Raw genomic sequence first — 72089 nt, forward strand, 5'->3', positions numbered from 1 at the left:
ATCATGTCTCTAAGCTTGTTTCTTTTATTCTTGTAACTTTAGCCATGCTCCTTGGTTACTTTTTGGATACAAGTTAATTTTTTTTTTTTTTTAGAGTTAGCTAATTTGTATTCTCACTTGTTATATTCAAATAGAGGTTGGTTCTTAATAAAGATGTTATTAGTATATATAATCATAAACTAAATAACCAGTAAACATTAAAATAACAATAAATATTAAAACACAATATACACAATATACAGATAAATTTTCTTATATTATGATAAACCAATATTATATTATTATACTATAACTTTTAAATAATATAATAATATATGCAAAATAAAACTATAAATCATTTTATAATTAAAATATTTAAAATATTTTTATTTTAGTTAATTTTAAATAAAAATAAAAATAGCATAACTATTTTTTTTCATAAATATCGTTAATACTAATAAAATATTTGTGAAACCTTCTTAAAATACTAATACAAAAATGTGTTGTTACTCAATTTTTTTGTTTTAAAGTTGAACTTTGTTTTTACTCTCACTCTTAATAAAATATCACACTGGAATTTGTAACTTGTGAAAATAGATTACCTAGTAAATATTTATGCGGGGTGCTAGAAATAAATCATCTATTAATATGTGAATTTGTTGCCTATAAAGAAAGGACCGAAAACAAGAAAAATTATGTTGTGGTTTTGATACATAACTCTGCAAATAATAGAATGGCACTGAACTACAGGCTCCAGACATTATAGTTTCATAACCTTATAATATTCACCATACAATGCTTATTGAACAAATTATCTCACTGACATCATTTGAATAATTATTTTAAATGAATATATGATGTGCATGTGGTTAGCTAAAATATATGGTGATCACGTTTTTCTCCATGAGATTCTTTTTCTTTCTTCTTGGACTCCTCCCTCTTATGATGTTCATGGATGGCATACCCCCTTGCTCCAACTGTAACTGTGGCTGCAATATTCTCCTACATCTTATGCCTCTGTGCGTGTTCTGGGTCCTTCTTTAGTTGGTGCTTCTCATGCTGCACACATGTAAAATTACATCAATATACAGGTTCACTTCCTTCATTCTGGTTTTGTTTGTATCGTAGTTTATGAGGACTATACAAAATACAATAATATATTCCATGAGTTGATTTAATTAGATACGATTACCATCGTGGAGGATGAAAGATATGGTTTACTGGACATATGGATATATGCATCTGAAATTTTATAATTAATCAATAAAGGATATATTCAGTACCATTACAAATGCTTTGACATCAGAATAACAAGATTGTTATCCCTAGTGGAGTTTCCAATTCTGTTATGGGAATAAGTACCCTAGGGCTTTGGGTTAGAACCCCAACAGAGCAGGAGAAAACTACAACAAGAAACACTCATTCAACTCAGGCAAAATGCTTATATAAACAAACGACGTAAGAGCGACCGTACCCAGATTTCCTTTGTTCGAGTAGGTCTCGCAAGGCTCAGACCCTTTGCAACTCCTGATGTTCTTCAAACCTGAAAATCATGCAATTCGAACATACATAGCAGTATATAAGTAAAGCATATTCACGAAATTTTACTTTATATCATATAAGCAAATGATTGATCATACATCAAAACAACGTTCATATATGAATTACAGCATAATGTGATGCATAAAAAAAGTTAATTTCGGAAACAAGACATCATTTCTTTTATTGTAGTAAGCTATAAATAACATGGAGAGAATTCACCTGAGTCTTCTTCTTTCAGCTCCAAGAGGAACCGTCCTCCGGATTCATCCTATCCCAGCCTTCAACAATCTTCTTCCATAACCAACACCATGATATCTCAAGCAAGAGGGAGAATATCTATAATCAAGGAAACAATGGTTCCGTGAAGCTTGGGGAAGTGAATGAGGCACAGGGATTCATCAGACCCAGTCAAAGATAATCTCAGTATAATAACTCTATCTCTCCTCCCCTTTAAGGCTTTCCCATAGAAGTCTATTTATACTTCTCCCAATTAATTTTTTAGTTGGGAAACAGTTGGGCCACGGGAAATAGGAGGTAATCAATAGGTAAAACCCATGAACGCCACCCATAATTTAAGAAATTTAATTTTTTAAAGTTTTTTAACACATATACGCAGGTTGGGTATTGACTAACCCATGTGTACACACTTTTATCTCAAGGAAAAGTAGCGTACAGGTAATAAAACACTATTTTTAATATATTTGGACCAAGTCTAGAAGGAGGGGTCGCCCTAGGCCATAAACCAAGCATCACAAATACCAAGGGTGATAAATGGTGCTATAACAGATGCCTCCTAATATATGAAGTCAAAAGGGGTACATGATGGCTGAAATGCATTAAGTATATGGAAAGATTCTTGTCGAAACTAAGAAGGACTTCACCAGAATTCAGCCCACCAAGCCATCAAAAGAGATCAGAAAGAAAATGCTGTCTGAGGTGGGCATACCCATGCTCAGATAAAGTAAAGCATGTTTGCATATCAAGTACAAGCAGATCCAATATGTATACAAGTATAAAGAACTGAAAGTACATAACGTATCATCTGATTGTGATAAAAAAGGTACAAGTCTGTATATCACATATAAGAAGACGATCAATGATGTTGAAGGATGAAGCTGATCACTGATGTCAAAAACTGATCTCAATAGTACCAAATGAACATGATGGAATAAAATGATACTACACTGCAACTTGGATGCTAGCATATAAGATGTTGCTGTGAAGAACTGCAACATATACGGTGGATGGTGTCAACTAGCAGCAACAAGAGCAACTGACAAGTGAACAAAAACATGTTGATGTAGCTCGAGGTCTTCACCGACCGCCGTGGTACATTTCTACATAATGGGAATAAATGATCTGAGGTCAACCACATGAGAAATCATTTGATTACTGGTCATTGATGTATACCATTAAAAAATGTGATACTACTCACCGATAATGAAAATGAGAGTCAAGGTACCCAGTGCAATCTAACAAGTGCGAATAAATGAGTTGAAGTCGAATACTTGGAAGAATCTATCAATCAGGGGACAATGATGGTTTCACACTATCGATAACGAAGGAATCTGCCATTGATGACTACAAACCCCAAGGTACTGCCAAATGGACTCTAGATCTTTGTCCCATAGCAAATGAGCTGTAGTCGATAGGAAAAGATCCGCTAGAAGGAAGGCATTAAGGCATCCTACATCAATCTAGCGCGAGTGTAACTAGTAGGCCAATAATGTGGAAGGAATCAGACGAAAAAGATGTAGTAACCCAATTGAAGCACATTTTTGGCGTACACAAAATGTAGCTAGTGCATGACAGAAACCCTCTGAACCAACCAATAATGAAAGCTGACACAGAAGCGAAGAATCCATCAATAGGGTCAAATGGAAACCAAGGCACTGCACGAATCCTAATGTGTGATAATGAAAGATGATGTCGAACACAAGTGAAACCACTCAGTAAAAGACCCATGATACTGAGTGATGCTGAGCACAAAGTGACCTATCAATAATGAAAATAGGGCTAGGGTGCAGCTCTAGGCCTACCTTAAGAGTAATATGTCATCGTCGATAAGGACAAGACCTACCAGCAAGAAGTCAATGGAGACCTTCTCAAACCGGCACAGCAAAGGACCAATATAACTGATGTGATGACAAACATGACACTGACAACCAAGGATGGCTGACTGAAAAGTAGGTCAGGAGACACCACAAAGAGGTCGACTCAGGCTTACTTCCCTTGAACGAAAGGACGACTCAATGATGATTATATGGCAGCATATGATAATTCTGTATAAGTTCGTCATGCAGAAGGCATGAGCAAACTCTCCATATGATTGGAAGAGGTAACCAATCGGAGGAGTACTAACTCAGTAACAAGGTTAAGGCGTACCTAAGTCAAACTAAATCCCACCCACAATGGAGGAGAGACTCTCTTTTGAGTGCTTTTTTCAAGGGTGACATGACTGACTCTAGCTGCCAACAAAATATGGAAATGTTGTCTCTTCCCGCTCTTTTTGGAATATATAATTTTTTTATCTTTTTCTTTAAGATGGAAAAAGAATAAAAGAATGCTATAGTACAGTGGAAAGAACGAGTGTCAGAGAAACATATGATCTAGTCTTGAGAGGGAAACATTCCTATGCTTAATGCAAGGAGGTGAAACTGGTCAAGGACACTCAAAGGGATGTTCTTTCCACGGGTGAAAGGATGCGTCAAGTTGCAGAAGCTAAGTGATTGCATGGTTGATTTTGCAGAAGACATGGTCAAATAAGTGGCTTAAACACGAGTCCAAGTGAAGCTGGTTGAAGGCAAAAAGGTGAAAATAGTCAAAATGCAATGCATCAGTACAACTCAACACAAAGGAGCCTCTAGGGTATAAGGCCAAAAATCAGTAAAGAAGAAGGAGAATGTGTCTTCAACGCATAAGTCATGGCGGAACTAAAGAGGACTCCCGAACCTGCTTGGTATAGCAACATGGGCAATTAATGTCAGTGAGGTTCTAACTAAGATGCCCATGTAAAGGATGGTTCTAACATCGCATCATGATTTAAAAATCAGTGAGTGAAAATGGTTTGTTAACCAAGATATGATGGGGTCGACCCTATGGCTAATGTACTGCTGAACGGAGGCTAGTATGCAAGATGCAATGGAAAAATGGTTTTCCCTAACCTATATGCCAGTGAGTGAACGATACTAGCCATGACGGGTCAGCAGCCATGGGACTGAAATAACATCTCGAAGAAGTCTCCAAAACATCATGAAAAAAAACCCACTCTTGACACTCCAAGCCCACAGGTCAAAAAAATTCCATGAGACAAAAATCAATTTAGGAAAAAATATTTTTCAATTTCAAAGTTATATAACGACTTTTTGACTCACAGTTTTTTCATTTCTATTTGGAGCAAAGAGTTGTTGATAAAAAAAGGATGAAGCCTTCCTCTGAACAATTGGACCATTCAAATCGCACCAAAGTTATCAGGTAACCCTCAAATCATGCTTGTAATGTTTTGTGATAGCTTTTATAAGTTTTCTTAAAGTTTTGACCATGGGAATTTATGCCCAAAAATCCAACTCTGCATACATGTGGGTTGGGTGTGATCAACCCGCGTATACGATGGCCCTACACGCGACTGTGTGTAAAGGGAAGCTGCGTGTATGTGAGTTAAAGTTTAAACACAAAAACTAATGGTTGAAACTAAAATTTTTTGCAGGATGACCATCACATGGAGAGAAAGAGAGCATACCACAATTGACAATGAGGTAATGAATGACCAAAATAGACTAGATACATTGAGAGGCTGTGGCTTATTGAAATTCTTCAAAATGCCAAACATGAAAGCCAACACACACTTGCTCGAACTACTGATCCACTACTGGAGTGCAGAGGATGATGCCTTCATGATAGATCAGAAGTCTCTACAGATTGACGTCGAAGAAATCTATTTTATTACAGGTCTCTCCCAAATAGGGGAGGTCGTTCATTCGACTGGAAGGACCAAAAGTAGTCTTTCAGTAGAAGTCTATCTACATATATACTGTCTCGGACACCCAGAGAATATTGGAAGTCATATTCCAATCAAACATGTGGAAATCTTATCTCTGAGGATTCTTCTATTTACCATTGCAAGGGTAAATGGATCAGCTTCATTGCATCAGGCATCACGAGTGTCCATGAGCTTGGAAGTGGAATGCCTTACCACGGTTTTTTACTGGTGCACGCCTCTTCTAACCAACATGAAGAGACAATTGACCTCTATTCAGAAGGGTCAGACAAAGAACTTTGGATATGGGACTATCTTATGCTCATTCTTCTTCGAGAAGGTACCTAGGCTATGTCCCAAAGTATCTGTCTCCATCAGTAGCCCTAGAGATCCACGGATGGGTAGATGAGCGGACTTGATGAAACTCCTTGGAGGTTGGGACGTGCCTATGATGACTTTTGATAATGAGTTTTTTCTTGGTGGGACCAACAGATCATCGCAGTCAACGACTACCCGTATGCTGGTATGGATTTCCAAGGAGATCCAGACTTGGTGTTGCCAGCAAATGCAGCATGGGGAGACATAGGTAACAATTTTTTAAGTTTTTGTAAATTTTTAAGATATTTTGGATTTTTTATTATGAAATGAAGTTAGAAATATTTTTGATGAGACAAAATACTGACAAAATGACCATGTTCCAGATGTGGGTCCAGTGAGACTAGAAGGATTTCTGAGGCACAGGTGTTACAGAAGAGGTGCCAAAGAGGCAACAACTGAGATAGAGAGAGTCCTATATGTAGTTCAGAGAAACTTGATGACACTGAATCACTAAGTACCTATGATAGCCATAGAGGATCTACCTAAGGAGATGCGGCATCGCGTGGTAGGGGTACCATGGGACTAGGTCCGTATACTTCGGCGTGTAGCCAATGCAGTAGTTAACCTTTTAGCTGCTTATCCTGAGTCGGGTTGATAGACAGATCGATGTATGACTGGACATGATTATGGGTATGAACCCAAATTTTGAGGGCATTTCATCCTAATTTTGTATATTACTTTTTGAACACTTTATCTATATACAGGTGATTTTATGATATATATACAGATTCAAATTTTTTGATATTGTTTAACTTGATGAATGATTAAAGTGCCAATCTAATGCTTGATTAGAAGTAGAGTCTGCTAATGAATTCTCAGATCGTGGAATGTGAACATATGTAATATAAATAAATGATAATTGCAACATTCTCACTCTAAAACATTGGCAATATAAATGAGGATCACGAACCCGATAAATGTTATTTAACTGTGACACTAACAGCTGTGAGTCTAGATAAACTACCGACGAATCAATCCCATAAGAAATTGCTTCAGATAGTAAATTAATAACAGCAGTATGTTCGGCAATGTCATTCGAAGCAGGGCCAATACATACTCCTCTTGACACCATCAACTGGCTAGATGGATAATAAATCACCCAAGTTGCGGAAGCAAGATTCTGAGTGTGCTGATTAGCACCATCAGCAAATTCGAAATATATTGAATCATCCATCCACACTTGCCAAAGCAGATAAAAAAATGTTGATATCACAAAATGCCAGACAAATATGTACAAAACTTCAATATATACAAACAAGAAATTGCTTAGCTGAAACCTAAGCAACATACTTCTTAAGGTAGAGCCCATTTCAGGGCTCTGCCAGCTTATTCCCTTCAAAATCAATTAATTCATAGGCCCCTTTTCCCAAAACTCGCTTGACTACAAAGGGACCATACCCCATAGACTTGAATTTGCCTGTCCCTAAGGCGTCTTTGTTTTGTTCATAGACTAAGACAAGGTCACCTTCAGAAAAAACCTGAGGATCGATAGCTTTATCATACTAAGTTTTAACCCTCTTCTTATGGGCTTCATTTATTATGGTGGCATCTCGACGCTTCTCATCGAGACGTTCCAAATGAACGAGGCATTCTTTGAGACTAGATGTCTCTGGAAGAAGTTCTACAGCTAGCTCAAGGGCCAAAATTTCACATTCAATAGGAAAAATAGATTCCAGCCCATAAACTAATTGGAAAGGAGTAAAACTAGTGGTAGTCTTCACCAAGGATCGGTACGCCTAGAGTGCCAGGTACAACATGATGTGCCAATTGGATCGATTTGGTTAATTGTCCTTTGCAGGATACTCTTAAGGGGCTTATTCACAGCTTCGACTTGCCCATTGGCCTGAGGATAATATGGAGATGAATACTCCTACCGAAAGCCCAACTTGAGAGCCAATTCAGTCATTAGTTGATTATGGAAGTGACTACCATGGTCAGTGACAATCTCTCTTGGGATACCAAATCATGAAATAACCTGGTTGAAGAGAAACAAGGTTGTTGTTTCACTATTGTTTTTGTAAGTAGGCATGGCCTCAACCCACTTCGTAAAGTAGTCTACGACCATAATGATATACTTGTGTCTCACCACGAAAGGTGGATTACAAGTGGTAAAGTCAATGCCCCACTTCATAAATTGACCGACAGTGATAACAAGAAAAAGTGGATCTGGATGCACGCGCATTTTCTGAGTATAGATTTGACAAGGGTGGCAACGTTTGACCGCTTCAATACAATCTTTGAAAATTGAAGGCCAAAAGTAGCCTGCACGCAAAATTTTCTGGGTTGTTGCAAGCCCTAATAGATGACCGCCATAAGCTCCATTGTGGCAATCATTAAGTATAGACTCCGCTTCTTCCAAAGTTAAGCAACGCCTAAGGATTGATTCAATCCCTCTGCAATATAATGTATCACCAATGATAACATACTTTTGGCAAGGTGACGCAACTTTCAACGCTCATCTTTGGAGAAAGCAGGTGGGAACTTCAAACTCTTGAGATATATAATGATATCTCTGTACCAGGGATCTTGTGAAGAAATGAGAAATGAATGTTCGTCAGGGAAATTTTCCTCATAAACAATGGATTCCTCACAAGGCAACTCTGAAATTAATTCCGCAAAAACCAATGACTTCTTAGATTTGGCTGACAATGACTTGAGATCGAATTCTTGAACAATAACAATCCATCGATTATATTTGCCCCCAATCACTTGCCTCCTGAGGACAAACTGAAAACGATTGACAGCCACTAAGACGAATGTTTTGCGCAGCAGAATGTAATGACGAAGTGTTTTTTGGAAAAATAGTGTCCATTCAGAGCTGCTAGTCCCACTAAGACGGGTAGCTATCTTAGAAACAAACAAACCAAAGAAACTTGTGTTTTCCTTTATGAGAGATAGATGAGAGAGAAGCAGAGAGTACCAACCTCAGTCTTTCGCTTGGCTCCTTGCTTGTTTCCTCTCTCCCTTGATAGAGTTTTCGCCACTCCTTTCTCACTCGTCCCACTTCAAAGAACACCTGTAGAGTCAAAGCAACAAAATACCATCAAAGCATAGAGATCTATAACCATAAGCAATATAGGATCAGATGTACATTAACCATATAAATGCATACACAAACACAAGATTCAGAAATATACAAGTATATGGAGGAAAACTCAAATAGATTTATTGATAGAAGTAGTAGAAGAGAGCAATACAATCTAGCTGTCTGATCTAGCACCATCCCCCCAGCATGAAAGCCCTCTTCACCTCATGAAAATCTAGATCACCCAACAATACAATGCTTCACAGAGAAACCAACAGCACTTCCTTACAAAATACAAAATTCCAGCCTCTAGATCTCTAGGATGAGGGATCAATATATAGATATTATCAAGGGGGTGAGTCAGCTTCTGGGATTTTGATTAGTGTCATTTCACTGATAGTTCTTGGTTCCACTTGGAGATTTCAAGATCTATTACTCATCCCTGTGCGAATTCAGAGAGGCAAGTGTCATATGAGCAGTTTCTAGAAGATTCTTTGAGTTTCCACCTAGCAAACTGACTCTGCCATTTGTCTGCTCTCACTCATCACACCCTATAGAAGGGATTTTCAGTATGCATCACATCCTCTGTGTGGAGCAGGTGATATGCATCGCACCTTCAGCATGGAGCAGTTTATATGGTCCAGTTTTGACCAGTTCTGAGCAGTTTTTCAGGGAGAACTTTTGGGAAATGATGTAAGCAGTTGACCTTGATCCTTTAGGGTATGAAACAACACTTTTAGGGGTTTAGAAGCCCTTGGTTTATGGACATATGTGATTGGGGTTGGAGTGCCCAAATATGTCTGTAACAGTTGCCCCCTAAAGCATGAGGTCGTAAATCTTCTAATGTTGGGTGAAATGCTTTATCATGAGGATTCGAGGTTTTTCGAACTGGAAGGTGACTTGTAATAAGATACAATACAATAAATTATATTCATAATATTTTCATGATCTAGCTGAGGCGGGAATTCCCATGCTCAGTTTTATAAATTCATTTTCATGTACATAGGACAAACAACCATCTGTGTGGCAGACTGATGATTCTGGTAGAGCCATCATCCCTTAGCTTGGATGATTATCTGTGCAGCTATGATGTACATTTGATGTCTTTATTTTCCTAAATATATTTCAGCCCGAATGGATGAATCTAGATCCAGGGTCTTCAAACTCGTTCAATCTTCACTCGAGGAACAAGTCGATCCATGTGAAAACATGTTTTGATGTCGAACATAGAAAGACATTGTCTGATTACCAGCCAATGATGTAAGTTGTTAACAGGTGCGAGAAGAATCACCGATGATGATAATGACCCTCAAGGTACTGCAGTACAATTCATGTGGTGTGAATACATGAGTCAATTTCGAACACCATGTAAAATCTTTCGGTTGAAGGCCATTGATGTAAACCTATCACCAGAAGTGAGAAACTTGCCATTGAGGCATGCAAGCTTCAAAGTAATGAAAGGGTTGTTCCTAAGTCAACTTTTTGGATAATGAGTCGATGTCGACAAGAAGTGACCCGTCGTAGAGGGCCTTAATGAATCCCACATCTATGACATGGAATGGAGCAAATGATTTTGTGGAGGTGAAAACGATCTGATGATACAAGGTTCAGGGTGGTAGTCCTGAAAGAATGGAGCGTGAAGGTATTGTAGCGAATGAGGCGTTAGCTAGGTTGGTGAATTCTCTGAGCGACTTCTCTTGAAAATATCGATGACACTGAAATGGATTGGTAGCGTTAACCCCAAAAATGGATGGTACGAAGGACCAATGGTGATATGACTGGTGAACGGAATAACCCAACCCGACTCAATCATGGTGATGGAGTGGAAGTGCCATGTTCAAGAGCGACCTGCTACCAATGAAGTTCTTCAAGTTTTCTTCCCTTTTTCCCCTGTCATTGCTAACTAGTACCTCTTTATTTTTGTCAAGCTTGAGGAGGATAACATATGCTTATTCTACAATTTTCCCTTCAGGAAAACCTGTCACTATGTTTTAATGAGCCTAGCGATAGTGAAACTCACTCTTTTCTGTATTGGATAAGTTTGTCGCTATTGTTTTATTAAGTTTAACGACAAAGATAACTCGGTCCTTTTTAGTTTTAGAGAGTTTGAAAAGAGATGGAAAGGAAACTCCAATGGTCCTTTTTCATAGTATAATCCCTTAAGTCCGAAAAAGTATAAAATAATACGAAAGGGATGACTTTTCCGATCACTTTAATGAGCCGAAAAAGACAAGCACTCGATCTTTTTGTGTAATGATCCCTCAAGTCCAAAAAGATTAAAATATAGAGGAGGGAAGGAAATTCAATCACTTTAATGAGCTGGAGAGGCCAATTGCTCGACAATCTTTTTATATTTTACGAGTCTAAAAAGAGCTTAAAAGAGACTCGTTTTTGAGGAATGAGTGATGTTTTCGGGTAGCAGCTAGTTCTAGGTAAGCTTTGTAACTTTTCAATCATGACAATGTAGAGAAGGTGGCTAAGAGAATCACTCGTCGTAGTTGTTCCTCAAAAGGGTAAACAATCAAGTGGAGGTGTATGATTGGCTAAAAAGTGGAGGTGATGGTAAGAACACGACCAGGGCTTAAAAGCTGATAGCAATGCGATCACAAAGGTTATTTACCGAAGGTGGGTTCATTTTTTAATGAGCTTGAACTTTGGGGGAACATATGCTCATTGCTAGGTTTATTTTTTAATGAGCTTGAACTTCGCGTAAACCTACTCGTGATAATAGTCAGAGAAGTTGGATTCACCATTAACACTATGTTCTCTTGACAGTCGTATTAGCTGTTCAATTGCTCCATCAAATTGATTAGAAATGTAAATACATGCTTGAAAAATGAGTTAAAAAACCAATACCTTACTTGAATTACGTGAACGGTAATATAAAAGTAGTTTTTACCTCTCATTTTTACCATTTCATTCAAATTTGGGATTGTTGGAGCTTTGGAGGTGTTTTCCCCCTCAATTTGATCAGCTAATTCTGGGAGATTCTATGGACTATTTTGGGCACTTTCTAGACCAGGTAGGAGCTAACCCCGAGCTCTTCAATTGCATTCTTTCCTTTTCTGATTCTGAGCATGTTTTCTTGTTTTCTGGGCCTCTGGGGTTTGAACAATTCGTTCTTTCCCCATCGCACCTAGTACACATCGAAAGGTGCGATGCATACTGAGCTGACCATTATGCTAGTCAGTATGTATCCCACCCAGTACACAACTAGGGTGCGATGGGCGCAAGGAGGAAAGTTTATGCACTGATTTTTCATGGAAATTTTGCCTGTTTTTGCCCAAATCAGGATCCTAATTCTTCTCTTGTTTGTTTTTTAGAGATTCATTGGAGCAAGATGGTCATTACATGGCGTGAACATGAGCATGAAGAAGAGGATATGATTGCCTTACATGATCTGGGTATGGTGACTGCATTGCGGAACTGTGGCTTGCTCAAATTCTTCCGCATATCCAGCATGAGGCAACAAATCAATTTGTTGCAATATCTTCTCGATGCATGGGATCCTACCAACCAAGTGTTCCAGATTAGAGGTAAATCCATCCCTTTGACTATTGATGATATCTATTTCTTGACCAGTTTATCGAGGCGTGGTGCCCCTCTCTCACTATCAGGATCTGCCCATGGTGGTGAATCCGTGAGGGATTATATTTGTCGATTCTATAGAGATGGATCTCAGCCAAGCAAGGATGGCAAGATCAGTATTCGAGATGTCACTGATTGGTCCTTGAGGACTATCTTATTCACCTTTGTTAGATTGGCTGGTAGCGTGGCTCTTCACTTAGGCAACAGGTCCTATATGCAATATGCCTTGGAATGCCTTGAACCAAAGGTATTCAACTGGTGCGATGCAGTACTTCCAATGATAAAAGAATAGCTTACCAAGGTGAAGAATGGAAGATCCAAGAACTTTGCTTATGGTTCTATTCTGACCTCTTTCGCCTTGGAGAAGATCCCACTGATGCAGCCACATTACATTTCACTCGGAGTGCCACCACCGACAGAACCGCGGATGTAGAGATGGGTTGATCTTATGGCTAGACATGTTGGTTAGTTTGAGATTTCATTCTATGATGCCTTCTTTGAGTGGTTCAATCATCAGCAAATGGTCTTCGCCGAGTATTCGTATGCTGGGATGGATTTCTGGGGTGACCTAGATTTGGTCATGTCGGCTGGCGAGCAGTGGGGTGTTATAGGTAAAAATATCTGACCATATCTATGTTTATTTCTTTTATAATGTTCTTGTGTTTTTTAAATGTTATCAAGACTAATCAAACCCATATTTTTCTGCAGATATTGTACTGGTGCAACCAACAGTGCACCTGAGGGTAGCAGCTGCCGTTCCAGCAGGAGAGGCTGTAGGGAGGGCTGTCCTTCTCGATCTAGATGTAGCCGAGACCCTTGCAGTATTGCAGGATCAGATCAAGGGTCTCACCCTTGGTATTCAGGATGTGAGGACCAACGAGTTACCTCTGAGATTACATCGCCATACCGCTAGCGTGCTGAGTTGATGGAATAGGCTCTTACGTATGATTGCACAGGTGGTGACTTGTTATCACCAGCGCCATTAGTGTAGGGTGCTTTCCTGCATTTTTTAGTTTTTGGGTTGTATGACTGATTTTGTCCTAGACACAGAACATTTTGTAAAAACTATAAACAGTTATATATATTTTTGATTTTCGGAGCTTTATTTTGGTTAAGTTATATGATCTTGGTGCAAATGTTGATTGAAATGCTTTTTTTTTTATAAACGTTGCAAATGTCTATCTAACACATAATTTGCTAATGAATTAGTTAATGTGTTTAAGTTTCTGAAAACGTGTTGATATTGAATAGAATCAAACTGCCTTTCCAAAATCTTGACCCTTAGGAACACAAAATAGATAGCTGGATTCCAAATAGAATAGATGCCAGTAAGCTGTAGGATTACGAGTTGCGAGTCTGTTAGGCCCCTATACTGCTAGTGTAATCACTTATTCTTATTAGTACAACCCACTTATTATATTTATGTACCCATGTAGTGCCCATATTGTTAATATTGTGCAGCATAGAAGGACACTATTGTTATTATTGTGCCCTTACATTATTATTGTTATGTCGACTCTGATTATGTTATGACCCCTTAAACTCCTATATATAGAAAGGAGGTCTTTTCATTTGTATCATCCAAGAATTTCTCATTTGTGTAATGTAAAGGAGGTTTCCCCCTCGAAGAGGCTGAATTATAAGGCGTTGATTTCTCTTTTCTATCTTTTTCTGAGCTGGTTTCATAACATTTGGTATTAGAGCTTTGGATTCTAGGGTTTCGTTGCTACAAATAGGTCATTGTGGAATTTTCGCTATAACTTTTTTTATGCAATGTTTCAGAATCTAAAAAAAAAACCATTTGAGAAGAAATCACATTGAATCTTGAGTCTAAATTTCAGAGCTTTTCACACTATATTTGCGGAGATATGATCTGAGGAAGTTGGTCTTTTTGCATACTCCTGAATTACATTCCAAACAGGTCACCTGGGGAAAATCGTCATAACTTTCTCTCTGAGCATTAGATTGAAATTTAGTAAGATTTCGTAGAAAGAGGAAAGACTGTAGTTTCTTTTATATATTTTGCAGAGCCAATGGTTAGAACAGTGACTCGTGGCACGTCGTACAAGTTCGCTCTACTGAACTAGTCTATAATCAAGTCACTGTGGGAGATTTGGCATAAATCTTCCCTGGAGAATCCAATTTGGATCAGATGGGTGGCATTGGAAAGAGGATGCAGAGGGATACTACAGGTCACAATTTCAGAACTTGAAGATCTAAAAGTACAGAGTTACAGTCGTTTCAAGATCGAGCTCCTAAAATCAAGAAAAAACAAGATGAGGAAGTTTTATGGCAAGGATCTGGTAAATTGGATACTTCAGATGGAGCAATATTTTGATCTTCATGGTGTACCACTGTTACAAAAGATATGCATTGCATCTTCATATTTAGAACTGGATCAATTTTTATGGTATGAAGGGCTTTTTTCTCGTAAACAACTTGTTACGTGGTCAATTTTCACAAAGGAAATGATAGCACATTATGAGGATACAAAGAGAAACACCTTCTTTAGAGAAACACCACAACAATTGGAAAAAGTAAAAGGGCTTTGTGACATAGTGGAAAGAAAAATTATGGAAGCCAGGAAGCATACCCCTCAAAACTATAAAGATGGAAGTGTTGTTTCTCCCAGCTTTCCACAACCTACAAGGGTTACACCACAACAATTGGAAGAAAAAAGAGAAAAAGGGCTTTGTTACAATTGTGATACAAAATGCACTAAAGGTCATAAGTGTACTGAGAAGAAATTATTTTACATAGAATATGAAGAGGAGGAAAAAAAGGATCAAGAAATATCAAAAGAAGAGGATATACGCCAGGACCCCACCCCAGAGAAAGAAGAAATGAATCATACCATATCTTGTAAAGCATTGGCAAGAATTACCACTCCTCAAACTCTCAAGATAGAAGGACATATCAAGAAGAAAAAGGTGCAAGAAGTGAAAGATCACATCGAGAAAGAAGAAATGAATCCAACCATATCTTGTAATTCATTGGTCGAAATTATCACTCCTCAAACTATCAAGATAGAAGGACATATCAAGAAGAAAAATGTTCAAGAAGTGAAAGATCACATCGAGCATCAAGAAATGAATCCAACCATATCTTGTAAAGGATTGGAAGAAATTACCACTCCTCAAACTCTAGAGATAGAAGGACATATCAAGAATAAAAAGGTTCAAGCAGAGAAAGATCACATCGAGAATCAACAACAAGTTTTCCAACTTTTTAAGGATAACGCCACTTTGGTGAAAAATCAAATGAAACAACAGGTAGATCAACATCGTAGTGAAAAATGATTTGATGTAGGTGATTGGGTATTTTTACTGCTACATCTCAAGCAAGCTATTTATGAGAAGGAAATGTTGGCAATACTACATGCACTTAAAAAATGGCGACCTTACCGAATGAGAAGACTCTTCAAGGATGAGGATGTGGAAGCATTGTTTTGTGCTATTTCTATTATCCAACCAGATTGGATAAACGAAGCAAGGGATGAATGGAAGAAGGATGAAGAAGTATGCCCACTTATTCAAAAGTTGCAAAAGAACCCAATTCAAACAGTATTTCTAGAAATTGAAGAGGAAGGAAAAATCATATTGGAACCTGGAGCAGTCACAGAAACAAGAACCTGACATCTACAAAATTGATCAATTTCAGATTATCTCATCAAGTGGAAGAACTTACCTGCTGAAGATTCCACATGGGAGGACAAGAATTTTATACAGAAGCATCAAGAACTGCTCAAGCGTTGAGGACAATTCTTTGTGAAGGAGAGGGGCATGTTAGCCCCCTATACTAATAGTGTAACCCCTTATTGTTATTAGTACAACCCACTTATTACATTGATGTACCCATGCAGTGCCCATATTGTTACTATTATGCCACATAGAAGCCCACTATTGTTATTATTGTGTCCTTACATTATTATTGTTATGTCGGCTCTGATTATGTTATGACCCCTTAGACTCCTATATATAGAAAGGAGGTCTTTTCATTTGTATCATCCAAGAATTGCTCATTTGTGTAATGTAAAGGAGGTTGCCCCCTCGAAGAGGCTGAATTCTAAGGCGTTGATCTCTCTTTTCTATATTTTTGTGAGCTGGTTTCATAATAGAGTCTAGCCTGACAATAAGTCGGCATATGCTATATGCGATGGCATCAGAGAGAAGTTCTATCAACCCGCTATATTCAACAATGTTGTTCGTTGATCGACCATTTTACTTAGGGAAATTAAAATATTTTCACAAAAACCCTCATTATTCACTTAGCCTAAATTTCAAATACACACATGAAAATGTTTTAGACTTAGCGCTTTTCCGTTTAATTTACTATTAACTACTAATTTATGTTATTAAGTAATTCCTTTATAAAAATTCACCCGCTCCTATATTATTTTAATATGTAAAAACCCCAAAAATCTTATATACCCCACCCCTTGGTTAAATATAACTATAATACTCCATTAATAGGGATTGGTCAGTTAATTCGTAACTAATTAAGAACCCCAACCCCCGCCATAATAAAAAAAGGATTAATTAACCCCCACGGTTAATTAATAACTTTCCTGACCAATCCCATCGCTCCCGATATGATTAAAAAATCTTTAATTACATCAGGCCCGCCCTCATTAAACTCCCATCACCATCACCTCCCTGATAGCCATCCGATCAAGCCCTCCAAATCTGACAACTATCATGCATATTGCACGACCCTCTGCGACCGAACATTAGCGCGTGATTGCGAAGCGGTTTTGTGAACAGTGCCCCGCCACGCGTCGCTCATCGTATGGAATCATGCGGATGAGCCCGAATACCGCCCCCCTCCATGAGCGGTGTGATAAAAACCGCTTATCGCCTCCCACTAAACGACAAAACATCAAATCTTCCCGCTGACACCACCCGTCCAAAACCCGAAACTCGCCAAATCCTTGACTTTGTATATAAAACAAAACAAATCATTTTGTCATTCTATTCTGCGAACACATGCATGCAACAAACTGAACGATGAAGGTCAACCAACTTGTACTCCCAACCGCCAACCACCTTCAGAATTTGCAGTTGACATTGCTCAGAGTCCTCCATTCACACCAGTGTACCTACCTTCCGCTGCCCATCCCCAAAAGCAGGTATTTACCCAAATTCCCGTCAAGAAACCCTCTGAGTACTTGTTTTCGCTGCAAATTAATAGAAAAGAATCCCAATTCACCATAATTCAGTTACCACATTTAAAATTCAAGTTCCTAGACCTTCTGTTTCATCAATCTCACTTAAAAAACCCTGAGTTTCCTATCTGAATCCACAAGAACCAGAATGGAAACCTCGGTAGCCCTAAATATTGCACCCATTACCACCCCACACTGTGATTTAGACTATCTGCCTCTGGCCGATAAGGATTTCCAAATAAAAGACCTAACCACTGATAAAGACCATCTAAAAGTGTTTTTCCAGTGCCGAGATAATCATTTGAATGGCCATGATGCCATAGGACTATGGGAATCCAACCTCCCAATGTACTTTCTCCCTTTTGTGCACATTTTTCCTGATATAATCCATCAGTGCCATGAAAATTATGACCCCAACCTCAGAGCAGTGATGTCTCCCAATCAAACAGTCCTCTTCACAATAACTGTTGACTCAATCAATGAAATGCTACAATTTCATCCTAGTCAAGCCCTCACCCCCATTTCCCTTGGGGATTTGCTTGAGAAATCAACTAAGTTATCCCAATCTGAACTCAATCGCCTCTGCCAGAACTTCATAGTAAAATAACATCAACCTAAATATCCCCCTCCTTATATGTCAGCTTTCTTCATAGATATAGGCAGAATCATAGTTGATATGATAGTTGCAGTCATGAGATTCAACACTAGTGAGTATGTAGATGAGTTGGTCTTAGTTTTCCTGTCCATCTTTACCCCTGGTCAGCCCCCTGTTCTCAGGTATAATTATGCTTCATATATTGCTGAGAAAATCCATGACCAGTTCATGAGATTGGAAAATGAAAAGGTTTTCAAGTACTCCACCTTCATATATCACCTCATCCTCTACTATTAGTCTGACAAGTTCCCTTTTTCTGTCAAGAAACTTGATACAAAAAGTAATCCAAGGTCAGTCATTTTTTGGACTTCTATCTTCTGTGAATCTTTTGCTTATAATCTGTTCATTGACCAGTTTGTCCACCCAACAACTACCTTTCTAACAGGAAATCTTCCTCCAAGAATTAATGATGAAATCAAAAAGATCCTTCAGTTATCAAAACAGTACAGAGTAGGTGACTGGTATTTATAAAAAAATCACACAGAAATTAGGGTATATGGCTATGAGCTTCCCCCATTCAAGCTACAAAGATATGTTCCAATGATACTATTTTCTTTGGAATATTATAGACAGATGATCAACTCAGATCAAGTTCATTTTACCAAGGCCAAGAAGAAAGCACAAATGAGAATTAAAGATCACATAGGCCCATTCATCTGAAACAATAGGGAAGCAGGCAAAGCAGTAGAAAAAATATTATAAGACCACATGAGATTAAGAAAAAGCTTTAGTTGGACTCCATATGACCCTCACAGTTTCATCTGTGATAGAAGAATGAAAAATAGACTATCACCATATTTTCATCACAGAATCCCAGAAATTGAGCAATATGCCAACATGGATGAATGGAGGGAAGCGACTCTTGTAGAAATGGATAGTGATCAAGTCAATGTAGAAAATGTCATGAAAGATCTAGAAAAGACACTTGACCTAGATTGTTTTGAACAGGTGCTAGTTGATACTTTTCACAAGCCAACATTAGATACTAGTGCCTCAACAGTTCATACCTCTCAAAGGCATTCACAGGAGACTAGTGCACCACTTGCAGAACCATCACAAGGAAAAGATGAAGAATCCAACACTCCTGCATCAGGGAAGTCGAGCATGTCAAAGGAGCCTGAAACTTCTCAAGAGCAGGTTCCAACACAGACCCACCCAACTCAAACTAGCATGGGAGATCCACCAGTTTCATAGACTCCTCTGAATGAGGAAAAGATCTTAAACAGAGACAGGGAAGTAGCTACCCCTACCAGTGGCCCTTCAGATCAACCTGGTGCTAAAAGGCATAGGCTAAATCCCCATTCAGAAGACGAATTTCTTTAAGAAACTACAGAAAGTCAAAGAAAAGGAGCAGATAGTCAACATACTTTCCTAGTAGGCGAGACACCTTCTAGCTCACAAAGACAGGAGCTGGGAAGACAGTGAAGTGCTGAAGTATCATCCTTCAGGCCTTCAGTTCACAAGTCCCTAGACATCAAAGAGAAATTCAAAGAGATAAAGGCCAGAAATGAACCATTAAGGGCCCAAGTCTACAATCAGTATATGAAGATGGCTCCAACCAATCAGACTAGGTTGATGTCAGCCAATGACATCAAGGAATGTAAAATGCAGATGAGCTTTTTTAAGCCCAAAATAAAATAGCCTCGGACAATGGTAGACTACCTTAAAACTGATTTTGACGTCATGGCCAAGGACATTCAGCCCCTAGATTAGATTGAATTACATAAACAGATAGGGGAGATGGTGTATTCCACCTTGACAAGTAAAGCCATTATGGCCCAAAGATTAGAGAATTCTTTGAACAATACCACTGCTCAGCTACAGCTTGAAAGAGCCTCTTCATAAGTTAAGGATAATAGGATCAAATCATTGGAGGAGTTGGTTATTGGATTGGGTCACAACCCAAAAGATGTGAAGGCTATAGAGGCTTTAATAAAGAACAAAGACGAAGATATAGATGCCTTGAGAGAGCAGTTAAAGTTGCCTCCACTAAGACATCCACAAACTTCCGAAGTTATTCGAAAGAAGTCTAAAGAAGAGCTTATGGACTTAGTCCTTAAGCTAAATGAATAGTTGAAGGAGACTGAAGAATTAGAAAAATCATTAAAGAGCAGGCAAAGTGAGTCGACCTCTTAGCCTCAAAATGTGATACCAGTGGTCTCCACAATAGTCCAATCCAGACTTGCAACAACTCTTGCACCAAGTATCCCTCTGGCCACAGTAGAGACAATTACAGCACAGGCATGAACTTCAGGTCTAAGTACTGAGGAGTTAATCAAATCCATGGAGGAGATGAAACTCCAAATCACTGAACTACAAAAGGTAAAAGAAAAATTTGTCACTTTAGAGCAGAAATATGATGTTTCAAAGATTAATTTTTCTGAGGAAGTGAGGAAAAATAAAGGCTTGGCCCAGCAGGTCAAAACATTAGAAAAGGATTTCACGTTTGAAAATTCTTTAACAGACATTAGGAAAATTCTATGGACAAACATCACCCAGTTAATAAATAATGTCTGGTCATCCATACAAATTATTTTTGAACAAATTGACTTGGTGAAAGTGGCTCTTCAAGGAATTCAGAAGACTAAGGAAGAACTAGGAGTAAAGCCTGAGGAAGCTATCAGGCTAATAAACTTTTTGAACAACAAAAATAAGTACTAGCCAGAAGAGATGAATATTGAGGATAGAATTGTGACTCTCCTAGAAATCAAGAAGGTATTGAACAAAAGGTCTCTGCTGCAGAACTTAGAAAGAAGATGTCATAATATGCAGGAGGATATTGATGAATTTATGGAGAAGTTTGGCATCTTACAGAGCAAAGGACTTCCCAGTCCTCTAGTGATTAATGATAAATTGATGAGGCATGAGAATTATGTTGAAAAGTTGAGTCAATATGCAAATAACTAGGCCATAAAACAATAACACATAAGATATATAATACTTGTTTGTCCAACGTTTAACACATGAATCCTGTAAAAAGTAATTTGCTTTATTTCTTCATCCAGCCAGCCATACAAGAGTTTGTCTAACAACACTTTATTCCAAAATAACAAGTGTATAGAAATGTCAAAGAATCCACCATCAGTACTCCAAATGAGGAAGTAATTATACAAAAATTTACAATAAAATATCTCATAACTAAGAGAGATATAATCTAGGAAGACTAACTATATGTTACATAAAAGTAGAGACAGATGGTCTCGAAGATAGAACTAAAAGTGAACTGATGACTTGTTGTCCCTGTTTTTGTGAATGAGCTAGAGGCAGGCCCTATGATTGAGCAGCTTGCTGTCTTTCTCGTAATTCTGTGCTCGCTATTTGCTTTTTATCTTCTTACTGATACTCTTTGACCTGTTCTGATACTCTTTACATGCTTTATCTTTGTTCACCTCTTTTTACCAAAATTGACTATGGTAAATACTAAAAATTTACTTTTTTACCAAGGTAGATTATAAGATGTTTGTCATATCTATCCACCAATCATCCCTTGGTATTCTGGTGCATCTGCATTGGTGGACAGATATGACAAACATATTATAATTTACCTTGGTAAAAAAGTAAATTTTCAGCATTTACCATAGTCAATTTTGGTAAAAGGATGTGAACAAAAATAAAGCAGGTAAAGAGTATCAGAACAGGTCAAACAGTATCAGTAAGAAGATAAAAAGCAAATAGCCAGCACATAATTACGAGCAAGACAACAAGCTACTCAATCATAGGGCCTGCCTAAAGCTCATTCACAAAAATAGGGACAACAAGCCATTAGCTCACTTTTAGTTCTATCTTCGAGACCATCTATCTCTACTTTTATGTAACATATAGTTAGTCTTCCTAGATTATATCTCTCTTAGTTATGAGATATTTTATTGTAAATTTTTGTATAAGTACTTCCTCATTCGGAGTACTGAGTGTGGATTCTTTGACATTTCTATAGACTTATTATTTTGGAATAAAGTGTTGTTAGACAAACTCTTGTATGGCTAGCTGGATGAAGAAATAAAGCAAAGGACTTTTTACAGGATTCATGTGTCAAACGTTGGACAAATAAGTATTCTATATCTTATGTGTTATTGTTTTCTGGTTTAATATTTCATATGTGTTTCATTTCTGAATAACAAATGAAAAAGTATATTTCAGAAAGTGCTTCAGTGCAATCTGTCTTTAAAATCATTTTATTCTAAAAGTTTTTTTCTAAGCTATCATAGGTAGGGAATTCTTAACTGCTCCTTGCTTCTTAGTTTATCATTGTGGTCATTTAATAAGAAATTCTTAATTGCTTTTTTATTAGTGATCACCCATTTTCCCTCAAATTGAAATTTGTTGAAGGATTCTTAATTGCCCTTCTTCCTTTTCAAGACCATTTCACCCCTTTAAAGCTATCATTTGTGCCTCGTTTAGCTATCTTGCCCTGTAAAGCCCTCTTTTTTTGAAACAACCTAATCCAGTTTAGCCATCTGCAGTTGATTCCATAGCCCAATGGACTGAGATACTATGTTCTATCCATCTACTCCAGAATTCCTTCACCAAACACAATCAAAACCCTCAAGCTTTCATAACTAGCTTAATATACTATAAAACAAAGCTAAATCTTAAAGAGAGAACCCTCTCTGAGTATATATTGGCTAGATTCTGTACTTAAAAGTTGGTTTGTGGTTACCTCGGACCCCTTTCCTTCTTCTAACAACTTCAAGGAAAATCTGAGTGATAACAGAACCTGCCTTAAGCAGCTTTTCAACTTTAGCTTTAATAGCTGCCGCTTTTCGAAGATTGACCAGTCAAAGCTTTTGACTAATAGGTTTGGCATTTTCGTACATCTTGATCTCATGCTGGAATATAAATGGATCAATTCCAGGTATTTCCTCATAAGACCAAGAGAACACATCTTGAAACTCTTTAAAGAGGTTGGTATAAATTTGAATTTCTTCAGGGGAACAATCTGCTCCAATGAAGACATTTTCTATAATGATATGATTCCTAGAGATGTTTATAGGTACAGTTCGTGAGATAACTGATATATTACCTTCAGCAGATAATTGTGCTGGAGCCAAAGGGTTTGAAACTATACAAACATCACTAGTAAGTATATTGGAGAACCTAGATTCAACTTCATGCAATGGAGGAAGAAAATATGAACGATGATGTAAATCTTCCCATGGTCGATCCACACCCATCACTGCCTCCAAAATTGCTTCTTCAGATGGTAAAACTATAGCCAAGCAATCCAGAGTTGAAGTAGAGTTGAGGGTCCAAGCTGGAGCCACATCGCCATCTAACTTGTCTTGTGAAAAAGGAGTGGGATGGTTGTCTGTAGAGTTAAAGATAGATTGATAGCTAAGTTTTTCTCCAGACATGGGAAATGCCATTCCACCAACCTGCCCTCCATCTAATGTGGTGGTAGATGAAGGTAAGGTCTGAGGGTCCAAAAAATAATGAGTTCGAAAGAACTCTTTCCGTGAAGGTCCCCGGGAAGATGAAATTGCATTGATTCTAGTTGTAGGAGCAGGAAGGTAAAATACACCCATTAACGAAGAGTACATCCCAACTCCTAAATTCTCAATAAGTTTACGGCGATTATCCGCCAATGGAACAGTAGAATCTGAAGTTGCGTGGGAGTCACCTAGAGAATAATCTAACTAATCAATTTTAACAATCCTCCCCTCATGAGGAAAATAGGGGATGTGGAATAAAGATGAAACTATGGCATCCATATCGTAAATCCAATTCCTTCCTAAGAGGAGGTTATAATCCAACTTGGCATCAATGATTTCCACCTCAATGTTTACGACCTTTCCACCAACACATATAGGAAAGGTCAGGATAATCCTGTGTGGCCTATGAGAATGTCCATCAAATGCTGTCAAGAGAGTTGGTGAAGGAACAACTGAAGGTGATCCAATGGCCTTCCAACATGACATAGACATCACACATGTGGAAGCTCCCTTATCTATAACTGTCCGAAAAATATTGGTTTTTCAGTAAGTGGACTTTATCTGGAAATCCATATGGTGAGGAAGTCTCTTTTTGACATTCAACATATCAAAAGTGAGCACTAAAGAATTCTTTGGATCTACTGCACCAATTTCTGAAAGCAAATCACTTCTCTGAGTAGGACACGACTGGAGTACCTTAAAAGTAGGCATAGCACAAGGAATTTGAGCCAGATCTTCTACAATTGAGTAGTTCTAGGTTGCCCTAGCATTAGGGTTGATAGTCGAGCGCTTTGCGGAACCTTTCAGTATCCATGGTATAGACTCAGCAGAGGGTCGCTCAACATGAAGTGGGTCTGTGGTTTCGAGAATAGATTTAGAATTAGATGCTTCTATTTCACCATAATCGCGTGCTCCCGTAGCAACGTTGACATGAGAGTTCATCGTATAAAAATTTGAGGAATCTTCCCCTTCTTGGTTGCCCCCTGTGGAGGTACCAGCGTTCGAATTCACACCAGCAAATAATTATTGCCATTGGGGAAAAGGGTTAGTCAGAACAACATGGGAACTAGAGGACCCTTGCTATGCTAATAAGCACTGAGCATCTTGTATCTTAGGGCAGAGGTGAGTCAAATGATCTCCATTGCATAACTTGCATGGAAACTTAACCTTTTTCTTGGACTCTTTTCTACCCTCTCCGGCACCATTTTCAGCAGGGAAAATTTTAAGAAGCCCCCCTAAATTTACATGTATAATAAATGGGCGAATCTCCATGGTATATAGGAAAAATGAAAGGCGATTTTATCAATAATATGATATGTATATATAATTTTTTGGCGAATCTCTCACCAAGCATGGCGAATATTTTACTCAATTATAAAATCTTGTGTTTATTGAATACACAAATGAAATCATTGCATTTCTTTAAAATATCTTTTGAAATCAAAATTACCGATATTTGATACCTTTCGGGGGTTAGTAGATCTAGAGTAAAGATGGATCTATGTTGGTTTAATTCCCCCATTTAAATAGGCTACATTCCAGGTGAATACCATGGCTCAATACCATGTGCCATTTTGGTGAATACCATGGGTCAATACCATGTGCCATTTTTATTTTTATTAATACTAATATTAGGGTTAATAATGTTTTTTTGCATGGTATTAATAACAATCTAGTCCATGTATCTGTCCCATAGTATTTTGCCCATAGGTTTCACCTAAATATAATGCATTTTTTGAGTGTTCGTAAATATAAGGTGACTTATGGAGTAAATATAAAAAAAATGTTTTATTTGTTTACCATACCTCTCGTTTATTTATATTTTTATTAATTTACCATACCTCTTTTACAAATATGGTATTTGGCCCATAGGATTCACTTAAATAAAACCTCTTTCTTGAGCCTTCATAAATAGAACGAGGGTTATGGACTAAATATAAAAAGAGGTTTTATTTATTTACCATGTGTCTAGTTTATTTTTATTTTTATTTATTTACCATACCTTTTGAGTAAGTATAAAAATGTTAATAAATTTACTGCATAACACAAATAATTACTAAGAGGAATAAATATAAAAATAACCAGAAACAACCATAAACACATAAACACAAATGTTTATCCAGGAAAACCCCAAATCCGGTGAAAAACTCAATCTAATAAGATCTTATTAGCATTGGCCAAAACCTTGGCCAATCCGACCAAGTGAGCCTTCGCCGCTCACCGCCAGGTCTTGCATTATAATGAAGTCCTTCCAGTCTTTTATAAGCTCCATTACATATAATACCACGGGCATAATACTATGGGTGCACAATACCATGTGCCCCAAAACCATCACTGTTTAACCTCGTCAACTTTGACTCTATCCCGAGTCAAGTTTACCTAACAAAAAAAACGTTTTATTTATTTACCATACCTCCACTTTACTTATATATTTTTTTGTTTACACCCTTGCATGTATATAAGGTGATTTATGGAGTAAATATAATTTATTTATTTTTATTTACCATACTTCTCATTTATTTATATTTTTATTAATTTACCATACCTCTTTTATAAATATGGTATTTGGGTCTTTGGCCCATAGGATTCACTTAAATAAAACCTATTCTTGAAAATGGGCGAATGGATTCACTTAAATAAAACCTATTCTTGAAAATGGGCGAATCGAAGGTTGTAACTCCTAATTTCAAGGGCTAAATTTACCTTTTTTACCCTCTCCCTTAAAAGAATGTGGGCTATTTGAGGTGATTTGTAAAAGTGTACTATGATACAAAATAATCGCCCACTAAAAATTTAAAACCCATTAATTTCGCCAAAGGGCGAACATTCGCCCCTAAAATCACCCCTAATTTTCAGGCTTGTTTGCATTGTCTTTCCCTTCTTGGTTCTTCTTCTTACCTTGTCCCTTCCTCTTCCAATTAGATTATTTATTTCCTTTGGGGTTAGAGGCCTAGACGACATTTATAGAGGTAGGTTGGGAAGGTGTAGGTGTAGACAGTGCTGCCTGGTTAGAAGAAGCAGTTTGTAGAGACAACTATTGCAATTGATTCAAAAGGTTCACCGTATTCACGTCAATTGATCCAACTATACCATCGGCGTGAGGGCTTGGCTTTGGTTTGTCTAAATCAACCTTGGATCTAGGAGCATCAAGTAGGATTTTCTGAAGAGTCCTAGACTTAGAATATATCAGTTCTAATTGTCGGGCTCGAAAAATAGCCTGCTCTTCTGAATAAATGCCGGAAAGAGAAACATCCTTTGAGATCTCAGGTTGTAATGATTTGAGAAACCATTCGAGAAGGAACTCTGGTGGAATTTCAGCTTTGATAAGCCTTTTTCTCCTTCTCCATTCCTGGATGTGATCCAAAATGTGAGTTGCGGTGTCTTGCTGAAAGTTAGCCAAAAGTTCAATTCTAACTTCATAGCAGATAAGCGACTGAAAATGGTTCAAGAAGATATTAGCCGAATCAGCGAAAGAAGTATAGGTACCCCCTGACAACTCTATATACCATTTGGCTACATTTTCGGGTAGAGTGCATTGAAATAACCTCAACCTGGTCAAATCATCTATCAGGGAGTTGGATGAGCACCATAAGTGAAATGTCGTCACATGGTCTACTAGGTCTTCATCACTCTTCCCTTCGAACATTGGAATATTCGAGGGAAGTTTAGTTGGGACCTAAGGCCAAGCTGGATTGTACCTAATCAGAACATTCGTCAATTTAGTTAAGTCTAGCAAATTAAGCGTGGCCTGAAAAAGAAGTCGTGGGGGACCTTGGGAATTCCATCCAGAGTAGGCGAGGTTCCCAGAGGTCTGAAAAGAATGACCTGGATTTTGAAAGGCACCAGGTTTTCCGAAGTAACTCATAGAGCCTGCTGAACCAAAAGGTGGTCCTTGTGGTTTAGCAAAATTTTGAGTTTGACCAACTCCTGTCGAAATTCCTCCGTAACCAGTGAAGTTACCCCCTAACAGAGTATTGAAAGGAGATGACAACCCATGATAAGGGTTCCATGCGTTAGCAAAGGGTGGAAAACTTTGAAATGAATTAACCAATGAATACGACACATTGCCTTGTTCACCGAAAAAATTATTCCCAGCTCCTATTCCAGTAACCATAGGGATTTTCCAACTCTGGAAGGAGTTACTACCTTGACCCGTAAAAGGAAAATGCATTGGCCCTATTGTCAGATTGGAATGTGCTATATGACCACTTCCAAATGGGAAACCCTGAAAAGAAGCCGATCCACTCATCATGGATATAGAGGCGGTCGATGGTATGTTAAAAGGAACTGAAGGAATACCTTGAGACGACATTCCAAAAGGGAAAAATCCAAAATTGGATGCAGTAGCTTGAGAACTTTCACTCGTTGACGGAATGGAAGCAGACCCAAATATAGTCATGCTGGGAGTAATAGAACGGATGGAAATAGTTCCTCCCCCTTGTACAGATATGGGAGTCTGCATGCTCACAACACTCATAGTAGATGCCATGCTTCCAGCAGTGGTCATGAAAGGAATATATGTGTATAAACCTGGCGTCAAAGGCTTATGTGTCAGAGTTCCAACGTATAACAAAATGTTAAGATGGTGAGGAGGGAGAGGAGAATTCGAAGCCACAATTGACTCTGAAAGCTCTTCTACTTCAATACTATCTTTCGACTGGAAGAGTACTCGTGAAAGAACTGGCGTGTTCCTCTCTAATTCTGCACTGGTACTAGGTATATCTTGTGAACTAATGCCCCCAAATGGAGGATCAATCTATGATGCGCCTACTGTCACTGGTTGAAAACCACTGGCAGAATCACTCCTACACCCTCTAGGAGAAGGGTCCAGGCTCATAGGTGATAGCCCATGAAGTCTCCTAGATTGTCGAGATGGCCGGTCAACCACTTTGAATTTTTTAAAAGATATACTTAAAGACTCAAAAAATTATAAAGCTAGGCCGACTAGGAGTAAAGAATGCTCACTAAAATATCCCTAAAGATATCAGCAATCAAACAGCTCTCAAGCATTTTCACTCTTGGTGATTAGGATTGGACACCAAAATACAAGAAAGTTAATAATAAGGGCCTTTCGAAAATAGATTGGGGGAATTACACCCCAAGCCTACTAGCAAAGGTATCAAAGGTAGTTACACTGACCTCTAGACAACATCCTTTGTCAGTGAAAGCCCCCAAGCTTCACAAGGGTGCCCTCCAGAAGTACTATTGAATGTGATACAATGTCAACCTCAGGTGCCATGGAATTCCTCTTTGCAGCCACCTGTGTGGTTCCTAGGATAGGTAACTATGGTCACTAACTCGTATCAGAAGCGAGGTGAAATAGTCGTGAGGTAGGATCCGACAAGTAAGAGAGGGGGTATCTCTTGTCCTTATCTTTACTAACTCTCATGATTTACTCCTAGCCATGGAGCTTTCCCGGTCTCCCTAACACTATTGGATTTCATTCATTAATCAAACTTCTATGTTTTGTAATTTGGAGCGGCCTTGGAGAGTTAACTCTCCTCTTGCCTAATCCAAGGCCCTAATAAACCTAAACTTGTTCGTGTATTCCAATGACAATAAAAAAGTTCTAGTTTATTCTAATTAAGTGCTTGATTTTAATGGTTGTTCTTTTAAGTCAAGGGTATAGATGGAAGTGCAACCAATGGTGTTTGTATGGCTCAAAAGAAATCAATGAAAAACTAACTACATGAATGTAATCATTTTTTCTTCGATGAAAAGAGATCTCTACGTGGGTTCTATGAAACTTCTATAAAACAAATACTTTTTCTCTTCTTTTCTTGAAACACACTTCACACATGCAAAAACTAAAAAGACTACGAATTCTTTAACAATGCAAACTACCCTAATGCAAGGTATAATGAAGATGCAAGATTCTAAATCACTCTAAAAAAGCGAAAGTAATTGTTTATAACTATCAATGAGCCAACTTAAGTATTGAAGAGGATACAAATTTTGAATACAAAAGTCTCTCCAAACAAGAAGGACAAATCGTAAAAGATTGCAATTCACTTTCAAAAATCAAAAGAAACCAAAATCAAACTTGGCAAAAAAAACAAAAACAATGTTTTTTGAGATCTTTTCTTTTTCAAGAAACAACCAAAATAGCATTTTGAAATCACTCAAAATGCTACTAAAACTCAAAGATCAAAAAAAGAGCACAAGGAGTCTTTGCAAGTTACAAACTCGAAAATGAACGAAAACTTGAACAGAAAGGCTTCAACTTGTACTAAATGACCCAAACAACAACAAATAGCTTGGCAAATTGTCTAATAAGTGAGGAAAGAAATCCTTTCAAATTCATCAAAAAAGACTTTTAAGAAGCAAGAAAAGCTATAAGGCCACAAAACGACAGAAAGCAAAGCAAGTAGATCAAAAACCGAGCTTGACATTGAGACTGAAAACAATCACCTATTCTGGAGGACCAGAATAATCAAGAACTTCTAAATGAAGCCTTGTGTGCTAGAACACCAATTACAAACTCGCTCAAAAAGCAAACCTAGGCCAAATCTTTTCAATAAGGAAGAGACTTCGAAACAATAAGCTTGCAGAATAATGAAATTATTCAAACAAAAATTGACCACTCAAAGACTAAACAGACCAGGCAATAAATCTTTCTGGGCAGAGAGATTTGAGAAAACAATGCAAAAATTGGTATATGCAATTGTGTTCAAGCACAGAGGCATGTACACGTGCTTCTTATATAGGAAACTTGCATATATGCGAGTTCACTTCATAGAAACAAGAGTGTGTATGCTACTGTAAATAGAGTAAAAGGCGTATATAAAGCTTTGCAAGAAAAGTAAAAAACAAAGCCAAATCAAAAATATCAGACTTAAGGTCTGAGACACTAGTAGACCAAATAAGACTGTAACAGCAAGGAAACCAAAGACTGAGCCCTGATTGGCACTGAACAACCCAAACTAGGAATAACAAGATTGTTATCCCTAGTGGAGTCACCAATTCTGTTACGGGAATAAGTACCTTAGGGATTTGGGTTAGAACCCCAATAGAGCAGGAACAAAATACAACAAGAAACACTCATTCAACTCAGGGAAAATGCTTATAAACAAACTACATAAGAGCAACCATACTCGGATTTCCTTTGTTCGAGTAGGTCCTGTAGGGTTCAGACCCTCTACAACTCCTGATATTCTTCAAACTTGAAAATTTATTCAATTTGAACATACATAGTAGTATAGAAGTAAAGCATATTCACGAAATTTGACTTTATATCATATAAGCAAATGATTGATCATACATCAAAACAATGTTCATATATGAATTACAACATAATTTGATGCATAAACAAAGTTAATTTTGGAAACTAAGACAACATTTCTTTTATTATTGTAAGCTATAAATAACATGGAGAGAATTCACCTCAGTCTTCTTCTTCTAGCTCTAAGTAGAATCGTCCTCCGGATTCATCCTATCCCAGCCTTCAACATTCTTCTTCCATAACCAACACCATGATATCTCAAGAAAGAGCGAGAATATCTATAATCAAGGCAAGGGTTTCCTGAAGCTTGGGGAAGTGCATGAGGCACAGGGATTCATCAGACTCGGTCCAGTATAATCTCAGTATAATAACTCTATCTCTTCTCCCCCTTAAGGCCTTCCCATAGAAGTCTATTTATACTTCTCCCAATTAGTTTTTTAGTTGGGAAACAGTTGGGCCATGGGCAATAGGAGGTAATCAATAGGTAAAACCCGTGAACTCCACCCATAATTAAGGAAATTTATTTTTTTAATGTGTTTTAACACATATATGTGGGTTGGGTATTGACTAGCCCACGTGTGCACACTTTTATCTCAGGGCAAAGTAGCATAGAGGGAATAAAACACTGTTTTTAATATATTTGGACCAAGCTTGGAAGGAGGGGTTTCCCTAGGCCATAAACCAAGCATCACAAATACCAAGGGTGATAAATGGTGCTATAACAATATGTTAGATCAGGTGGTTGTTCATGGCTCCTTACTTCTCTCGTACCATTATTGCTATAATGATTGACTTCATTTATGGAAGTCAAGTAAGAGAATGTGGCTAGGTCCTAGAGTGATTTGGTTGAAAAATTTAGTATGGTAGATATTTGGAAGTTAAGGAAGAGATGGTAACTATTCTTTAAATATATATTCAGTTCACTAGTACAAAATGGCTAATTACTTACTAAGAAAAGACTAAAATTTACATATAAACGACCATTTTTCAGTCAGTGGCCAGTAGTAGCTAATTTACAATATCTTATAACAGGACCAACTTTTAGTCTTTTGTAACTTAGTTATTAATTGGTTGTCTCAATTTTATCATCTAATAGTATATTTAGTCATAAATTTGGTCATTAATTTAGTAATTTATTTAGTCATTAATTGTCACAATTAATGACCAAATATACAAAAAAATATATTACTATATGATCATCCGAGAAAACCAATTAATGACCAAAGAAATATGACCAAAATGTTGGTCGTGTTATAAGGTACTGTAAATTAGCTACTAATAGTCATATATATGCAAATTTTAGTCATCATTTGAAACCAATTAATGACCAAAGAAATATGACTAATTTTACGTCGTGTTATAAGATACTGTAAATTAGGTACTAATAGTCGTATATATGTAAAATTTAGTTGTCATTTGTAATCACAAATTTATTATTTGTAGTATTCATTTTTTTTTTGGAAGTTAATCATGTTCATTATATAAATGACTAATTTAGTAGTTTATATTCATTTCATTTACTTTCATTAATAATTATTGTAAACGACTAATTTAGTCATATATTCATTTTATTTGTGTTCATCATTAATCAATATGAACTATTACTCTAGCAGTTTTAAATTGATTTTATCTGTTCATTATTAGTCAACATAAATTAATTAGTATGATTTTGTGGCTAAATTAAAAAAAATGCCATAAAATGCACATGTTCATCTAATGTGAAAACACAAAGTTACATATGTTTATTACAATACTAAATAATATCAAATACAACTATAAATAATTACAACCACATAAATTACAATATATGAAATTTGAAGTATTACAATACTAGTTTTCAACTTAATATTGGTTGGAATACAATTCACACATGAAATAGCATTTCATCACTTCAAAACATTATCATTATTTTTCCAATGCATTGCAGGTGTTTTCACCAAATCTAAATACTTGACCATCAGTATGTATGTGCATGTCTCATGCGAGATATTGGCTTTAAGGGCATCACTATACTGGTTCTCTTCTCTCCCTTTCTGCATTTTTCACTATAGTGTCATTTTTCTCTTTCTTCAATTCCTGCTTCTTACCATCAATATTGAGTTCATCTTTTGAAAATGAAAGAAGATACAATGCAGAGTATAATACATCAAAGACAATGAACATTGGAATATAAACTAAAGTAGACTATAAAGGATTTATACGACATATACCTCAACATTAATAATTTCAATGCCATTTTTTCCCTAGAAAAGTAAGAAACTCAAACAAGTTTTCTTCAGTTGGGCAATAGTTTTTAGTTGGGCGATAGTGGCCACTATGTGGCTAGATGACCTGTATAAACAAAGCAAATAAAACGTTACCATAGAAAATAACACCTTAGGAACTTAGTATTTAACCTTTAAGAAAAGCTTAGGCACAATCATACCAAATAAGTTACATGCTAAGAATATCAGACAATAATCTACAACTTGTGAAAACAAATGGAAAAAAAAAATCAGTGTAAAAAATCTCCTTATTGGTTGTCTTAAAATTGTCATGTTCCTTAAATTTGGATATTCTTTTTCCCACGGTAAAATTTCTTGTCTATTATGACTATGCTTGTAGGATCATGAGATTGACAAAACATCATATCAGATTGTGGAGAAAAAATGATTCAACTTTCCAAGATGAATACCACACTTGGTTGAATGAATGTGCTAGCTATGAGCAGTGTCAAAACCTTAGGGAAGCATAACACTAAGGCCCAAGAAAATATATCACCACGGTCCACTAAAAGAAAAACTTTCTATGCCACAATGACCTCTGGTAGTACATTTCGTTGGATGGATATCACACTCTAAGAGATTATTATCTAATACAATGAAAAGTGTACATATGTTGTCATAATGCCCCTCCCAGTCAGAGTTTATAATTGTGTCCTATAATATTAATCATAATATACTATTTAATTATAAAATTATGACTATCAGATAATTATTAGTTTTAATAATTGTTCTGAAATTGTGTTTTGAGTATTTATGTATACATGAAAATATTCAAAAAAAAGTACTTTTTGTGACTAGTTAATTTCGAGTGAATCTAAATACACAAGAAATTATGGTGCCTCGATGTTTCTCTAGTGGTTATCCGCTCATTGTACCAATTTATGCCATGTCCTCTACTACTTTTGGTGAAGTCCTCTTTGATGATTTCCAATTCCAATGCAATGGACATTTATCTTGGATGTTTTTCTGAGCCAAAGGGAAGTTGCACAAGTAACAACCAATAAGTAGCCTCAAATATATTATTGGGGGCCAAAATTTAGTAACTATATGACAAGCCAAGAAACACTTCATGTCAATCATCTTCCCTTTAATATTGATTAATAATTTCTTTGCATGATCATGTAATACTAGAGTGTCAAGTAGGGACATTTAAAGTTAGTCATCCATCAATATCACCTTTGAGAGTTCTTAATAGTTAATACATCCTATTACACACACAGTAGACCATGAACTTCAAGGATAGAAATATAAATTTGACAAAAATGAAATTAAAAGGAATGTTAGGAAGTCAAATGCGACTAATATTGAGTCAAGAAATTACCAAGCCCTTCACATTAGCAAGGCATTCTTAGGCACTAAAATAGAAAATCCTTCCATTGCATCATTTTCAAATTTTCTTTAATTTCCTTAATTGAGAACACAACTTTCAGAAGAAAAAAATTCATTGAAAAAGATCTCAAAATCCTAACAAATGCTGGAGTGATTGTCGTATCAATTAAACAGAAAGGCAATTGTTCGATATGATTATAAATTATCAAAGAGATCAAATAATATGAAGCTTTATCATCCCTTGGTGCTAATCAAATTGTAATCTGTTGGTTCCAATCAAGTAATCACTTTTCCTCCAAGATAGTTAAGAGATCACTTTAGAGCAGAGCTTCTAGAAGCACTGGGATAGTAGAAAGGGAATTAACTAGGAGGAAAATGAAGCACTTTAGTGGGTGCTCCAAAATATTTAAAGGCAACTAAAATTGATTTTATACTCCCTCCACAAATTTTAAAGCATAAACCCTTTAATTGCATCTCATATAGTTTCCATCTTTCTGTAATATGTAATTTTTTGAGCAAGAATAGAGCATTCGTAAATATTCTCATGAAAGAGGACTCTTCATAATCCTAATAGGTTGGGCTCTAAAAAATAAAAAATCTCATGTAGTGAATAAATATTACAAGGTAGATTCGAGTGATTGAAATGACAACTTTATTCTTAATCTCACTACGACAAAAAAATATTCAACCCTAACTAGTTGGGATCTAACAAATCAAGAATTTCATGTAGTAAAGAAAACTTACATGGTAGATCCTAATTCTTTGCAATGAAAACTTTATTCTTGATCTTATTACAACATAGATAAATTCAAGAGTACATACATATTTCCTAATCTGAGACAAACTTTGAACACATTTTGAGGTTTCATAGAAGGTATAATGATACGATTTACCTGTAGGACATGAGAAAACTATCTACATCTACCACCTGACACTGGACAATAGTGTTATTGAACCACCATATCATGGTATTAAAATCATGAATATAGATAGTGTTATAGAGATAACTTGCAATACAGCTTGAGTGGGCCTAATGGCTAAGAGCGTGTGTTTCCTCCTAAGAGGTCACAGGTTCAAAACCAGAGGGGGGTTAGAGTATGTATGCCTTCGTAGACTTAGCAGTCAAATCGCTGCGTGGAGGTGGGTCCCTTGTCCCACAAACAAGGGGTCTCATACACCAATTTGGTGTCTAGCTTGGCTGTGACCTTAAAAATGGATATTCTTATTATTATTAACACTACCTTCAAGCTTCAAACTCATCAATTGATTTACTTCAGTAGAAAATTCTAGTGAGATCTCATTAAATACAACCTGAAAAAAGCCATTTATGATAGTTGTCGTTGCCTTCTCTGGATCTATCCCCCTCTGGAAATAGAATAACTAATCTTCCCCAATTTTTGAGGTACTTGCTTCATGTTCAATGCAGGATGTTGGGTTATTCACCTGGAAAAAGTTGCAAATATTAGATGCATAATGGAAACAAGCATGCAATTCAAGATTGCTCCTAAAGTCTCTTGCCTGAATTATAAAACACCATCTAGTTAAAACTACCTACCCAAGATCCCACTTAAGAATTCAAAATGTTGCAAATAGGAGATGTCTTAAACAATATCGACTATTTAATTGCATAATCACACTAAACTAGACAAACCTTTAAAATGTTGAAAAGTGTGAAAAAAATGGAGTTGGAATATTATAGTTATGTTAGGGTATATATGGGAACAATGATGGCATGGAGCAGGAGAATCGGCGGCGATCGGTGAGCTAGGTTTTGCAGGTGGAATAGCAGGGAGGGCTGGAAGAAACACGCGTAGGGGAAAAGAGCAGGGGAAGTCAGGGTGGAGCGAAAGAGACAGCAAGAAACCCTAGCACAGGAGCGGAAGCTTTTTAATTCAGTTCGTGCTGAGGGCGAAAATGGAAAATCGGCAAGGGAGGGGAGAGATCCCCTCCTATAAGAATATTGTTGCAGGAGAGGCAAGCGGCAGTGGAAACCAGAATGAGGCCAGGGAGAATAATAAAGAAGCACCAGTGATGGGCAATTTGTGGCAAATGAAGACCGGAGGAAAGTGCTTACCTAGGGCTCAGAAAAAACCTAGATACGTAATACCCAACAACATGCTGGAGGAATACAACAGCTACATGAAAGATCATGCACTGATCTGCAAGTTTGTAGGGTATTGGCCTACTGAAAAAGAACTACACAGGTGGATTTACCAAAGGTGGAGGCCAAAAGAGCATATTGAGCTGAAACTAGGAGCAAAAGGGTTTTTTACAGCCATATTTGCGAATCTGGGGGATAAAGAAAGGGTTTTTGAGGAAGGGCCATATTTCATGAACAATGCAGGACTGTTCATGAAATACTGGGAAGAAAGATATAACCCTGAAAATGAAAAGTTGCTGGAAGCCCCGATCTGGGTCAGACTGTTTGGATTACCAGTGGAATTTTGGGATCCTGAGATTATGGAGGGGATAGGCAACACGATTGGTGCTTTTGTCAAGGTAGCGGAAGCAATGAAAAGAGGCAAGTATACATCTTATGCAAGACTGTGTGTATACATGAATATAGCTGAACCTATGCCGGAATACATAGAACTGGAATACCACAATGAAGTATGGCAATAGCCATTAGATTACGAGCATATCCCTTTCAGATGTAGAAGATGTCATGAGTATGGTCACCTATATAGACAATGCCCTTTAAACAAGGAGGACGAATACATAAGGAAAAAAGAAGAACAACAAAGGGAAGCGGAGAGAACTGAGGAGACAGATAAGGGTTTCCAACAGGTTACCAAAAAGAAGAAAGCTGGTAAAGAAGGTCTAAGAACACAGACACAAGCGAAATCACTGAGCATTGAAAGTCAGAACAAGTTCAAAATCCTCCAGGAAAATAGTGAAGAGGGTGAGGACAAAGTGGTAGAGGAAGAAGATCCAGAGAATGAACCCATGGAAATAGTCAAGGAAACCAGAGAAAAAGACACAGGAGCAAGAGTAATGAATGAAGGGGAAACTGCTGAAAAGATAGAAATACTAACTAACCAAACCCAAATGGAGACGGAAAGCCAGAAGGAAAACGAGGCAGAGGAAGAAAGAATTATGAGACAATTAATTCAGGAATGGAAAAACTTGGACGAAAGATTCATACCAGACAGTCAAAAACAATTATATAAGGAGGCATTTCAAAAATATAAAGAAAGAAATAGGGAGAATATGGATAAACAGGATACCACATCAGGAGAACAGGAAAGAGGTCAGATGGAAAAAGGCAGTGCTGGCAAAAGCAGCAGGAAAAGAGGTAGGAAAACAATGAATGAAACGGTCCAAACAGTTGGTGAAGTATTGCTAAACTCAGGTAAAGTGATACCTCTGTCAGAGGTATTTTTCCACTCCTCCAAAAGTTTAAAATGATTATTATCAGCTGGAATATTAGGGGTTTGAATAGTAAGGGTAAGCAGAGATATATGAAAGAGAAACTTAGAAAAGACAGACCAAGTATTATGATCCTACAAGAGACAAAGATCACCATGCAGCAGATGGAAGGAATAATAAAAAACAACAAACTCCAATACGAAGTCATGGGACAAGATGCAATCGGATCAGCGGGAGGCATTGCAATATTGTGGAACCCAAACGAGATAATTTTTGAGAGCTGGACCAGCATGACCAGAATCCTTACAGGAACAGGAAGAATAGCGGGGACGAAGGAAAGGGTCATCATCTCAAGGGTGTATGGTCCTCATACTCCGAGAGACAGAGAAAATTTCATTAAAAATATACAAGCAACTCGAAGATTACATTCGGAGACAGCATGGATTGTAGGAGGAGATTTCAATCTAATCCGGTCCCTAAAAGAGAAAAAGGGAGGTATAAGGAAAACATACCAATACATGGAAATGTTTAATGACATGACAGATGCTCTGAGGCTGGTAGATTTACCAACTATCAACAGAGTCTATACATGGAATAACAGGAGAGGGAGAAGGACTCAAATAGCATCTAGATTAGTTCGGTTCTTAGTATCAGAAACAATTATGAACAGAGATGTATTCATGGAAGCAAAGATCATGCCATCCCTTGGCTCAGATCATTGGCCAATTAGACTGGAAGTGGATATTAAGAATAACCTTGGCAAGAAGCCCTTCAGATTTGAAGCTTTTTGGCTTAGAGACCTGGAATTTATCAAAAAAATGGAAGAATGGTGGACGCAAATCACAGTACAGGGAAAAGGAAAAATGCATACCTTCCAACTTAAACTTAAGGAGTTAAAATGAAGGATAAAGAAATGGAACAAGGAAGAATTCAGAAACATCATGGAGGAAAAACAGAAGCTGGAAGAAGAAATGGAAGCTTTGCAACAAAGGATAATAAATGAAGGGAGAACAGAGGAAAGTAGCAGAGAAGAAGGGATAATTCTAGGAAAACTGGAGGAGAGGAGAAAGCAGGAAGAAGTTTCATGGAGACAGAAGTCTAGAATAAAATGGCTTAGGGAGGGGGAAAGGAACACTAGATTTTTTCATCAAGCAATGATACAACACAGGCAAAGGAATAGGATACTTTCTATCAAGAACGAGAGTGGAGAGAGGATTGTTGATCAGGAAGGAATTGAAAAAGTGTTGATGGAATACCACAAAGCAATATTGACTGAACCCCACATGGACAGGTCTGAAGCTATAAACGAAGTTTGTAAGGCCATTCCCAGGATTGTAACAGAAGACCAGAATAGAGCCCTAATGAGAGCAGCTAGTTTGGAAGAGGTGGAGGAAGTGGTGATGAGCATGAAAAAGGGTACAGTGCCAGGACGTGACGGCTTTACGGTTGATTTCTATCAAGCGGGCTGGCACTTTATGGGAAGGGAGATTCTGGACCTGATAGAAGAATCATGTATAAATCAAAAGGTATGGGCAGCCATTAACTCTACTTTTTTCACTTTGATCCCAAAAAATGAAAATTCAGAGGATGCTAACGGATTTAGACCCATTGCCTTATGTAATGTTATCTACAAAATAATTGCATCACTGATGGCCAAAAGACTGAAACCCCTGCTAGACAGATTAATATCCCCTGAACAAACTAGTTTCGTAGAAGGTAGACAAATTCTAGATGGTCTAGTGGTTACTCAAGAAGTAATTCATTCACTGAAGGCAAAGAAGCAAAAAGGAATGATGATTAAACTATACTTGTCAAAAGCTTATGATAGAATCAACTGGAAATACTTGGAAGAAATCTTGGGAAGTTTTGGTTTTGGTACTAGGTGGATAAAGTGGGTTCACAGTCTTATATCAACTCCAAATTTTTCAATATTAGTCAATGGAACTCCCTCGAAAACCTTTAAGGCTTCTAGAGGAATTAGACAAGGTGATCCCTTATCTCCTTTCCTATTTATACTAGCAGCAGAGGGTCTGGGCAGGTATCTTAAAAAAGACAGAGCAGAAAATAAAATCAAAGGGCTAAGACTATGGGGTAATGAATTGCCGATAACCTATCAACAATTTGTTGATGATATCATGTTATTTGGGGAGCCAACTGTAAAAGAAGTGATAAATCTGAAGAAGGTTTTAGACTTATTTGCGGAAGCATCTGGGATGGAAATCAATAAGGAAAAATCATCCACCTTTATATTCAATACCATGGAGTCAGTCAAAATCCACTTGACCAGGATGCTAGGTTTTAAGCAAGGGGAACTCCCAAATAAATACTTGGGAAACGTACTGGATTTCAACTCTAAAAGACAGAAAAATTGGCAAGGAGTCTTAGAGAAATTAAAAAACAGAGTGGCTAACTAGGCCTTCAGAACCTTAAATATTGCTGGAAGGATTGTTTTAGTGAAATCAGTGTTGTAGGCAATCCCCATATATCCGCTATCGATTATGGCAGTACCTCAGGGGGTTTGCACCAAGATCAGAGAAATTTTGAGGAAGTTCATTTGGGGAGGATCGACCCAACAGAAGAAGTGGGCCTTAGTATCATGGAAACACCTGACGAAACGAAAGGAGGAAGGAGGCTTGGGTCTGCGCGATCCGGATAAACTCAACAAGGTGCTCGGTGCAAAACTTTGGTGGCGATGGCTAAGAGGGGGCAATGACCTATGGAAGGAACTATGGAGGCACAAGTACAATATGCCAGACACTACGGAGGATATTTACCGGATGCAGGAAACCCCGAAAGGCTCGGCAATCTGGGATCTAGCTCGACAAAATCGTGATATAGTAGAGAAGAATGCTTTCTGGGAAATTTGAGGAGGAGGGGAGGCCAAATCTTGGGACGAGAAATGGCAGAAAAGAGGGAAAATGAGCAGAATACAAAAAATCCAAAACATACAAGAAAAACTAGGGGACAACCGTATATACATCAAAGATTACTGGAAAGAAGACGAATTGGATGGAATATGGCGGAAATGGACAACACCAGAGGAATGGGGTATCGAGATAGATCAAGAACAACAGGATGCGTTCATGGAAGAGGTAGAGTCCAGGAAAATAAAAGTTCGAATGGATAGGGATATCCTTAGATGGGGGAATTCAATGAAAGGATCCTTTACAGTCAAGGAGGCATACTATCTAGCAGACCAACAGGGAACCAATGAAGAAAACCAAGACTGGAAGGTCATCTGGGGTAAAAATGGGTGGCCGAAAATTACCTTATTTGCATGGCTAGTAGCTAAGGGCAAGATCCTGACGTGGGATAAACTTCAAAAGAAGGGTTTCAGTGGGCCTTCAAAATGTTATCTGTGCAATAAGGAAGCTGAAACTCAAGATCATCTGTTAATCAAGTGTGTATATGCCAGGAAGATATGGAAGGAAACCGGAAAACTATTCCAGAAACTTGAGAGGTCCCCGAGAGAAACAAATGAAGTGATTTTTCATTGGCAGAAGGAAAAATTCCAATGTAAAGTAGTCCGAAAGGCCTGGGATCTCATTGCGGGTTTTGTGATTTGGATGTTATGGAAAGAAAGGAACCGCAGAGTATTCCAAGACAAATCTAAAAACACGGAAACAATATGGAACAAAGTAGTGAACTTAACTAGAGAATCAATTCTGGTAGAGAAATGGGATGCGGATGATTGGCAAGCAAATCAGGGAGAGGAACAAATTTTAAAAAACCTAAATTTGAAATATGAAATGGTGCATAAAAAAAAAATTGGCAGACTTAGTACGAGACCTCAAAGCTATGACAAGTTTGCATACCCCAAAGACAATTTTACGAAGTTAAACTTTGACGGGGCATCGAAGGGGAGCCCAGGTAATGTCGGATTCAGAGGAATATTCCGAGACAGTCAGAGAAACACAAGATGGATCTATGCAGAGTGGGGCGGAGAGATGACAAATAATGAGGCCGACTTATGGGCGATTCACCAAGGTTTGAGAATTGCAATCAGAAATGGCTATAGAAACCTGGAGATAGAAGGAGACTCTCAGATAGCAATTGAAATCCTAAGGAAACTTAATAACGGGAAGAACTGGGAGCAGGTCACCAATAGCTGGCGAACGGCAGGGATTGTTCAAGAAATGGCGGATCTCCTAAAAAGAATTGACTATAAAATCTTTAATCATGTGAAAAGGAATGGAAACCGAGCGACAGATTTCCTAGCGAATTGGGGTTGCAAGGGTCGAAACGGAATGATAGACAATCAGTGGAGGACATTGCGGCCCAACAGAGAATGGGAGGAATTGGCTGGTATTATTAATTATGACCATGAACAAGCAACGAATGAAAATAATGAGCAAACAACAAACGAGAGTCATAGCATTCGTGCGACGGACAGGAGAGATGGATCGGCAATCCCAGGAATTTAATGAGTGTCAGTCAAGGCAGGGAAATGATATAATGGGCAGGCAAGCTACAGTACAACAGAAGTGTGTGACGACATGTAAGAAGCAACCACCACACAGCAAGATAATAAACGCAAGTGATCGGAGAGGAGGAAAAAACGGTATGTCAGAATCCATAAATGGAAATGAGGGAAGACGGATAATTGATAGGAAAGGCAGAGGGCAAAGAAACAGGTGGCAGCGGAAGGCCAAGTTGACAGGTAGGCGGATTAGAGCAAGGAAGATTATAAACGGGCGGCAGCGAAAGAATCGTCAACGAGGAAATTGTTTAGGAACTCAGAGAGAGAGGAGAGGAAAGGTGGTGGAGAGCGGTACAGAGCGAAGTTACGCCGAAAACTCACTGAGAACGCCATGGAAACCAGAAAGAGAGCAAGGGCAGTAGAGGAAATGGAAGCCACGGAGCGCAGAGCTAGGGACAGAAAAGGCAAGGCGGTAGCGAAGGAAGAGACTGTTGAGGAGATATATGAAATATACGATGACTTTGAGGATGAAGAGGACCGGCAGGATCAATGCAGGCAGAGTAAGGAGCGAGACAAAAGTGTAGGAGGCTGGGATACCCAGCAAACCAGTGACGAGCAGCTAGGACAGCGAGAGGGAAAGGTAAGGCAGCGCGGTAGGCAGAGGGGAAGAAGAGGCACGGGAAGCGGGATGGAACCGAGTAGTAAGAGAGGCAGAGAAACGAGCAGATACCAAGGAGCAAGGGGAGGACGACAGGGGCAGAGAGGGAGACCGGGCAAAAAGACAAGTCGGTCGTTGGATAAAAAAATTCAACAAGCAGAGAAGGCGTATAACCAGAACATGAACCCAAGAATTAGGAGAATCATCCAGAATATGGAGGAAGACGTGCTTCAAGCTCAGTCCGACATAGAGATGGAGGATTGGGAGTTCTTACTCCATGACCCTGGCAACACTAGGGGTAGAATGTCTCTATTTAAACAGTCCTTACATATCTACTGGGTGATGAAGAGATTGCTGGCTAAAGCCTTGGAACAAGCTGCAACAGAGATGGAAGAACTGGCGCAAGGAGTTCCCAATCTAAGGAGGGAGCTGAGAATTATTCAAATTACATTGGAGATGCAAGAAAAGAAGCTTGAGGAGATTCAGCAAATGATAAGGGAAGGACATCAGAATGCAAACAATGAGACTAACCAGCGATCAGAGGTAGAAGCGGATTAAATATAGATATGTATTAATTTTGATGAAGTTGCATAGTATAGATAATTTCAGTTTGTTTCAAATATGAGAAGAGGAAAATAGATACATGCATGCAAGTAGAATTAGAAATCTGCAAGACTGTTTAGTGTATTTAGCCTGGATAATCAGACTATGGTTTTTCTATTTTTGGTCGGCTATTAAGAACTTTAGGTGGCTGAAATACTCGGTTTCCCCAAGAGGGTGAGTAGAAGGAAACCTTACTCATACTGTTTATTTTTTATTTGAAGTAATAGAAAAAGAAGAGCAACACAGTAGCTTACAAAAAAAAAAATGTTAGGGTATATATAACTACCTGAAATGTAACTTCTATATAAGATTCGAAATAACCTTTTTCAATCATTTAAGAGACTAACATTTTTTATGTTGGGTGAATAACTTAATACTCCACCAAAAATAGCAATAGTTATGAATTGGTTATATTCACCAACCAAGGGGAAATTTTAAACCAATGTGAAAATTCTTACTCATTCTTCTGCCATATTTCTGATTTTTTATTTGTGTGCGGATCTAAGCTACCTGTAAAGTAACTTCTACATATTTGACAAATTTAAATGTAAGAAATTACCCACACTAAAATTACATGATTAACAGATGCACAATAAGATACAATATGCATCAGTGGTAAGTAATATGAAGTTTATATGTTATATTAAGACAAACTTTTTCTCATCTAAGCTACATGTAATGTAACTTCTACATATTTGACAATTTTAAATGTAAAAAGTTACCTACACATATTTGACAATTTTAAATGTAAAAAATTACCCACATTGAAGTTTTATGATTAACATATGCACAATAAGATACAATATGCATCAAATGTAAGTAAGATGAAGTTTACATGTTATATTAAGACAAACTTTTTCTCACCTAAGCTACGTGTAATGTAACTTCTACATATTTGACAATTTATAAATTTAAAGAATTAACCAGACTAAAGTTATGTGATTAACATATGCAAAATAATATACAATATGCAGCAACTGTAAGTAATATGAAGTTTACATGTTATATTAAGACAAATGTTTTCTCATCTAAGCTACGTGTAATGCAACTTCTACATATTTGACAATTTTAAATGTAAAAATTTATGGAAACTGGGGTTATACAATTAACATATGCATAATAGGATACAATAGCATAGTTGTAAGTAATAGGAAGTTTACATGTTATATTAAGACAACATTATTCTCATCTAAGCTATGTGTAAAGTAACTTCTACATATTTGACAATTTTGAATGTAAAAAATTACCTAGATTAAAGTTATACAATTAACATATGTATAGGAACCTGAAACCTTAACCAAAGCACTTACTAGAACTCCACATATTTTCACCTGTTTAATCCACTACCATTCAAATCAAGCTGAGTGCCCACTGCTTTTGGTTGAGTCGACCAACGTTTATAAAGGCATAGAGTTAACCATAGATCTGCAACTACAAAAGTGTGATCTATCAAAATGGGAATATTCATGCTAACTGAGACCCATCTCTCCACACATAAATTGTTCAAGCCCACTAAAACAAGAAAATTGCAGAAGGGTGATGGATCTGGGGTTTTGAGTGAGAGATCTAGCGTAGGGAGGAAACCTCCAAGAAAGGACTTCATGAAGTCCAATCTAGATTGCCTTTATCCCATCCCTACAGATCTATCTCCAGATATCCACATAGTTTGGACTTTAGTGGCCTTTCACCAATTACCCCATTACCGGAAAGTTGTTCGTAGCTCCCAAAATTTGTGAACATTTGAACCCTGCCAAGATACTTCCTAACCAGATCAAGATAGTCGTAACTTGTGAACATTTTATTTGAACCCAATGCTAAACTTGAAATGAATATATATATATATATATATATATATATATATATATATGGCATTTCCACGCAATATCTACAAGGCAGAGCAAAATGCAGTGCTAAAATGTGATGTTGTAACTTGTGAACATTTTATTTGAACCCAACACTAAACTTGAAATGAAAAAGAAAAGAAATATTTATAATGGAAAAAATAAAAGAAATATTTATAATAGAAAAATAAAATATATAAATTGTAATTGGGTTAAATGATTTATTTTTAATAAGAAATTTTTATTTTTGTGTTAGAGGCTAAATTAAAAAGAAGAAGAAGAAGTTAAAAGTGATATTGGGGATGAGTGTAAACATTTAAATATTGACTCAATTAATAATAAAAAGTTAAATTAATAAAAATAATAAAATTCAATTTATTATATTTTGATTTTGCTATTTAACTTGAATAGGCTTTGTTACAATACCATGGCTTATCAATACCACAAGCCCAAAAACCATAACTTATTTCACAACAAAAATATTTTATAACAATATGACAAGATTCTTAATCATGGATATTCACCCCCCACATTACCGTAGATATTATTAACTTGTAAAAAATAGGCTTTGTTACAATACCATGGGTCAATACCATGGATTATCAATACCACATGCCCAAAAAACATAAATTATTTCACAATCAAAATATTTTATAACAATATGACAAGATTCTTAACCATGGATATTCACCCTCACTTTACCATGGATATTAACTTGTAAATAGGATTTGTTACAATACCATGGCTTATCAATACCACATGCCAAAAAACCATAACTTATTTCATAGTAAAAATATTTTATTTTAATTTAATTTTATAACATTTTTTTAATTGAAGCTAAAAGGGAAAATGTTACAATTTGAGATATATCTAAACCCTCTATCCTCATGACTACTAAAAATATTCCCATAGACATTAAATTAAGGTTTTAATAAAATTAAGCTAAGATGGATCTATGATAGTTAAAGAACCATATAGATCCATCTTATCTAAATATATATAAAGAACCAACATATATCCATCTTAGCTAAGGATCCAAGTGATGGGGGCAAACAAAGTGACTAGCAATAATAGATTAAATATAGTGTATGATTTTTTTAAGTTTTTCATTATTTATTTTGTTTGACATGATTGATCCAAAATATAGGTTTAATGTTTTACAAACAATTAAGTTTTTTTTTTAATTTAAATAATTTCTTAAACACAATACAATGGGATAAAATTTAAGAGAGAGTTGGGGGTTTGGGGGAGGGCAAGGGAGGAAGGGATATAGTGAAAAATTTTGAGGGAAGCGAGAGAGAGAGAGAGAGAGAGAGAGAGAGAGAGAGAGAGAGTGATGGTGGAGAGAGAGAGAGTGAGGTGGGAGAGAGGGAGCGAGAGGAAGGAAGAGAGAGAATGATAGATGGAGACATAGAGAGAGAGAGAGATGGAGTTGGAGGGGGGGAGAGAGGGAGGAAAGAACAAAGACATAGAGAGATAGAGGTGGATATAGAGAGATAGGGAGTGATAAGGGAGAGATGGAGAGAGAGTGAGGGAGAGAGGAGAGGAGGGAAGAGAGAGAAGAGGAGAGGAGAGAGAGAGGGAGAGAAGGGGAAGGGAGAGAGATGGAGGCATAGAGATGGAGGGGAGAGAGAAGGAGAGGGGGAGGGAGATAGTGATAGAGTTGGACAAAAGAGAGAGAGAGAGGGAGAGTGATTGGGGGGAGAGATAGAGGGAGGTGGGAGAGAAGGGAGAGAGAGGAAGGAAGAGAGAGATGAGGAGATAGATATGGAATTGAAGGGGGCAGGAGAGGGATGGAACAATAAAAACATAGAGGGAGAAAGGTGGAGAGAGAGGGGGAGTGACAAGGGAGCCATGGAGAGAGAGTGAGGGAGAGAGGAGAGTAGGAGGCAATATAGGAAGGAGAGAGATAGAAAGGGAGATACTAGGGAATATACTTTTGTCCGAAATCGTAAATCTCATATAACACATACCTTTTAAAGAATACAAGTACAAAGATGCTTGCATAGGTTCTAATCTTAGTCACAAATTTAGATCTTTGTTTATAGGAGATACTTCAGGCTTGACCTACTAGATATAATACTCTTGTTTCTCATTTGAATGCCTAGTGCATATTCTCATCAACTCATCCAGACTTTTATCAACTCAATCTTCTCTTCAAACTACCCTTCATCCCAACTCTGAAACCGTGTTGATTTTCTAGGGCAAAAGATAGAAAATTTTTTTTTCTTGAACATATAACTACTTCCAATGATCAATTAGCATTAGTTTCACATTGCATTTAAACAATATCATTAAGGAGTTATACAAAAGAAAACATCACCCAATAGACATCGAGGCGCAATAAGATAACCATGAGAGCATGAGACAATGACACATAAATTGGGCTTGAGGTTAGGGAAAAACCCATAAAAATTTCCTTATGAGAGAGAGAGAGAGAGAGTTAAATTTCCAACAAAATGTCCATAAATAGAAAAACAAGTACAATAGCTGACTATAATCAAGTGTATCCATAAATTCCAAGCCTCCCTGTGATTTTTGTCTTCTTCTTTTTGTATCTTCGTTGGAACAAAGCTCATGATTATGTAATTTGATGTCTCACAATGAGGAGATTCTCACTTATAAATAGTATTCTAATGAGGTCGATTGGGTGCCTCTAAAGGGTCCCAACTGACATGCAATAAAAGGAGGCCAACTTCTGTATCTTTTAGGAGACAAAATATAATTTCCAATTTCCAATTTTTTTACAATGAAAATACCAACCATGGCTACCTCAAAGTCCAACAAATTCAACTATTCTACCAAATATATTATCTTAACCCACACAAATAGTACAAGATTGATGTTTATTTGCAAACATCAAGTCAAGTTGGACCCATTAAAGTGTGGACTTATGGGTGCTTGCAAGATAATGGTGACATTGACCATACTTTGACCTTCCTTTGGAGGTTTTCCAAGAAAATGTAGATATATTGGTAGAGGATTTGACCCATTATGAGCAAGTTTAACCCAATCACTTTCTATAAATGAACACTTAGCGACAAAAGAAATAGTAATGTCACAGATCAAAATGAATATGATTGCTAGTCTAAACTTCTATGACTAGCCCAATATCTAGAATTTACTAGATCTAGCATCTAAATTTGTGTGCACACAAAATGACCATGCACTTGTAAATCTAAAATTCTCAATGTATAATAAAATTTGCACATTATTATATTTCAAGTGTTACTGGATCGTATAAAGTAAATCCATAGATTATCATGGTGTAAATGTGAGTTGTTTTAGTTTGATAGAGTTGAATTATGATGTTATTTGATGTTATATGCTCCATTATAATGTGAAATTGTGTATATAATTTCATTTATATCATGCATTGTATTTTTTGACTTCTTGAATGAAAGGAATTTTCTGATGTGTGGGGGCTCATTTTGTATCTTGAGATCTCTAGCCCATTGTTGATTTTTGACATTTTTTTTAGTTCTGGAGATAACATAACAAACCAATGAAAGCCTGAGAAAAAATTGGGCTTAAAGATAGAGATGAATAATGACAATAGTATCTATAATACAACATTTAACATAATAAAATGAGAAATCACAAATTCATGATGTGTTATTTCTAATATATCAAAAAGTAAAGTGTGGCATATCGTTTGGCTAAATGAAATGAAATGAACTTAACTCATAAAGGTTAAAAAGGGGAAACATACTTGAAATCCCATGCTTTAAAGTCCAAGATTATGCTAGCTATGATCTTTTAGGAGTTCTCTATCAGCCTTGAATATTCTTAAAATTAGATAAACTATCTATGGAATAAAAATTCATAATATTCAAAATAAAAAGAGTGTTTGTCCAAATGGATTGGGATGGGGCTCGTATGGACCATATATGGAGATAGAAAAACATAGGAAAAATAAGAAAATATAGTTCAAAATTGACCTTTACTACTCAAAAGAATTCATAATGAAATGTTGGTTTTCTAACTAAAAGGAATATATGGAAGTTTTTTAAAGAAAAATTCTTTACTTACTACAATGGGAAAAGTGTCCATTTCTTTACTTGTTGGAGTCTCTTTTAAATATTAATCTTTTGAAAAAACCCTAATTGTTGTAACTGCTTTCTTGATCTTTGAAAGTAGTTTTCGATTAGTTATTTTTTGCAAAGCATCTTTGAAACAATCATTGATATTCTCATAACAAAACTATCGTTATTCCATACTTGACTTGAGTAACAAATAATTCCACTTCAATGTTTTTAATTTGAAACCTATTTGGTGCACAATAATTGTTTGATATCCATTCTTTTTCAAGATATTTACTAACCATGATTCAATTTCTTCTTTAAAAAAATCAGTGAGATTATTAAAATCGTTGGCCCAAGAGATCCTAAATGTATCCAATTGGGCTTGAATTTGATCCTTAGTTAGCAATATGAAATCCCTGACCAAAGGTGGGCCATTGATTTGAAATTGGATTAGGTGATTTCTTCCCCTTTTCCAAAATCAAATAAAACAAAACTTAGGACCGTGTCAATGCTTTGCAAGGTTAAAAATGGGTTTTGAAACAATATTTTTTTCAAATGTCTCTTCTTGTCATGAATTAGTCATCATATGTAACTTAACATAATTATCATAACAACACATAATCCATGCATGCATAAAGGAGAGCAAAACAAAAGTTTTGTTAAAGGAGTTCACCCCTCCTGGGCTACATCTCTGAGCTTGTCAACATGACTAGACCACTCATATATTCAGTATCAATGAAGTACATAAACATTTGTTATAGGTAAATATGTGGCTATTACCCCTACAAGGTATTTTTCTTCTACAAATAACTCTCACAAAAGAAGCAACTCAAATAATCTCCTATAGAGATGACATACTCCAACTGAAATGAGCTAAAAATATCATGTGAACCCCTTCAATTCCACATTAAAGCATATAATCAAAACTTCATGTTAAGGGAATTTGAACATAAGCTAAACGTTGCTAGTTATCACTATTGTAGTAGAATTTTGGAAGTGAGAATACCCCTACAAGGTCTTCTCCATGCCCAAATACCTCCCATAATTGTTTCCAAACCTTGACTGATCGATACACCTTTAGTATAAAAACTACAAAAGAGCTCTATATATGTGTTCGAATCAGAAATTAGAGGTTACCAATGGAATCAAAACATCCAAAACCCCTTAAGTAACATCTTTTTCAGCTCAATTTGGATAAAAACTCAAAAATTTATGAGCTTCCAAGCTCTCTCATGAATTTGACTATTAAACTTCCTACAAATTTGATCTTCTGTCAAACTGTTCTACATATCTGTTCTGAAAACCGCTAATGGAGTGACAATTTAGCTAACTACTGGTGCATTTTGTTGGAAGATTAATTTAGCCTTTGACCCCTGGAGACTAAAAATTAAGGCCATATGACCACATAGGGTCAAGGACTGGTCCTTAGTGCCCACTGTGATAAATGCAAGTGTTCCCTCTACGGACAGAGGCAACCCCTCTAGCCCTAGAGTGGGTCTAGTCACAGAAAATACAAAACAACAATCGATTCCCTTAAGTAGTCACTGCTGGAGGCCTACCTCAAACTGGCAGTTGATGGAGTCTCTGTTGTGCTGCTCCATCTTCTGTTTCTGTCTCTTCAATGAGAAATCTACCTGAAACACCACAAGAAAACAACAGAACACGTAACCGAGAACAACAATGATCTATTTACTTATACAGTCAAGAAATCATAAGCTATCAAGTAAATTGTGCATAAGATATAGGAAATCATCATTTATTATATTAAAATGAATCAAAAACAAATCTTACAACCAAGTCTTGACGCCACAAGCCTTCTTGAAGGATCCAGCTTGTATGTTTCTCTAAGCACTCACTCTCAAGAATGGGTCTCCCAAATAGATGATATCTCTCTTTCACTCACAAGCTCTAATAGAAGGTTAAGGCACTCCACAACCTCTTACCAAACTATTAGCAATCCCACACTTGTCACAATCACACCAAAGCTATCTACTTAGTTTCAAAGCAAACTCAAAAGAGCTAACCAGCACTACCCAACTAAAGAACTAGCAGATCATAGCAATGGTGAGTGATTTTATAGGAGAAGGAGTCTCCATGAAATGAGGGAGAGGGAGCTTATTCTCAAGGGAGGTTGCATAATAGGTGGAACCACCATCCCAGAGGAGGAAAAGCGACCCAAATTTACCCAACAACCAGCTCTAGAAACACCTAGAAGGCTGATTGTTTGAACAAATTCACCAAATCTAGATCATCGAAAGTCGTGAACTAAAGATCAGAGACGACATTGCAAGGAGGAAATGCATGCAGACTAATCGTCATGACAAATAGTTGGGAGCCTCGTGTTGAGCCCTAAAATTAGACTGTCGTGGGAAACACATGTACACCTACGACGATGTCGCGACGAGATAGTTCATGACAAGGGATTGTCGCACCTTTTAATGTCTTATTAGCGACAACGCAGAAACTTAGGAAAAAGGGTCAGTTCTTTAGCATTAGAGAGCACTGTTTAATCTTTTTGCATAAGTGGGAAGATATGGACATGTATATTTGATACATGACACAACAGAGGGACTGAGATGAGGACAGTGACAAATTAATCTGTAATAGATTCCCCCTAAAGCATGAAGCCCGAGAGAGTGGGAGGGGTGAAATGCTTTACGAAACCATGACCGAACTAGAACACCACCTTGAAGAACCTGCAGGCACAAGTACAACTGATATCTTTGACAGTGAAATACATGTAGTCTAGGCATGGCGCAGCTATCCAAAAGACATATGAAACTTGGTCTATGTTATGGATGCAGCCACCCAGTTGATAAGACCATATAGAATGATAAAGGTATGGTCGCAGCCATCCATGAAGATTGAGGTATGTTCACAGCCATCCAATCAAAGAGTCATGTATGTAATCACGAATCAATCCGTGCAACCCGAACATATGTAATCTTAGTTCGGGGTCTTGAAACCCTTACCGATCTTAGTACAAATTCTAGCATGCGAATAGATGTGTTGAAGTCGAGCATGATAGAAAGTCGCTTGATTACTGATCAATAATGAAAAATGTTAACAAGCGCGAGAGAAACCATCAATAAGGCCAATGGCTCCCAAGGTACGGTTAGTACAATCCACTAAGTGTGAAAAATGGGTTGAAGTCAAACACTCGTGGAATCACCCAATTGAAGACTAATGATGAAAGTCTGTCTTCAGGCGCAAAGAACTTGCCATTGAGGCATGCATGCTCCAAGGTACCGAAAGGGATCTCTAGATCAATCTCCTGGATAATGAGTTGGTGTCGACAGGAGGCGATCCGTCACAGGAGGGCCATAAGGTTTCCCCCATCAACGATGCGAGATAAGGAACAAGTTGTAGATGGTGAAATAGAGCATCAGAGGAGGAGATAAGGGTGTGAACTGCAGAAGGATTATATTCTTGAACATATTGGCGACATGACTCCGGAATGCAGCAGCATTTTGGTACCAAGGGATTGGAGGTCTAACAGAGACAACATGGATCAGATGGAATGAGGCAAAATGGCAACCCAAAAAACCCCGGAAGGCCAATGACGATGTGAGGATATCCCAACCCGACGAGAAGCAAAAGTGTCAATGTTCAAGAGTGACTAGCTGCCGTAGGTAACCAATGACGACTTCCAAATTTCCCCCACCATTGCTGGCGAGTACCCCAATTATTTTTGAAAAACAAGCTTGAAGGGGATAACATATGCTTGTGATATAAGTTTGACCTTTGGACAAATCCAACCTAGTAATAGTTTAACAAGCCCTAGGGAGGAGAAGCTCGAGTCTTGTCATGGTGATGAGTCCAATGTCGTTAGGGTTTAATGAGTCCGACATAGGGAAAACTCGGCGTCTTTTTCATGTTTGGAGAGTTTGAAAAAGACACGGAAAAGAAAACTCTAGGGGGTCCTTTTTCATAAATTTGTGTCCCTCGAGCCCCAAAAAGTAGAAAACAATACTCGGGAGAACCACTTCACCTATTACGACCAAGGAGTACTTTTCGTAATTAGTGGCCCCGATCTGAAAAAGTAAAAACGTGATTGAAGACACATCGTTTCAAAACCAGTATCAAACTCGAAACGACAAAAGTCCGGCGATCTTTTCATGTTTATATAGTCAGAAAAGAGCTAAAAGTGGACCATCTTTTATTTCGTTTAACGAGTTAAAAGGGAAAAATCGAAAATCTTTTCATCTTTTGTAAGTCAGAAAAGGGCTTAAAGAAGACTTGTATAAAATATGGACCAAACATATATTAATCATTAAACGTATCCGCTATCTTGCTTCTGCACAGAAAAAACCACAGTTTAAGATCCATTCAACAAAAATGCACTATACATTTGAAAATTAGGTTAAAAACCCTAAAACCATGGGAAAAACCACAAAATATATCACAAAACCCGAAGCCCTATAGTTTAAAACCCTAAAATTTGGAAAAAATGACTATAAAAGGGCTTATGGTAATTCATTTTCACTTTGAGTTTTTACCCTTGGTAATTTTTGAGTGCATACCTGTGCGATCTTCAGAGCTTGATTTCAGTGCCGGCGATCCACCATTGCACCAAAAACACCTACCAAGTAAGTACACCATCCTTGGTGCTGCATTTTCATCATTTTTATGTTCAATTTCATGTTACATAGGTGAATTTTAGCGAATTTTTTGTTCCAAATCTGCTCCTCAGTGGTTGCGGAAATCCCTCACATGTTAGCAATGATTGAGCATATTAACGCACACCACCGTTGGGGTCGTCACTAAAGACAGGTGTACTGTTGCGATGATCGAGGAAAAAATGAACTATGATTTTGAGCCATCAAGTTTGAATTTTTTATAAATCACACATTTTAGCCCATAAAAACGATTTTAATTACATTTTTTCTTCAATGGAAAGCAATAATGGAATTTGTATGGCAAGAGAGAACCCATGATATCGATGACGAATGGCCAATGAATGAACCTAAGTGTAGAAGAGCCCTGCGTGACTGTGGATTATTGAAATTCTTCCTTACACCACACCTTCGGGCACAGCCAGACTTGCTCGAGCTGCTGATCCGTTCCTGGAACCCGACAGAGGGCAAGTTCATCATCCATGGTTAGGACATTGAGTTTGACACGACGAACATATATCTTTTTACAGGATTGTCTCGTCATGGTGAGAGACCAAACACGGAGGGTGTACGGGCTGTCGGCGAGACTCTTGATATGTTGATAGCATGGGTGTGCCTAGGGGTGCACAAATCATCCACTAGCGGGAAATTGCAGATCCCGTCAATGGGGGATTTGACCCTTCGTTCAGTATCGTTTATGGTTACAAGAGCAATGGGCTCTCAAGCACAGCATGAGGCAACGAAGACCCAACTGTGGTTGGCCCTTAACTGCCTCACTTCGTCCATGTACAACTGGGCCGACGCAGTGTCTCTTAGCATGAAGAGGCAACTGACTAATTGCCGACGGGGGGAGACCAAACAATTTGGATATGGATCCATTCTGATATTGCTCATGATGGAGCGAGTACCATCACTTCAACTACAAGATATGGACCTGTATGTGCTGGGACTGTGAGAGACTCACATCACCCGATGGGCACACGTGATGCCACGAGGAGGTGGTGGTCGGCCAGTATCATGGGGGGTACTGTTTCGGGAGTGGTTGGATCGTCAGAAGATCAATGTCGAGGATTGGCCTTACACAGGCACAGACTTCCAAGGAGATCCTAACATGCTGCTTCCACCTGGCGGGCAGTGGGATGAGGGAGGTAAAACACTTGGTCAAACACCACACTATTTATGTGTTTTGTTTTTTATAATGTTTTTGGGTTTTCACATGCATATGCCTTAATTTTCGTTTCAATGTTATTTGAAGATGTGGGACCGGAGATACTCGTGGGGCTAGCTCTTACGACATGGAGGGAGGGCAACAAAGAGCTGGCTCTAGCTCGTCTGAGCGGTAGAGGAGATTGCCCAAAACCTCGAGGGCCTGACTGATGGGATCCCACTGAGATTACAGCGGGATCGAGGAGATCCCGGTGCAGTATTAGAGACACACTGTCGGTGTGACACCTGGGTTTCACAGACTCTTGAGATGCGTAGTGTGGGCAATGGTCTGATATGAGGCAGAACCCACCACAGTAGACACACAAGCTTACTTTCTTGATACTTTTGAGAGACATGTGTCTTAGGTGTATTGTGGACACAGACTGTATTTTTGACATACACACTTATTTTTGAGCACCTCGATGCACCACACGATATTTATATATGCTATCTATGGTTTATTACTGTGTCTAAATTCTTGCATACAATGTTTGATTATATATTGCGTAAATGTTTGTCTAATACATGATTTTCCAATGCATCAGTTAATGTGTTTAATCGTCTTGGAATGTGTTGATATGTGATAAAATCAAAATTTCTTTCCAATAATTTGACACATAAATACAACCTTAAAATCTGAGGATTTCTGATTGAATAACGCTTGTTAAGTTGGAGGACAACAAGTTGAGAATCCAAATTCACAACCAATGCACGAATATCGAGGTTAACAACCTCGGTCAATAATTCAATGATAGTGCTATATTCAGCGACATTGTTTGTGGTACAACCTAGACAAACACCTTGAAGGTCTACTAACTCACCGTGAGGATCGTAGATCACCCATGCCATGGAGGAAAGGTTCCGGGTACTACGGCAGGCACCATCAGCGAAACCAATGTAAGGTGTACTAGACATCTGCACAAGAAGTAAAAAGACACAATAAGTGGCAATTATGCCTACACACCAAGCCACACATGCACACACACACTGAAAACACACGTATGTACATAGCAGATGCACGAAGTTCATGCATAATATTTCTTAAGATAAAGCCCATTCCAGGGCTTATCTAGAGGATTCCCTTCATAATCAATCAACTCATAGGCCCATTTTTGTAGAACATGTTTCACAATGTAAGGCCCATGCCACATAGGCTCGAATTTTCCTACCCCTAGCTTATCATTTGCTTGATCGTAGAGCAGGACTAGGTCTCCTTCAATGAAAGAACGAGGGGTAACAATTTGGTCAAAGTGAGTTTTCACTCTCTTCTTTTGTGCTTCAATGACTAAAGAGGCTAGTCGACGGGTCTCGTCTAACCGCTCTAGGTAAAGAAGACATTCTTCTACCGGAGTAGTGTTTGGGAGCAATTTGACACCTAGTTTAAGAGAATGGATCTTGTATTCAATCAGGAAGGTAGCCTCTAGACCGTAAACTAGTTGAAATCTAGTGAATCCGGTGGCATCCTTCACTGAATTACGGTAGGCCCATAAGGCAGAAAACAACATCAAATGCCAGTTAGACTTGTGAATACCAATGGCACGCTGAAGCATTGTGACCAAAACCTTGTTGACAGCTTCTACTTGGCCATTAGGCTGAGGATAATACGACGTCGAACTATCATGACGTAAGCCTAGCTGGGTTGTTAACTCAGTCATCATATGACCACGGAAATGAGAACCATGATAAGTGACAATAGCCTGAGGGACTCCAAATCGAGAAATTACATGGTTGAATAAAAATTGGGCCACTATCTTACCATCATTAGATAATGTAGGCATCGCCTCGGCCCATTTCGTAAAATAATCGACGACAACGATGATATACCCATGCCCCCCAATTGAGCGAAGGTTACATGTCATATAATCAATGCCCCATTTGGCAAAAGGGCCGACGGTAATGACAGGGTGTAAAGGAGAGGCAGGTGCACGCATCTTCTGTTGGTAGATTTGGTACGCATGACAAGAGCAGGTGGCGAGAATGTGATCCTTAAAAATAGATGGCCAAAAATAACTAGCGTGGAGGATATTTTGGGCAGTAGCATACCTGGACATATGACCACCACAGGCGCTAGAGTGGCAGTCGTTCAAAACTCGTTTGGCTTCCTTGAACATCAAACAACGGCGGAGAACTGGGTCAACGCCAAGATGGTATACGGTGTCCCCGATAATATGATAAGGCTGAGAATTATGGCGAATATGTCGCCGAGCATCCTTGGACAAATCAAGACAAAAGGAAGAAGTCTAAAGGTAGACAATAATACCCCCGTACCAGGGATCGAGGGTGCTAATCAAGAACAGAGACTCATCCAAAATATGGTCCTCTAATCGAGAGGGTGTGGTAGCGGATGGTAGTGAGCAGAGCAATTTAGCAAAAATGAGAGATTTCTTAGACTTGGCCATAGTAAACTCCGAATCAAACTCTTGAAGGTTGACAATTCATTTAGAGTATTTGCCTCCCTGCAATTTATGTGACAATATGTATCTCGAAAGAATAACTTCAGCGTAAATCACATGTAGACATAAATTTAACCTTAAAATTACATATTTAACCTTAAAATTATTTTATTTTTATATTTTAACTAACTTCCATAAAAATAAACTAACCATTGAATTATTATTGAATAAAAATACTAGTCAACTTATGATTTTAATTAAAATATATATATGTAGAATACCAATAATAATTATTTCATAATTTGAATAAATAAATAAATTATCAAACCAACCATTAAAATTATTAATCCTAACTTTTAGCTTAATAACCTAATATTATTATATATATATATTAATTTTAATTTAAATAAATAAATAAATTCCCTTTTTAAAACCAACCATTTTACCTAATTTAACTTATTTCCATAAGAAAAATAATAATAATAATAATAATAATAATAATAACATTAAATTAATAAATAAGAATTTGACCTGTGTCTTAAGGTCAAAATTAGCCGTTAGTCAATTTAGCCGTTGGAGACTCTGCTCAGACTATTTATCATGCTAAGTTGGATCTGTTTCTTCAACCTGTCCTGACGATGAACCACACTAGTTGGTTCAAAACGCATCGACAAATGTATGTCTACATGTGATTTATGCCGAAGATATTCTTTCAAATATTATGGATCACAAAGCCTCAATTCAACTAATATGTATGTCATCAGGTTGTAGTCAGAAATCACTGTCGTTGTATGCAATAGTATATAATGATGGAAACGTTGGACAGCATGAATGGCTTCCAACACAATCTTCTCAACATAGGCATATTGAGTTTCCATGTTAAGTAAATTGAAACTAAGATAATAGACAACATGCTCTGCACCAACATCATCATCTTGAACCAAAACCATGCCGATGGTGCTATCGACGACGGCCAGGTAAAGAGTATAGTTGTAGTGATAATTTGGCAGACGTAACAACGGAGCAGAAACAAGTAGTGCCTTGAGTTTCTCGAATAACTCTTGTGCAACAGCATCCCAAACAAAGGAGGTATCCTATTTTAATAACTGTGTATAGCCCTTGGAAACTTAAGCACAGTTTGGAATAAAACGGCGTAAAATATTTGATTTACCCTGCAAACTCTGCAATTGTTGTAAAGAAGCAGGAGGAGGAAGATTCACCTTGAGGGGATCTAGGTGGATGCCCTCTTTGGAGATTAAAAACCCAAGAAGTCTATCGGATTCGACGCAAAAAAGACATTTATGCAGATTAAGATAGATACGGTAGTGTCGACAGTGAAGAAAAATTTCGCGGAGGTGATTTGGATGGTCACGACACTTTGTTGAATGGGCCAGTAGGTCATCTAGGTAAGGTTGCACAATGTGATGAATATCATGAAATGCATAAGACATTGCGCGTTGGAAGGTAGCACCGGAATTTTTAAGACCGAAAGGGAGCTTCTTATAGGCGAAGGTACCCCATGGGCAGATGAAGGTGGTTTTGTGTTGATCTGCAGGCGATATATTGATCTGGTTGTAACTAGAAAAGTCGTCCATAAATGAATAAATCTCACTTCCAGCACAATTGTCAATGAGCTGGTCAATGAAAGGCGTAGGATAGTTATCTTTGGGACAGGCACGATTAATGTCACGATAGTCAACACAAACCCTAATAGTGCCCTGCTTCTTGGTCACAGGGACAATATTAGAAACCCAATCAGTGAGCGGGATAGGGTAAATAAACCCAGCTTTAAGAAGTTTTTCAACTTCTCCTTTAATAGTTGCAGCCTTTTGGGGGTGCACGGGGCGTAAATGCTGCCGAATAGGTTTGGCACCCGGATATGTAGGTATTTCATGCACCACGATACTAGGATCAATTCTAGGCATCTCTTCATATGACCAAGCAAAAACGTCACAAAATTCTCTAAAAAGATTGGTATAAAGTTGAATCTCCTCTGGAGTACAGGTTACTCCGATGTGAATATTCTCGACAACCCCCAGTTTAACAGAGATGTCGATAGGTATGGTTTGCGTAATGTTCCCCATGTTTCCTTCAGAGAAAACTTGATGGATTTGAATAGGTGTCTGAAGGGGTTGGGAGGGGACATAGGAAGCAAACTGCTCAAGACAAGTAATCATAACCTCGTGGCTAGGGAGAAACGAGGAGCGATGGTGATGATCAAACCAAGGAGGTTCCTCGAAAGACATAGTCTCGATAATTGCTTCATCAGAAGGAAAGATTTCCTGTAAGGGATCTGAAGAAGTGCTATCTCCAAGCCAAGGGGATTGTATATATGTGTCAAGAGCCCTGCTCGAAGGAGCAAGTTCAGAAGATGAAGCTGAGGCAGAAACAATTTTGACATAGTTGAGCTCAGCAGGACTCAACAACATGACATCGCCCTAAGATTCTACCTGATCAATGGGAGGAAGGACCCAAGGATCAGAATGGACAGAAATCATATTGATGGGAGTGATTTTGGGAGGTGGGAGTGGAAAAACACCCATGAGGGTAGGATCTTTAAAAATTCCAGCACCCACACTCTCATATGGAACGTAGGTATGCCCCACAAAAGGCACATTGCCATCGGAAGACGAAGAAGCGAAGAATGACAATTGGTCTACCGTGACAATTTTCCCTTGATGGGAAAACGAAGGACATGAAATAGAGATGAAGCCATGGCTTGCATGGCATATGTCCAGCTTCATCCTAATAGGAGGTTGTAAGTTAAATTCGCATCGACAAATTCGACCTCAACTTCAACTGTCTTCCCTTCCAGGGTAATAGGCAAACATGGGAGGATACCATAAGGACGCGAATCTCTCCCATCGAAGTATTGGGAGACTGACTTAGGGTTGGTGAACTAATAGGCTTCCAACAAGCAACAGACATGATGCAGGTGGAAGTGCCCTCATCAATAAAAGTGCGGTGAATTTTCTTAGAGCTGATGATGACTTGATTGAGGAAGGCGATCTGGTGAGGCAGTTGTTGGGCAATTTATTTGCTTAAATTGCTTGCATTAAATTATCAACCAGGGAAACTCGTAAGCTTGTGATGGTGCCAGCAATATATATGCAGGAGTAGGCAACTAACTCTATGTCTAGCTAAATTATTTACGATTCAATATAATATGCAAGGGAAGAGGCTCCTAACTAAGGAGGTCCTGGTTGTCCTTCCCTACAGTATCATAGAGAAATCATTGATTATATAAAACTAGAAACTTGAAATGAAGACAAGAGAATGAACTTTAATTGTTGTTGAGATTCAAAGAGAGAGAAAGACTAACTTAGTCTCTTGATTGTCCTCTCATGTACTAATCTGAACTAAACTAAGATTCATTCATAAGCATAAGAAATGAAATAACTTGAAACTTAAAAGCAAAAGAATGAATTTCAATTATCATGCAAATAAAATAGAGGGAGAGTCTTACTTAGACCCTTGGTTGTTCCCTCATATGCTGATAAGATTTTAAGAATTAATAAACTTTGGAAAAGCATAGTTATGACCCAATAATGAGGTAAATGTAATGATGTGGAGGTGGAATCGAGGTGACATGAAGGTAAAATGTGAAGATATTGGTGAATAATGGAGTGAAAATAGGGACTATTTTGAGGCCCAACATACTCCCAAACTGAAGGTATTGTATGTCCTCATGCAATCTATTACATATGGTACTTGAGCTTTGGCTTAAACTCTGCATGATATCAGTGACTTAACTTTCGCAAAGAATTATTTTGATGAACTACAACTTGGTTGGTTCTTGTGTTTCAACCATATTTTGTTTGTTGCGTTCAATGTATGATATTTGCATATTGATAATGTGATTTTTATTGCAGAGTATTTTTGTTGGAATGCATCATAGTTGGTTCTTGTGTAACAACCATGATTCTGTTGGCATCCAATTAACTTTTAAATACTTTAGACAAAGCCATTTGTATGCTCATGTAATAGTGAATACATTTTGAAGGTACGTGGGGTTTAGAATGTGATATATGAATGTGGATGCTATATGAATGTGACAAAGTATGTATGTAAATGTATCCTTCCCCTTAAACGGATGGTTTTGGCAGTTATGTGAAATGAGGAAAGGAAGTGAAGTTTTTCCAAAAAATATTATTCTAACTTTTCAAAGAATTTAATGGTTAAAAGTTTAGAAAATATCATATCTTAACTTACCCTTCCAAAAATGAATGAGAGTTGTGCACGTGTGGCTGCAAAAACTGTTGTTCGTAGTCTTCTTTACTTGGTTGGGAAAATCATGCATGAATCATGCATGTTCAGCTACCACAATTCTGCTCTGAAGCTTCTTCTTCAAGTTGTGGATGAAAGATGGATTTGTATTGTCGTAATCTGAGGAGTCTGCTGAACATGGCTGAAAGTCGTATCTGCTGCTGGATGATGAATCTGATGAGTCTGCTAAATATGGCTGAAAATCTATAAGGCTTGGAAGGTATACAAAATATATAAGTTACATTTCCCCCCAGCCTTATTTATTGACTTGTCCTCAAGTGATGACAAACTAAAAAACAATGAAAGGAAATTGGCTTCATCTGCTACAAAATATGGGTCTTCAAGTCTTCAACGCTCGATGGCACAAATCTTACTATGTGATTAAATGTGTCGATGTCGAACATAGCAAGAAGCTGTTGACTTAGTGGCTGTTAATGAATTCCCCTAGCCAACACAAGAGCTCCCACCATTGATTCCAATGGGAGTCAGGATGCCTAACACATCTTTGTAGGTATGAATAAATTTGTCATGGTCGAGTCACCTACAAGATCCAATGAACAAGGGATATTAATGTACTCCCATTGCTCATTGGCAAGAGTACTTGCCATTAAGGCATGCAAGCCTCTAGGTGTTTTTTCAATGACACTTAGACTCTAGGACTTTGACTCAAGTAGGGTTTTATTGGCGAAAATGAAGGGGAATGGGAATGACAAGGGAAATGGCAATAAGCTTGTAAGGAATGGATGTAAGGAAATGCATGGTTTATGAAGAAGAACTCTTGCCGTGAAAAATGGATATGGAAATGTCATGCTTACAATTGGTAAAATTCAAAATCTTTTTCAGAAAGGGAGGTGGAAGGTAGTGGTTGTGGAGACGGATTTGTATTCAGAATTTTTCATGAATTTAGTCTTTGGAAGACTAATTGTCGTCACAATAAAATCTCCTTAATGATCACTTTGTTATCCTGTAACCTGTAAAAAAAACTTGGTAGAAAGAAAACATAAGTTTGTTCAAGAAGAATTGCGCATTTCCTTCATGATGCTTACGCCAAAATTTCATACCAAATAAAACAGATTTAAGAAAAATCAAAGCATTGAAAGTAACTCAATTCATGATATCAATTTCAATCCATTCCTAAACACAACCATGAAAAATAATACTCCCTGTTTGTGTTAGATAACTCATGAAATGTACTTGGCAAAAAGATGGACATTAGAATTGTCTATTGTGTTCTGCATATTAGTGCATCATAAAGCATACAACAGAAAGATGTGATGAGTTAATGCCAACTTAAAGCTATCATAAATAATTATCGTCTTTAGAATCCTCCAATCGATTTTTGAAATGTGTTTCGAAGTATCCTATTTTTATTTTCAAAGCTGTGTGAATTTTGTGAACTTTTTTTTTTTTTTTTTAAACAACAAATTTTAAAAAGAAAATATTAAAATAAATGAAAACATAATTTTTTTTGTTATGTTGATTTTATTTATTGCTTTAGATTTTTTAAACAACAAATTAAAAAACAATTTTTTTTTTTTTTAATTTATTATTTAAGCTGAAATGTTTTTTTATAAAATCAACAAAATTTTATTTATTAAAACCTAATAATGAAAAAAAAAAACTACCACTAAAATGAAGTTAGTTTTTTTTTTAAATGAAAATAAAATAAAAATAAGAAAATCATTTATTTTTTTTTTAATTAAAAATAAAAATAAAAATTATTTTGTGTTGTTTTGATTTTTGATTATCCAAAATATTAAATAAATCAACACACAAAATATTTTTTATTTTTATTTAAATACAAAAAACAACACGCAAAATATTTTTATTTTTATTTAAACAACAAATTAAAAACAATTGTTTTTAATTTATTATTTATGTTGATTTTTTTTTTAGTTGTAAATAAATAAATAAATAATAATAATAATAAAAAAAAAAACTAATTAAAAATAATAACAAACCGTGGGCAATGTATTCCTCGTCAGCCCAGAAATGGCGGGCAATCTCCTTGATCCATATCTCCTCTCCATTTCAGAGTCAATAGCTGCTTCATTTCCGAAAGAACAATAACATTCCCTTTTTGTCAGAATAGTTTGGAGACTATGCGAAAAGTTGAATGTCATTGAAGAAATGTCATATTCCGGGTGAGATGTAACTTCCACCAGAGCGTCAACAATCATCATGGATTCAGCCGAACCACTTGCAATCAACTCAACATAAGAATCCCCCATTTCTGCAAACAAGCGAGCCATTCCCTTCACAATCTCGTCATCCTCCATATAAGCTTGATCTATTCCAGATTCTCCTCCTTGATTACCTTCTTTTGCCATGAGAGAAACCTTTAATGAAGCCAAAAAGTGACTCCTGAGTCCCATGACTTGGGGCACAAGAACCTGAACCAGGGGCATTTGCAATATATTTTTTTTTTAAATTGTTATCTTAAATGAAACTCAAGAGTTGCATGAACCAGAAAAATGGGCGATACTTTGCTCTACATCATTAGAGCATTTATCCTTTCATAAAACTTTAAAAACAATATTTTCTTTGTGACCATAATTCTTGTGCATCGTCTCAGCCAAGTTGCAAATTAGCACTATACTCTTGAGTTGCCAAGTTTTCGTTCAAACAAGCGTCGAAGAAGATACACTTGAAGAAAACTGACACCCACAAGAGCTTATTGATTCAAAAAGTGCTTTGTGAATAACCCTCCTGCTCATCGCCGCATTTATGATTGTCTGACGTTCAGTCTGTGCCTCAAGCCAGTGTTGTTCAAACTGCACCGCATACAGTGCCTCTTCAAGCTTCGAGGTTTGTTGCAGCAAAAGATCAAAATGATCATCTTTTGCATGTTGCTCATAGTATGGAATGTGGCCAACATGTACGTCAAAATCAATAGTTTCGTGGTATGGTGACTTATTATAAAAGCAAAACTGATAAAGTCCCTTAGCATATCCCAAGCATGTTGATCAAAAACCGCTTTCAAAATTGGCCAAATCTTTCGAAATGCATCTTCCACAGCTGCAGGATGATTAACATATCTAAAAATATTTGCAAGTTAGTCGATAGGAACAGCTAAAATTTATGATTTCCTACTATTTCTCCAGGAACTCGGTTAGAATCAGGAGATTTGTTGGGAGGATCATGATGGCGTTCTATATTTGTCTGCATTCTCCCACGTGGATGCGTATGTTGGGTGTACATTTATCATTATACCATGCCGCCGAAATGTTGGGCATGCTTGCTTCTTATGATTAACCAATACCCCACCATTCAACGAATCTTGAGCATCTGCAGATAACTCTCTGTGCAGAAGCAGCAGTACATTTACGGGAGATGAAAGATGGACTTATCTCAATATCAAATGAGTTACTTGATAATGCTGCTGAACTAAGCCCTCAACAATCTAGAACATCAACTTCAGTACCCGCTTTCAGATGAAGAGAGGCGCCGGTCACATTTTATGGCATCTGCGGCCCCTGCAAGTTTCTTTTCTGCAACCACATTTACGAGGCAGGTAAATGGTGATGGAGGGACGAGCACTGGGAATATGCATGTCAAAATGCCAATGTTCCAAACTGTGGTGGACAAAGGTTTGAATCCAATTTGAATAACTGTAATCAAAATTTTGGAGAAAGCACAGGGTGCTTTAGGACCCCTCTTCCATATACTTCACTTGATTTTTTTGACAATCAAAGCAACCGTGTACATCAGACAGAGAGGGAACCATTTGTACCCAGGTTCACTGAAGTGAATTACACAGAAGGATCTAGTGATAAGAGGTGCAGTAGTCGAGACTTTCTGTGGACCCGAGAACTAGAGGTCAACAATAGAAAAGTTTTTGGTAATCATTCATTTCACCCAAATCAAAGAGAAGTAATCAATGCAACCATGAATGGCCATGATGTTTTTGTTTTGATGCCCACTGGTGGTGGCAAGAGCCTCACTTATCATCTCTCGGCTATTGTTTGCCCTTGCGCACTAGGTCGTTGGTTGGATTATATATATATATATATATATATATATATATATTTTTTTTTTTTTTTTTTTTTTTTTTTCTTTTTTTTAATCCTATCTTTGAAGAACAAAAATGGTAATCCTATAAAAAAAATGGTTAGTTGTTAAAATGAATTTTTTTAAGATGATTTTTTTTATATTTTTTAATGTTGTTGTTGTTGTTGTTTTTTTTTTTTTTTTTTTTTTTTTTTTTTTTTTTTTTTTTTATGTTTTGCAATTTTTTTAAATATCTAAAAAAAACAAAAAATGGTTAGTGTTTTTTTAAAATATCTAATAAAACAAAAACAAAAAAAAATGGTTAGTTTTTTTTTTTTAATAATAATATGTGTATATATGATACATATATTATTATTATTTTGTGGATTTTTTTTTTTTTTTTTAAATCTAAAATTAAAAACTAAATTTTTTTATTTTTAAATCTAAAATTAAAAAAACTAAATTTCATCTAAAAATTTAAAGATGTTTTTTTTTCATTCACAAAATTCTTTATTGTCTTTTTGCAAATTAGTTCTCCAACAAGAGTATTTTTATTTGAACAAAATCAATAGATTTTCTGATCTTCCTGATCGCACGAAGCGCGGGAAGAGAGCATACTAATCGCCTGATTTGTGTTTATTTATGCAGGGGGGTTTCAAAAAGGATTGAATTTAAAACTAGCTAAACACTAAAACATCAGAAAACTCAAACTTGAACTTCCTTTGTGAAGATCCTGCTGTCACCAGGTTTCACAAATTATTTTTTCTAAAGAAAACTACTAGTACTGAATTAAATTCCTAATGCCTAATCCCTTAGCACCATCCCTGGCAACGGCGCCAAAATGTTGGGCAATTTATTTGCTTAAATTTCTTGCATTAAATTATCAACCAGGGAAACTCGTAAGCTTGTGATGGTGCCAACAATATATATGCAGGAGTAGGCAACTAACTCTATGTCTAGCTAAATTATTTACGATTCAATATAATATGCAAGGGAAGAGGCTCCTAACTAAGGAGGTCCTGGTTGTCCTTCCCTACAGTATCATAGAGAAATCATTGATTATATAAAACTAGAAACTTGAAATGAAGACAAGAGAATGAACTTTAATTGTTGTTCAGATTCAAAGAGAGAGAAAGACTAACTTAGTCTCTTGACTGTCCTCTCATGTACTAATCCGAACTAAACTAAGATTCATTCATAAGCATAAGAAATGAAATAACTTGAAACTTAAAAGCAAAAGAATGAATTTCAATTATCATGCAAATCAAATAGAGGGAGAGTCTAACTTAGACCCTTGGTTTTTCCCTCAAATGCTGATAAGATTTTAATTTAAAACTCATTCACCAATCACAAACAAATCCTCAAACATCTAAGCAATTAAATGAAATAAGATCTAATATGAAATAACATGTTCCTTTGATCCTTCTAGAGTGAGCTTAATTCTCCTAGGAACAAAGTGACAAGCTATTCCATATACTACATTAAGGCAACTTATATCTAAAACTACATAATGGAAATATATGTAAAATGAAGCTTTATTCTATTCCATCATAAGTTGGATACAATGCTCCAAGATTCCTCCCTTTGGTATGGAGGAGGTACTCCTATTTATACAATGAGATGAGATAACAAACTCATAATGATGATCCACTAATCTCTCTTTAGTTCCATACATTTCTCAACCATCTAGACACATAACCCTATGCTCCATGATCTCCTCCATGAGGTCCATGATCTTCTCCATGAGATCATGATCTTTTCCATGAGGCTTATCTTATCAAATTCGAATTTGATCATTCAAGGCCACATAAAGATGCCCTGGAAGCTTCCTTTGTACCTACGCATGTCAACAAACTCATTCTAATTGTTAGGTATAATTATAGGCATATTATTTCTAAAGTTTAGCCATAAATCCACTTAAAAATGTTAAGAATTAATAAACTTTGGAAAAGCATAGTTATGACCCAATAATGAGGTAAATGTAATGATGTGGAGGTGGAATGGAGGTGACATGAAGGTAAAGTGTGAAGATATTGGTGAATAATGGAGTGAAAATAGGGACTATTTCGAGGCCCAACAGCAGTCTCGGTACATGATTATCCAGATCAAAAGTGATCAAATCCAAGTTGGTTGGGTCAATGCCACCAATGGCTAATGGCAGAGACTTCCTCTAGGAGGGACAGCCCTGGAGGACTTCTAATGCGGACATAGCTGAAGGAGCTTGGGCCATGTCCTCAACAATGCTATAGTGCTGTGTAGCACGAGCATTAGGGTTGTAGGAAGACTTCCGAAGCACTCATTTGGGAGGAGGTCGAATGACTGACTCAGTACTAGGCCACTCGATATGGAGGGGACCAGTACTAGATGAAGGAATACTGGAGGGGACTTCAGTTTCCTTCTCGGTGGGTGAAGGATATTCTTTTGACCGCGTACTAATATGGATGGGAATCTTCCCAGCCATGAAGACTTGGGAGCCGAAGGTGGAAAAAGATTGAGGTTGATCAGCCACCATTTGAGTTTGTTGTGAAGGAAAAGGCTCTTTGAGCACAGCAGGAGTCCCAGGGGTGCCTTTTAGCAAACGATGAATCTCATACCTTCTAGGGCAATCTTTAGTATAGTGATCCTCGTCACAAATGAGACAAGGGTACTTAGGCTTGCGCTTGGCACCTTCATCGGCCAGAGGCTTAGGGGGATCTTGCTTTGGTTAATCAACTTTATTCTTCCTTTTTCCCTTTTTCTTACCTTTTGATATTTTATCCGCTGTGGTGGATTGGATGGTGATAACTTTGGAATTTTTACCAGGATTGGGTGGGGCCTAAGAAGCATTTTCAGTTGGAGCAGCAGAATTTTTCTTCGCAGGGTTCACGAAAGATTTTATGGAGGATGCATTAATGGAACCAATGACACCATCAACAGATTGCATTGACGGAGCTTTGGAAGTTCCAGGTCGCGGAGCATCAGTAAAATAATCATATAGCGTACCAGACTGGGAGTAAACCAGGTCAAGATAATGAGCACGCGCAATAGCTTGCTCTTCAATTACACACGCCCCCATAGCAATGTCTTGGGCTATTGAACCGATGAATGAGGTTTTAAACTATTTAGTCAGAAGCTGATCAGGGGTCTAGAACTTAATTAGATGACGACGCCTCCTCCATTCATGGATATGATCAGAGATATGCGTGACTTTGTCCTGTTTCAAGGATGTCAAGAGGTGTGTTCCCATTTCATATCGAATCGGTAACTGAAAATGAGTTAAAAATGCCATATCAAGCGGGTTAAAGTCCTGAAAAATTTAGCGTGCTAGCTCAATATACCATTTCGTAGCAGAGCCAGTGAGAATCTGTTGGAACAGACGGAGCTGGATGGAATTGTCAAGCCATGAATTAGATGAACACCATAGGTGATAGGTCATGACATGAGCTTGGGGATCTCCTCTAGACTTACCGTCAAATTTGGGACAATCATCGAGAATCTTGGTTGGAACTGGTGGCCAATACAGATTATGAAGAATAGGATCATTTGTCAGTTTGGACACATTTGGCAGTTCCAAAGACACCAAGAAAGGTAATTAAGGATTGAAGGACATCTACGGCCGAGGGTAAGAAACAACATTAGAGTTCTATCCAGTTCCCGGTTGGCCCCATTGATTTTGCCAAGACAGATTTTGCCCATAAGGGTTTTGTCCATAAGGGTTTTTTCCATAGGGATTATAAGTGTAACCGGATGGTTGACCCTGGTTTTGACCACTAGTGGCCCACTGATTGCCAACCTGACCAATAGGAGCAGCATACGGTCGCTAAAAATTCTGATGAGGATTAACCTGTGGCTGTTGATAATTTTGATATGGGGCAATTTGAGGTTGTCCTTGGGTCTGCTGGAGGTTTTGAAAACAATATGGTGTCTAAGCTCCAAACTGTGCCTAGAGTCCAGGTTTCATTTGATAAGTAGGTTGTGCTTGAAAGCTAACTTGAGTTTGGTGACTGGATTGGGTCTAGAGCCCAAACTGGGTCTGGAAACTGGGTGGAGCTTGAGAAACCACGAGCATTTGAGTGCCCGATTGAGCCGGCCCAGACAGATGTCCTTACGAGAACTGAGGTTGACCGATCTGGCTAGAAGGTTGGCCTGGTTGAGACTGAGGTTGACCCATTTGCCCAGAAGGTTGAGCTTGTTGGGTAATGGGTTGACCTTGCAGAACTGAAGGCTGACCTGAATGACCAGATGGTTGAGCTGGCTAAACAATCGGTTGGCCTTGCTGGATTTGAGGCTGACCTACTTGTCCAAAAGATGGACCAGACTTGACAGTAGGCTGGCCTTGCTGGATTCGAGGCTGACCTACTTGTCCAGAGGATGGACCAAGCTAGACAGTAGGTTGGCCTTGCTGAATTTGAGACTGACGTACTTTTCCAGAGGGGTGGCCTTGTTGGGCACCAGGTTGGCCTTGTTGGATGTAAGGTTGTCGTGGTTGACGAGAAGGTTGCCCAAAGTAAAAGAGGAACCATTGAAGGCTGAAGGTTTTCCCTGTAAGGGTTTTGGGCCAACAGGTTACCCGTAATACGACTGTCTGTAAGATGGCCGCCCATAAGACGGCTGACCTTGATAGGGTGGACCTTGAAAAGCTGAAGGTTGCACTTGGCCACCGTGATAACTGGTCGGGCCCCAAGCAACAAATAACGGAATGGAAACCTCAACCGTAGGCTGAGATGGAATGGATCCAGGGTGATAAATATGGGCTCCTCGAGAATCATAGTAATGAAACAGATTCTGCAGGTCTGGATTCTGAAGAGCATGCATGTACTGGTCATACATCCACCCTGCCGGAATGGAACTAAAAGAAGGTCGGACACTATCGGTGGGATTAACAACTCCAGATGCTGACGCTGATAGACCACCACCAGTAGGACCAACTGAAGGTCTGGCAATAGTGGTCACTACTAAAGATGCGGCGACGACACTAATAGCGGAAGCTAAAGAAGCCACACAAATAGTCAAAATATTTGGGACAGATGTGACAGTCACATTGTGAATCTGGGGTGTGAAAGGTTCTGAGGTCGGAGTGATGGTACGCGAACACATGGAACTTGTAAGGGGGGATCTCGACCTCATGATATCAGCCAACGCATGGTAGCATAAAGGCAATGTGATACCAAGAGGGGTGACATGGGAGGGTGAAGTTTCCATAGGTATAGTTATTTCACCACTTGCCATAAAGGTCTCTTCACTAGAGATGGGGTTTCTCTCATCCATGTCAGAGGAAGACATCGGGACCGAAACACCAAAAGGAGTAACGGGGAAATCTTCTTCAGAAGGTTCCCAGACGGGGTTCCGATGAATATCGTAAAACTTGTCTTCTGGAGCGCGAGAGTTAAGTGGTTGAATATTTGGAATAACAGGAAGAGTATCGCTAACAACTGGTACCTCAGAAGTGACAAAAGATGCAGAGCCTTGGTCACTTGGTACGGGAGACGGGATCGGTGATTTTGTCAGGATGATTTAACTCAAAAGTTCTAGGGAAAAATAAACGAGTAGGGAAAACAATCCTATGCAAACTAAAATGCAGTCAAGACTTAACAAGGAAAATGTCAATGTGGTCGAATAAATTTTATGACATAGGAACAAAACTTTACAGAAGATGACAAAAGATGACTCTAGTTGCCTTCGAATATTTAATGAGCCTGAAAGGACAAGTGCTCAGATGATCCTTTTCTTTTAGGGAGTCGAAAAGGAATGAAAGTGACTACTCTGGAAAACTAGGCAAAAGGTTTACCAGACAAACCGTAAAACTACATATACACCTTGGTGATCAAATGAAGGAGAAATGACCAAGGACTTTTCGTATAGTAGTCAATCTTCCCGAATGTTGTGTTCGGTGCGTTACGGTTCGCAAGGCAGTAGACACAGCTTCCTATAGATGTAGGATGATAACGTAGTGGGGTCTCCCAATATATACTCGATGTTACTGGGAGCAAAAGTCCGTACTAGGCAGCTATTAAGTCATAGAAGGAGGAATCACCCAACCTTAAGCAAAAGCAATAGTGACTAGGTTTAACGACGCCGGAGCACGTCTCTAGCCTAGACCTCTAAATAATGTGTGTTAAGTTCCAATGCGTTGTTAAGTTCATTCAGTTAATTTTAGAGTTGATCTTTAATT

The 72089-nt window shown here is 37.7% G+C and overlaps 2 protein-coding genes and 1 pseudogene across 2 annotated transcripts; all 3 read left to right on the forward strand.

Moving 5' to 3' along the window:
* Window positions 1-36465: 36465 nt before the first annotated feature.
* Window positions 36466-37173, forward strand: LOC149197418 (uncharacterized). Its single transcript, XM_089408681.1, has one exon. The coding sequence runs from the start codon at window positions 36466-36468 to the stop codon at window positions 37171-37173; it is 708 nt and encodes a 235-aa protein (XP_089264807.1).
* Window positions 37174-38126: 953 nt separating this feature from the next.
* On the forward strand, window positions 38127-38822 carry LOC149197419 (uncharacterized). The gene has a single exon (XM_089408682.1). The coding sequence runs from the start codon at window positions 38127-38129 to the stop codon at window positions 38820-38822; it is 696 nt and encodes a 231-aa protein (XP_089264808.1).
* Window positions 38823-71165: 32343 nt separating this feature from the next.
* LOC149197420 (uncharacterized) overlaps window positions 71166-72089 on the forward strand; it is a 36638-nt pseudogene continuing 35714 nt past the window's right edge.

The sequence above is a fragment of the Pinus tabuliformis genome, chromosome 2_2 (assembly GCF_031772625.1).
Source record: "Pinus tabuliformis cultivar Carrire ecotype Pingquan chromosome 2_2, CPIR1, whole genome shotgun sequence".
NCBI classification, from domain to species: domain Eukaryota; kingdom Viridiplantae; phylum Streptophyta; class Pinopsida; order Pinales; family Pinaceae; genus Pinus; species Pinus tabuliformis.

Excerpts from the sequence above, each read along its gene's own strand:
- LOC149197419 (XM_089408682.1), top strand. The coding sequence starts at position 38,127 with ATGGGACAAGATGCAATCGGATCAGCGGGAGGCATTGCAATATTGTGG.
- LOC149197418 (XM_089408681.1), top strand. The coding sequence starts at position 36,466 with ATGGAAAATCGGCAAGGGAGGGGAGAGATCCCCTCCTATAAGAATATT.